The following is a 72089-nucleotide window of genomic DNA, read 5'->3' as shown; positions in this document are numbered from 1 at the left end:
TTTGATTTAGTAAAGCTCTTTCTATTTTGTACCTCTGCAAGTAATGCTGAGGATTAGCATAAAGAGGCCAAAAAAAATTAATAAATGGTCCTTCTTGAAAATTATTTCAAATTCAAAACAAAACTGAACAAAATTAAAACTTCATTGTTCCTGAAGGAAGTGGGAAGAGAAGATGGAGTCTCAACTCACTAATATTTGCTGAGATACAGAAAATTACTTCCTGTATCTCCAGTTAATCACCAGAGCCGAAACAGCAGCACTCTGCAGTATTGATGCTACACATCCATGTCACGAGTTTTCTGCTGGAGAATTCAAACCTTGTGCTGAAATATGTCAAGGCGTCTTTTTGTTTGGGACACAAAATAATCAATTCATAGAATGGCTGGAGGACTGTAGAGCAGAGTCTTTTGGCTGAATGCTGATGGTTATGATGGTTATGAATGGTTATACTCCAGAATATATCTTGATGCACAGTGCTTAATGAATATGGATTTATATTCTTTGACTAACTGTAAAACTTGCATTTCATTTTCTAACATGCAACAAGATGCCCTTCCCACTCCCCAAACCCCTAAAACCTCAAAGAAACACACCAAAATAAATTAAAAAAAAACAAAATCAAAACAACACCAAAACCATGCTGTAAGCAGAATGTGGCTTCTCTGTTTTATGCTACTAGGTAAATTTAGTAATTTAAATTTACCTCAAACACTAGACTTTGATTGATGGCTTCCAATATAAAAAAAAAAAAGATTGACAGTACCTGTCACTGCTAACAGAAGAATTTAAAAACAAACAAGGAAGAGTTAGGAAAGATGTCAAGAGCATAATCTCTAGGGTAACAGTTTGATAATTTATCCTAGAGACAAAACAGTGTTACAGATTCACCTTTTATCATAAGAATGAGCAGCAGTGAGATATGAGGATGAAAAATCTAAAAGCAAACTGCATCTTTAAGCCTTTAAATTGTGTTAGTGAAATCTCTGAATTTTTTAAATGACTGCAAACTGCTACCATCCCTTTTAACTGCCATCACCACTTTTCCTTGGAAATTCTGTTAACATCTATAACAGCATTCCCAGATAATGAGAGATCTGTGTTTACTCTTACAGCCTAAGAGTAATAATTTTTTTAACAGCCATATTTTTTATATATTTCCACTTTTTGAGCCTAGAATACAACAATTAAGGAACAGTATTCCATCAGAAAATTTAGCTGATCAGAAGAGACAAAGCTCCAGTAACTACTCCATATTTATTTTAGGAGCATTATAATTTCAACTTGAAATTAATTTGTATCTAAAAAGACTGTTCCAATCTTATTGTATGTCACTCACATTAAATGTTAACTGTTTTCTGCAGCCAAACTGAATCTAGAGAAAAAATAACGAAACCATTCTGTGAATTACTTATGTGCAACTTCATATATTACTCCAATCCTCAGATACATGACAGTATTTTTTTAAGTGTTAAAGCATTAAAAGAAAGGGGTTTGATTTTATTGGGGTTTATTTTATTTTGTTGTGGTTATTTTGGGTTATTTTTTAAAGTTTTATTTTTTTGTCAGATCCCTCTTGAAAGAAAAACTTTTAAAATTTAATTTATACGCTTGGTTATATTTCATATTTTCTTCTCCTTTTCAAAAATCCATTTAATAAACTGTCCAACTGAAATGTGAAAATCCACTTACTTTCATTTAAATATTTTTGACAAATAGCTGGTATTTTGATGTTTGTGTCTTTCACTGGTTTGTATCTATATTATTCTAGTCAATATCTCCTCAATTTAGTGTCCTCTAGTTTCTGAAAAGTCAGAGATCTTTATCAATGGGCTGGTATTAAGGATTTTAATAATAGTTAGCATAACACCTAAAGTGTTATGGAAATAATTTTTTTAAAAGCTTAATTATCTGCCTATCTTATATTATCTTTGCACACTTAGATATTTGAATTTTCTAAATATCTGAACCTTGCTTTAAGTGTTCATTCCATCCATCCATCCATCCATCCATCCATCCATCCATCCATCCATCCATCCCCCCATCTAAGTGATGTATTTGTGTAGTGATTCTGAAAGAATTTATACATGAAGCTCAGAAAGCAAACAATGTATGCCTTTTCTGATTACTTTTCTCAAGTTCTTTTTTGACAATATTTTTAATGTTCTATTTATTTGAGTCTGTACAGAAGATAGGTACCAGAAATAGCAACACAGAAGGAGTACAAAAATGTGAGTAAAAGCTGTAGTGTTACAAAAGCAAATTATTGACATGTTGTTTACCACTAACTTCAGGAGCTCATTTTTGCCAACAGAACAACGACAATAATACTGTATGAAGTGCACCTAGGCTTAAAAAGCATTTGTATCAGGACCTGAGCATCATTTAAATGTATCCACCAGTAACTTATTGTAAAAAATGTACCACTAAGAACAACCTAGAGCATAGAAGAAAAAAGTATTCTCTTAAACTGCAATACAGCAATATAATATGATATATAGAATATGGTGATATCTTCTGGAGGCGGTGACTTGACGGAGTACAGCACTGGCTTGTGGCAGGTAAAGACAATGGACATCTACTGTGTGCAGGAAAGGACCTACTACTAAAATTTGCTTAGAGAAGAAAATGTATTTTCATGTTCAAGGTTGAGCATATTTTCATTCAAGAATGTTCTTGCAACTCTCCAAAAACCAATAGATACTATAAATGATCAATGAGTCACAAGTAAAAATACAAAACCAGGCATAAATATCAGGCATAAATGGAATATTAGCAAGACGGGATTTAGTTTAAAATGGTCTGGGAATGTAAGTCCGGCTTGTCATGGTTTGACCCTGGCACAATGCCAGGCCCCCCACGAAAGGTGTATTTCCAAAATGGTTACTGTGAGATGTGACCCGGAAACAGAACAAAGCAGGCTCCCACTTGGGGATGGAGGGAAAAACGCAACACTTTATTAATTACAATATCTAAAAAAGAACAAACACAAACTAAGAATGAAAACCCTCCAAATACATTCTTCCTCCTCCCCTCCACAGAATCAAATAACACCATGGATTTCCACCCTGTCACCATCTCTCACATAATCAACTTTCAGTCCATCATCACCCCTCAAATAATCCACCCTCAACTCCATCAGGGAGAGAGGAGTCCCCCCTTGCATCATAGGTTTCCCCTGGAAACACAATTGAAGCCTCCTGTGCTTCCGTGTCACCCATGGCCCCACCCAGAGAACATCGACCGTCGTGACTTCTCCCCCTCCATGTCCAGTGCTCTCACCACTGCACGTGGGCCAGGACTGCTTTTAGGGTTCCTTGTTTAAGGATGCTCCACCCAGTTCCAGAAGCAGCAGTCTCTCAACTTTGGGACACCAGTCCCCCCCAAATTTCACCCCCTGGGGCCTCGTGGCCTCGTGAACAGAGATCTTCCTCTCCACGGAGACAGAGGGCATCCCACACCCTCCTCAGCCGTCTCTGTTCTCGCCACTGCTTCACTCTTGACTCCAAGGCATTGCCTTCCCCTAAATACAGTCTCTGGGTCACAGGAAAAACATGGGTCTGTCCATGGCCATACAAGAAAAGTCCAGCCCAAGGCCACTCCATCATCTCTTCCCACCTAGGATTCTCCTACCTCTTCCAACTTTCCTCACACTTGCCCATTTCGTCATGCCTCTCTCTCTCTCTCCTCATTCTGATTCAGGAGGATTCAGTATTTGTAAGGTTTCCATTATTCTACCAAGGGGTTAAAATCTTCGCCTCTGCCTGCCCAGAACTCCCACAGCTGCCGGGCACCTTCTCTCGCCGCATCCCCCGCTTCTGGCCGGCTGAGCTGCCAGCACAGTCTCTGTCTCTCTCTCCGGGGGGGCTGCCCAGACATCCCAGGTCTCCTCCACCCCTGCACCTTTCGGGGCTCCGGCCTCCTCCCCACAGGCCGCATGGCCTCCCCCTGCCCCACCCAGACGCAGCTGGGCAGGGGAGAGGTCCAGACTCCACTCACCACCAGATTCCAAAAGAGGAAGTTCTCTGGGAATCTCCTGCTTTTAACCCCTGTGTGTGTTCTCAGAGGCGTATCCAAACCTCAGTGGCCACCACAGGTAAAAATTTCAAATCTGGCCACTGATTTTTTCCAGAAACACACTCTGTGGCCAAACCACGACACGGCTTTTTGTGCAGTCTGTGCTTGCCTATATCTAGTCAATCATCCCCAGCATTTCCAGAGACTAAAACACTGGTTCTGTTTGGAAAATGTGTGTTTGTTATTAAATTTTGCCAGGCCACATTTTCAACTCACTGAGCAGTGTAATACTAACAGTATTAATTTTGCACATGACAGTAATAATTTTTCATGTTTCGTCTTTGTTTTTCTATTCATTGTGCATGCACATCTCAATGAAGCAAACTTCCAGAGAGGATGACCTAATTAATCTGATTTTATAACCTTAATTTTAAATCAAGAATATGCCAAAATACACATAGACAAATAAAGTCTGAGAAAAGTTATTGGAGAACTTACAACAGGTTTTCTGCTTTGCAAGATAATGAGCCTAATAAAGTTTTACAGAACACTGAAAATATGTTTTAAGGAAGTGTGGGGAAAGTAACCTGAAATTATTTCAGGAAAGCACAACACTTCTCCATATTGACTTGGGTGACTCATTCTCTTTAACAGACTGTGTTCCTATATTGCATTTGAGCTTTTCAGAAGAAGAAACAGTGCCTTAGAGCACTTCTGTTAATGCCATGAAGAGGCATTTTATTTCAGCCAGACACATTTGCCTCATCATAATCACTGAAACTTGGAAGAACTAAACTAGTATAACATAATAGCACAGTTTGAAATCGTGTTTGTAGGTTTAATGCTTCAGTGAAGAGACTTGAAGGGTGATGTCATTATTGTCTACAATTTCCTTATGAGAGGTCACAGAGAGAGATCTCTTCTCTCTGGTGTCTGGTAATTGGATGTCAGCTAATGTTGTAAACCTGTGTCAGGGAAAGTTCAGATTGGATGTAAGGAAAAAGTTCTTCACTGGGAGGCTGGTCAAGCACTGGAAAAAGCTTCCCATGAAGTGGTCATGGCCCCATGCTTATTGCTGTTCAAAAGCCTTTCAACAATGTCCTTATACTTTATCTTTTAAGGTTTATCTTTCTAGGTTCCCTTGTGTGGAATCAGGAACTACACTCAATGATGCTTGTAAGTCCATTCCAATTCAGGATGTTTTACAAGCTTTTAATCCAATTGTTTGCTAAGAAGATTACTGTATAAAGTTGATTTTCATGAATTATTAATAAAATTGTACTTATAGAAAACTTAATATACAAATTTATTTTGAATTGTAATTTCAGTAAATTGAAAAAAAATAAACTTAAGCTCAAGTTTTTTCTTTTTTTAACATGTGTGTATATATATATATCTATATCTATATATATATATAGATATAAAGAAAAATATTTCACCAAAGGCATTACAGATATACTCAATTTCAGAAGAAAAAGTATATTCCTTTGAAATTTTCGAAGTTTCAGGGCTTTGGAACACTTTTTTTTTTTTTTTTTGTTTGAGGAACCTGCTTTCTGACTCTTACAGAATAAAAGGACTTTATCACACACCTGTATACCTGTTATGCGTCTGGAGGATACTTAATTCTTCCCTTAATATGTTGGGAAAATTGTAAAATTGTTAGAAGTTGTAAAGTATAATTACTAAAGTATACCCTTTGCATATGACCTCCACCACTGCAGTATATACATAGGCAATTTTGTATTATGTGGCAGAAATTTGTTAAGCAGAATTATTTTTCTAAAGTTTTTTGCCTTCTTATCTGCTGCAGAGTAACAGGTTATAATCCTCAATTTATTCTTTTTAGAAAACATTTTTTTCTGGATCAGAAAATGAAACTTCCGATTTCTTTTACTCAGTGTTATTCAAAATAAGAGCTTGTATAATGACATATCTAGGAAACAAAAATCTAATACAAGCAACTCTTTTTAATATCCCAAAATGTAAGCACTGCAGTTCATGAAAAGCTCTTTGCTCTCCCTGCATGAAATGGGAGACAAATGTTTTGTGCGTTTATATGATATTTAAGATTCTATGTCAACTCCAATGTGGGGTCACAGTGTGCTCTGATGGTTGCTGTGCTATCACATTGGTTTGGGCTCCTAAATTAAGAGCCCTCACCAATGTGATATCACAGCTATCACCAGACCACTCTTTCAAAATGCAAGTTCAAATGCATAACAAAAAAAACCAAAACAAGACCAAAAACCAAAACCAACCAAAACCAAAACAAACAACAAAAAAACCCCAACAATAATAACAGTTATAACAAATTATTATTATTATTATTATTATTATTATTATTATTATTATTATTATTATTATTATTATTATTATTATTATTATTATTATCATTATTATTATTATTATTATTATTAATAATAATAATAATAGTAATAGTATATAATAATAGTATTTTATATTATTACACTTCTTCATTACAAAGTCTGACAGGGATCTTGTTCCTCTTCCAGATACAGAAAGGACAGATAAAAAGATGCCATTTTTGAAGGTTCTACTAGATGTTTTTTAGTAAGATTTGCTTATCAGGTGAATTTTGAATAATATGAATGAACCTGGTTGGTTGTAACAAGATGCTTGCAGCTATATTAGAAATATACTAATTACCAAATTGAACAAAATAAGCACAATTAAGTGCATAAATCTTTACTTTAGGAAGAGGTTATTCTCAAGCATAATAAGATGAAATAGACATACTAAAGGGTCTAGAACCTAGGAAAACACACTCTTAATAGCAAAAAGGATTTAAATTATGAATAAAGTTTTGGTAGTTCAGGTACAACCTAATACAAACACTAATTTTAGTATTTTGATTTTTCAGGAGAAATGCTCTAATACTGTGTGACTATGCAAGCACCTGATATTTGCATGTCTAGGCTGAACACACACCCCTAAAATCCCATGCTTTATTAATAGCCAGCTATTAAAATGGGACGGTCTATTTGATCATGGCATTTTCTTTAATACAGTTAAACAGAGTAACCTAGACAACTCTAGCTGCTGTCACCAGTGCAGTTCATGAAATTGAGAGCTGTAGCTAAGGCTTGAAAACAAACTGTTTCTTGAAAGATATAGATTTTGAAGAGTTTTTTGAAGCATAAATATCTTAACTAGACAGATTTTATGGGCAGTCTTAGGAAATAAATAAAAGCTAATCTCAACTTCAATTTGAAGTTCAGTTAAAAAGTTTTCTGTAAATTTTCAGTTTATTTATACTATTGATAGGTATTGTATAATAAATAAATTATTTATTGTATAGTAAATAAATGAATATGATTAAACTTATGACCAAAATGTTTCTGTCATATTTAATACTTTATGGAATAATGCTATACATCAAGTTTCCTCCTGCCCATGAAGTATAGAATATACATTGACAATGAATGCACTGATCATTTTTGGTTGAATTTTAACATAACTAAAATAATTATGATAGGCAAGTACTTGCAGACTTAAAACCTTTTCTCATGCATATTTACACTTTTTTCTGTGGTAAATGAAACTACTATGCTCGTCATTATTCATGAAGCTACAATAAAAGCTACTGCAGAATAAAAGCATAGAAACAGATAAAATGCTGCAAACAAAAAAATTAAAAGAAAATTAAAAAATCAATGCCACAAAACTGACTGCCACCACCAGTATTTCTCTGCTTAAACATAAAAATTTTCTCCAAAATAATTCTGGTTTTAAGTTTACTTTTCATATACTTCTATCTGCCCCTTTCTTTCTTCCTTCAGAATGTATTAGTGTGTATAGACATAGATGTCTTAAAAAACCAAGTGGTTATCCTTCAAAGATACTGAATTTTGGTTCAGCTACTATTTATATTAATAAAATACTAATATGACTTTATAGTCAGAGTCCATAATAACCCAGTTTTCTATGACATGGATGAAATTCTAGCACTCAAACATTATTTAAATTATTCCTGTATTTTTTTTTCCAGCTTCCTAGCCCACCTCACTTTCTACCTCCTGTCCAAGAAATGATTGAAGATCTTCCAGTGCTTCAAACTCACAGTATGAAGAAGTACTTCAGTGAATTGCCACTTATGACAGGTTGAAAATCAGTCTATTTTCATACAACCAGTCTTCCTGTAACAGGGAAATCATAAATGGACTTTTTAGAGTCTTTTTCTCTATGATTGTAAAAGATTGAAGTGCCTTTACAAAACTTGTTCTGACTGTACATTTGGAGAATGAACTAAACTCAGAAATTTTTTAAAAAAGGCGAGCTTGAAGTGTTTTCTTTTTCTTCTGAAGTGCTGCATTAATTTAAGAAAAATAAATTTAAGCCATATTCCATTCTGAAGTAATCATGCTAGTTGCAACTTTTTAACATAAACTTTGTCAAAGGGAATTCCTAGGAAAAAATGGTCATAAATGTAAATTCAGATTTCAGATGTTGGGTACCAACACAATGCACAAATTTAAATCCCATATTCAGTGAAAATATTGCTTGTTGTTAAAAGCACAGATAGTGCTTTTAGCACTAAAAACACACACTTTTTGTTAGTATTTTTGGCTTTTTAATAGGGTTGGTTTTTTGGCTTTTTTTTTTTTTTTAATCAATATAATAAAAAAATCTTTATTTCCAGTGCTAAAAATAAGTAACTTTCTCTCTTTCTAAATTGTCTTTCAATTCTGACTTCTGGAATGGCCAGACTAGGGCAGTTATTTCCAACATGAATAGAACATTAAACTATATATAGTCTCAGTAAAAAAAGGTTTTTGGGCAGAAAAAGAAACAAACCTTCAGCACACAGATAAATAATGAGATGAATACTGATATGTATGAAAATAATTTCCAATTCCTTAAAGTAAAATGAAATGCTTTAGAATAGATTTTGCATAGAAAAGTTTCAATTATAGCTAATGGTGGGACTTCCAAAAATACACAGCACTCTTATATGTATAGTCAGATACTCATGAAAGTCATTAATCAAAATGGGTGCTTTAATTTTATTTACATAGTCTGGTATTGTAAGTAATTTTCTGTGACACCAGTTGGTTACCCATACAGCCAGTGTATGGGTAAGTGCAATTGGCCAGGAAAAATAACTTACAGCTGCTTTGATTTCCCAGAGACTAAAATTTGCCAAAAAATTCTGGATAATAAAACCTTCAGTTTCTAAATACAGAAGAGTATCGCATTCATTTTGAAAAGATATATAGATTCATGTACATTGTGAATACATGTTCTGAAAGAAATGTCATATTCAAATGATTTGGCCTAAAATATAAAGAAAAAATATGCAACAGGACAAAGTAGAATAAATACTAGTGAATTTTATGTTTTCAAAACCTAAAATACACCCATAAAATCAAAAAGGAATGCTGAAGTGAGAATGAAAGCCAGAGAGAATGAATTATTGAAATAAGCAGTATATAGTCTGATTTTATATCACACAAAATTTAAACCAATACAAAATTTTGTGGAAAATCACAAAAATTTTGGACATAGATTATACAGAAAAATTGCTAGATGAAATAACGTATTTGGAATCCAAGCACATCTTCTCAAGTACAAAGAACAACAACAAAAATAATGATGAAAACCGCTCTTCTTCACAGGGATGTTGGAATAATTAAGATTCAGATCATAAAAATATGTGGGATACATCTGTTCATTTGGGGTTTTTGCTACATAAGTTTCAACGATTATTGAATGATTCAATGATTATTAATGTTGTGCTGTCTCTAAGCCTTTCATTCCTTAAGAAACTTCTTGGATAGTAACTTTAAAGAGTTATGTACTATGATGAAAATGAAACCTTGCTGTGTTATTGACAAAGTAGTTTTGCTAGTACATTCCCCCATAACGATGGGAGAGACATATGTATGTTTAAGCTAAAATTGAATGATTGGCTTTTCAAGAGTTTATGGAGACCAGATTTCTTTTTGGAAGAATTGTTCAATGAACTTAATGAATTTTGTTTATCAGAATTCTTTAAGGAAGGATTTGTACTTTTAGAGTAAAAGGGGGTGCTCTTGTTTCTGTTTCAGTGAGTAAAATGAAAAATTTTTAGAGCCTAATTCTTCAGTTAAGAGGTAGTTTTTTCACTTTTTTTTTTCTTTTTTACAAAAAAAAAAAAAAGAAAAAGTTTTGTATCACTTCTCTGATCTGTTGATTTAATTAATACATAACACAGATTTGACCTGAGATCTTTAAAATGGAAACTGGTCAATTTAATTTGAGAATTTTATTCCTCATACATGAAATTAATAAAATGGTACACATTGTTCTCACTAGTGAATCTTGGAATTTTTAATATATTTTACTATTCAATATATATTTTTCTCAGTGCAATTTTTATGACAGGATGCAAAGTCACAGATGACTTAATTATGATGGCCTAGTTGGAAAAGATAGAATGAGCTCAAGCCTATTTCAGTTTATAAAGGAAGCAGCACTATTTATTTAAACTGTCACAGTCATTATGATCATCATTTATGTGGAAGAAAAACCCAATGTAGTTTCAAAATGACTGCCCAATCTAATTTCATAGTGTCTAAAATACTTTAGACACACTGAAATATGAAAAGTCGGATGTTTAACATACTCATGTTTAACATAGATCATTTGAGCAATGATATTTCTTTAAAATAAATGATAAAGCCTAGCAAATTATGAACTTCTGGATTTGGCTAACTACTCTGAAGTTGTTACTCATTTATCCCACCAACAATCAATACTGTAGGTAATTAAACAGGAATACTTCTAACAGTTAACACAAATAAAAGAACATGGTTAAAAGGGACTGTTGGCTGTGAGGTTGTTCATTTTTCCTTACATGAATCTCATGCTAAATGGGAGCTTCCAACAAAGTTTGTTGGAGAAGCCATTCTGTTGAGTCAAGGTACAAGGTACAGAAAGGTCCCTTTTGCTTTTTAATTTTCTCAGAGGGGAGACTGTGTCTGGGTCAAGTCTTAGAGTCAGTTTTAAGCAATGGTTTCTGTCTAAAAGATCATATGGCAGTAACTGAACCTTTATACAATTTTGTCCTTCAGGATTAAGGATGGCAAACAAAATGGCATCCATTATGATAATGAATAGACTAAAATACCTTAATCAGAATTGCTTACTGCACAGTATAGGCAGCTATAACTACTATTTTTGAAGCAATATTGAAGCAATTATATGAAAACTTGCAAAACCAATTATTAAGTAGAGATTGGGTTCACCTATCCATACCAATCACAGTGGGCACATCTGTTTTTCTCAGCCTTGACGAGTATGTTGAGGGGAATCTCCACTGAAAGAAGGAAGGCAGAAATCTCCACATGTGCTCCAAAAAGAGGTGTGTTAGAAGACCCTTTGTTTAGAAGAGTGATATTGGGCTTCTACAGAATAAAGTGGTTGACTATCCATCAGATGTCTCCAGGATGCAAGCTTTAGATCAGTCATTGGTACTATCACTTGTTGGTTCCTTTATCAGGTACTTTGTCAGGTACAGTGTTCATATTCAAGATTTTAACAGTGTGTTTGATGAGTCTGGCTGTCTTCAACAGCAGCAGCACTAATCCATCCACCACTGCTTTGCAAACAGCATTGATTGAGCCATATTACCCTGACTCTGGGCAGAATATGTTGCTATAATGTGCTATTTTATTATTTTATTTTATTTTATTTTATTTTTTTCTGAATACTTTTTTTGTCCTAGTTCAGTTGTTGATATTGTAGTAGATCTGCAGGACTGGCTTGGTACAACTAAGAAAAATAAACCTGATCTCTTTCAGGGAAACAAGCACAGTTTTTCAAGGCTCTGTTAACCTCATTAGAAATGAGTCAGGTGTAGTAAGGCTACTTAAAATTCAGTTTTCAAAGAAGGAATTTAGGGTTGTTCTTCAAACTCTGTTTTCATTTGTGAAAATACGCATTAATTCAAATGTTATTTCCTGAATAATCTCTCCAGCATTTTTAAGTGCTTTCCATCTTCTACATTTCCTTTCAGTCATTGTTCAACACCACTTTTTTCACTAGTTTCCGTATTTGTGTTAAATATTTGCAGTTCAAAATAATGTTTTATTTTAACCTGAAAATTATGAAAAGAATAAATAAGGGATTTGTAGAGTAGTCTCATGTATGCTTTCCCATATGGCTGACGTAGGTTAATCTCACTGTTTGTCAGTTTTAGGAGTTCAAGATGATGTAATTGTTTCTGTGGTTAAAATACCACATATTTCTGTGTAATCATTAAATGTTTGTTTTTCATAACAAAGCGTAATTTATGTTACTTAATTGTATTTTTAATATTAGTTCTTTTGAATAAAGTGAGTAGTCTGATTATTAGTTTCATTTTTGGTGTTCTAGTTCTTAAATGTATGATTTTCTCTTTCTTTTGTTCCACTCCTTACCACTAGAAATCATGGTCTGAGTGTGTATGAAAGATTAGGTAGGATAGAGATGTTAAATGGTGTGGTGGCATTCACTCCACAGGAGAGCAAACTTCTCCCAAATAATTTTTTACATTGCTCATTATTTCTGAGTAGAAATTTGGAATGTAAGCAGATTTTAATGCAATTAGGTAACCTTCACAGAAAACCCAACACATAGAAGGTTGTAAAGGTGGTTTTGGATTTGTAAGATGTTTTATAAATATGAACATTAATCATATGGATGAATGGAGGATCACAGCCTATAACAGCAAAAATAAATCCATTTTACATAAAATTAAAATCACACCCTGGTTACTATGTTGTAATATGTTCTTTTTAAAAAAGGGCAGTGAAACAATTATTGGAAGTTTGTGAAAGCTCCTTGTTTTAACACATCTCTCTGAAGACTGGATTAGAAAGTTGAAATTATAGTAAAGCTAAACTAGTCAATAGTGTTATTATTCACCAGCAGATACCTTTCCTAAGCAACTAACTGAGTAAGCCCAACATAATTTACCTTAATTTACCCCACTGGTAATACTACTACATTTATATATTAAATCAAATTTGCTATGCAGATCACAGAGATCAAACTGCTAGATTAGTACAGGGAAAAAAAAGGCCAGAGGGACTCAGATGTATACAAATGAGTGTTCAGGGGCAGTTGACATATCTCATTTATATCACAGGCTGCCATATTTAGACAACTTAAAGCACTCCTCCTTTGTAAAGCTGATGGGGCAGCTTGTGTGGTGTACACACTATGCCTAATGTAAAAAATATATTACTGTTTAATCAACTGAGTCATGTACAGATTCTCAAGAGGAATGAAAAGCAGAATAAATATAATGGGTATATCTGACACAAACATTGGCTTCATAAGCAGCATGTTGATTAGTTGCTAGCATATGGAGATGGTTTTTGTGATATTCATATATGATATTATTATCAAAATAGGATTTTAGACATACGTAAAACCAGACATCTGGTTCACCTAGGTCTTCTAGTTAGATTTGAAATGCAACATTACCTAAGGATCATACACATGTAAATACCAAGTCAACAAAGGTACACAGTAACATCGGTTAGAAGTATCAGAATTTTGCATATTTGTGTGAATATACTTTTGTTCTTAAAGGGAATAAAATGGGATATTACTTAAAGGGAATAAAATGGGATATTACAGCTAACAATAAAACCCTGATAAGAATCTCCTCACATAATGGAAAATAAAACTGTCTTGGAAATAATTTTTGAAGGCCTTATTATGTTTGGAATGCTTCTGAACCTTGTAAGCTGAAGGCTGCTGTTTTCTCTCTCATGAAGAGGGTGCAGCTTCTCCTGTCTTGATTTCCCAGAAATTATTTTAATTTCATTCTTACAGGGAATATTTATGAAATTGGTATCAATGAAATGTCATCTGACTACTAATTCTGAGAAATTATTTTTTCTCATTTGATGAAGAAGGGTGCAATTTGCCTTTTCTCACATATTCATTTGGTAGAACAAAAGGAACTGTTTGAACCCCTTTAGGTATCAACATGCATGTTATTTCAAGCACTGGATAAATTATGTAAAAGTTCTGGCTCTAAGCTGGAAGGAAATATTAAGAAGGTAAGCACTGCCTGCAAGTGTATGGAAAAGTCTTTACGTGTAAATGCTTGGCCATAATTTTATTGCTACTCATGCATTAGTCTCGTGACTTTCCTCACAGACAGTCAAGTTTTGAAGCTGTTTGTCCTTTATTTTATCTAATAGGATAAGCTTTGTCATGAGAATGTCTAGAGAGATCAAATGAGGAATGAGTACTCATCTGGACATAACTGTTTTCTTGTACTGTCATGAAGCAGACCAAACATGTTTCAAGAAAACCCCACTTCAGACATAGACAACTGGATATAGGTTTTGCAGACTTTAAAAAGTTGCCCTGGAGAGTGCCAAAAAAATGATATTCATCACTGTAATTGCATATTTCAAGCAAATAAAATAAGAGTCACATTTCAAAGGGTATAAATTAAAAAAATTGAAACACAGTTGGCAGCTGCAATTAGCCTTTGAGAAAGAGCAATGCTTCTCAAAACAAAAGAAGCCACAGAAAATGCTTTTGTTTATATGGTTATTGAAAAACTCAATCCTTGATGAAATCTCTAATCTCTACCACTTCTACCTCTGTAGGAGTTCCTAAACTGACACTTTCATGATTTCAGTTAATGTCATGGTCCATATGCAATGTTTATATTCCAATTACCCAAGGAGAAAGGGCTGAGAATGTCTTGAATAATAAATTAATCCTTTCAATTCCTTTTATTTCTGTGTCTTTAAATTAATCCATCTGGTATGGACCTGTTATTCTATATGTAATTTTTTGTTTTTCTTACTCTTAAGGTAGGAAAAATTTCCAAATATGCTCGGCAAATAGGGCAGTTAGTTATTCCTTATCAACATGTAAACTCATTTAGCTCTTGTTCATTTTGACATCTACCTTCTTCTGTATTGGTGAAAGAAAAAAATAAAAAAATGTTTTTTTTTTTAAATTTGTTTCTTTGTTTGTTCAGTAATCTGAAGCTCATACACAGCTTGATTGTTTGCCATTCACCAGACACAGAATTTTTTCTTATATGGTAATGTTTATTGATATACTTAAATGTTTTCTAAAAGAACATACTCAAATGGATTCCTTGTGACTCTAGACTGATAATCGATAGGAGTTAAGAACATTTTGAGTAAATGACACAAATGCTGGAGATAAAATTTAGGGGTTAAAACTCATGTTTAAGTAATCTCTTTAAATAATTATTTTATTAGGAAATGGGGTTAATAAGTAACAAGATCTGTTATTTTTAATTACAGTTTAAAAGAGGACTAATGAGGAAATCGTAAAAGCTCTTTATAGAATAATTATAAACAAAGGGAGAAAAGAGAGGCAAGGGGAAATAGCTATAATAATTAAATGTCAATGCTATGCCCTGAGAAAACTCTTCATGAGTTCATCCTCTGGCATTTATTGCTTTTGTTTGGCAGAGGTCTCCCAATTTCTGGACTAATTCTTGCCAATACACAGATTCGCAATTTTGATTTAATGATTTTTTCAAACATACAATATAGCAAAGTATCACATAAAAAAGACCTCTTTTGAAGGCTGTGAAGTCAATTAGGTAGTTAGACCACATAGCCAGGGATGATCCCGAGATGAAAGGTAAAATATTAAGCATTTAATTTCTATTGCACTTTTAGGGCAGAAACAGAATTTCATGTCAAGTTCATACTCCCTGAAACACAGCAAGCTTATTCTATGTGGGTTTAACATGTACATAAAAGCAATAGAGAGATCTGTCCCAGACTGAGCTAAGATGCTGTGTTTGAATATTCAGTCCCAAAGTAGGTATACATGATGTAGGTAGAGTGTGCATATATCCCTCAAATTGTTGTAAAATTTATTTGCTGTAATAGTGATAGAGTCTGATGAATTAGTATTTGTGTTGATTTGTGCAGATTATTCACTTTGATTTATCATTGTGTATAACAGGGTTTGTGGAGGCTGCTTTCTGTCTGCTTGAGACCTCTTCAGGTTTTTAGGATTGTAATGTTTGCTCATAAGGATAAAAATCTGCATCTTACATGTTGTGATTGCACATATGTTACCTTTATGTGAATTTTGGATTGGTACGTGTCTGGGTTTCTAAACACTACCTGGTTTATAATCTAATATGATGGTAAACATAATTGGAACTTTAAATGAAAATTGGCTGATGCCAGAATGCAATATATTGATTGAATGAAAAAAAAGCAATTGTAATATATCAATTTAATGAATGCTAGACATTAGCTGTCATTATACATAATTCTAAGTCACTCAAGGGTATACAACAGTATTACATTTATTAGCACACTGATATTGTCAACTTGAAAGCTACTCTGGATCTGTCACTGCACTCACTTCTGCCCACTAGGTCCTCTCTATATCCAGCTTCTTCTACAAGGGCACTGTTGATACTCCTTTGTTTGCCACAATTAGCCTGACAATTTAATTATTTAGGAAACTTACTTAATTACCATTTCTTCCTTGCCTTCTCCATTCATTATAACAAACTACATGATATAGCCTGCATTTATAGTCATGAAGAGACTGAAGCTGTGAGAAATTTTAATATTTCATACCGATGTGTGTCTTAATTAGATCAAATGAACCTTTGGAGTATTTAAGTGAAGGAGAAATTAATATCCATGCTCAAAGTTCCACATCCATTCTCTCTATACAACACTTCACTAAACTGATATACAGCACCACCACCAAAGGTTAATCATGACCTTAGATGTACAGAGTTCTCTCCTACGAAGTTGGCTAAGAATTTGAGATGGAAGCTTAAGTGTAAGTGATATATGTAAGAATGGAGAGAAGACCTTTGAAAAACCATCACATTCATATGAAGGTAACTGATGGACTTTAACTAGATCTGTAGCTTATTTCTGAAGGAGGGAAAAGAAAAAAGAAGAAATAAGGTAAATACTCAATAGAGTAGTAACTAATTAAAAGCCATCAAAGAGACACAAAACATGGGCTCTTTAAGGTCCAGCTGTATTTTCCTCTGTGTCATTCCTCCACTAGATAGGATGCAGCTTCCTGACCACCATCTGTTCTTGGCTGGATACATGAAGGGGATCTTCTTGAACCTACTGACTGGTCTTTATGGAGCAGTGATTGCATTGTTTGACAAATATAGACTGATGTATCAGTCTATGGTGTGCTTGACCACTAAGACTGGACATCTTGGATGTAGTATAGGTAACTTCATTTTGGGTTTTGTGCTCACATAATCCTCCTATGAAAACTATTGTGGGAAAGGACACGAAGACAAGAAGACAATTATGAGTGCCAGCACTGAGCCAAGATACAGACACCATCCATGTGTATAGAGCCCTGGGAGAATGGAATCTGTGCTGGGCTTAATCTTGGGGTTTAGTTTAAATGAAGTAGCACTGTTTTGGAGGTCAGATAGAATTTGCAAAGGATGCAGTTATGAATAAGTTGTTTTACTATAACTTACATTTTTAAAGGAAGGAAGCTGAAGTAGCTTTTGACTGAGAAAAACATAATTTGGCTATTTTATAGCAAATTTATGACAAAATGAGCATCAGCCAAGGAGTTGATGTACAGCTAGATGTTTACTCAATAGCAGTAATGTCATGATGGTATTAACAAAGTTTGTGGTAAGAGTGAAGGCAGGCAGCAGATTGCTCATGTAATAGCAATGATAGCATCATAGTAACATCTGGAGTACAGTGTGCTGCTCCTGATTTTGGTGTCACAAGCTTGATTATGTCTTCATGGATTTTTGGCATCCCTTATATACAGGAAGATTCCTTTCTTACTCTCTTTACCTAAAAGACATGCACCTGAAAAATATTTATCTAAAAAAATGTGTTGAGTGTGCTCTGCATATGCTGTTTTTAATTTCCAAAACAAACCTTGAGAATTCTACCACACCTTCAGTGAGAAGACAAGAGAAATGATCCTCAGCTGATACAGGGAATATTCAGATAGATATGAGAAAAGTTTTTTCACTATCAGGGTGGTCAGACATTTGAATATGTTTCCCAGGGAACTGGGGGAATGACCATCCCCACAGGTGTTTAAGATGTTTCTGAATGTCACTGGGTGATATGGTCAAGGGGTTTACAGTGGCAATGTTGGATGTGTAGTTGGATTGGAAAATCTTATTTGTTTCTTCCAACACTGGTGATTTTTTGATTCTATGATTCTATAATTATGACTCTGGGATCACAGCTTTTTCCCTTTTTTCACCTCCAAATATGCTAATATTCATATATTCTCATCAATCCATGTAGAGAATATTTCATACATCCATTGTAGTTTTCTATTCTCGTTTGCATAGAGACTGAGCAAAGGGAAAAAAGTATCCTTCAGGCCATATTATCACCTTCTAAAATATTATTTAGGCTGTCTATCAAGCCCTGAATAAACCTTGCTAGAGAGTTTTAGTATGAAAACCTTTGAAAATTTATCACATTTTCAAAGTTAGCTTTCTGGAAATATAGGTGTATTGTTTTGGTCTATCACCTCCTCTCTTCTTCTTTTTTTGTTTTAGGTTTTTCATAAACTCTAGTGATATTCAAGCTCCAAGAGAGTGTATATATCATGCTAGCCCAACAGAAGGTTCCCATTTATTCTGAATTAGTTAATGGAAAGTATTTGTGTGCTTGAAGATATTCTTTTCCTTGTATGTACACACCCTGTACATTACTAAATATATTCCATTAAATATTTCTCCATAAGTGATGGAAATTCATGAGATGCATTTAATTTTCATCAAGGAAAGAAGACAAATTTATCTTTTGCCAATACCACACTAAAAACAAACAAAATAAATATTAGTCAAGGAGATGCAGTTCAATTTTACTTTATTTAACATAAGATCTGTTTTTATCACAACTGTGTGAAGAATAAGCTGTAGTTGGTTTTGTAACATTCATGCTAACTATGAGCAATCTAAACAACAACAACAAAAAAGAAAAATAATTCAAATACCACATTTTCATTACTATTTTGCTGTAAAAGTTTCTTAAATTAACACCATGTGAAACACTTCAAAATGTACACCTGGTGTACACAAATGTACACAAAGGTTGTTAGAGGGGAATTTTGTATAAGTTAGGTAAGCAAATATAGATTTAGTATAGCCACTGGAAACCACAGCTCATTTGGCTCCCTTTTACTGTGGGTGGATTTAAAAAACTCCTTCATTAAAATTTATTTTTCTGCTTCACAGATTTTCACATAACCAACACATTGTATAACAGAAACATTTAGTGAAATGAAATAGACTAATGTTCTCTGGATTTGAAATAGATCCAATTATGAATGATGGAAACTGCCCAATACATTTCATAACACAAGTATCAAATTAAGCTATTCAGTAACTTGGTTAGGCAGCATGTTTAGAGCTCTTTAAATGCAGCAGATTTTTTATAATGAATAATTAATTTTTGGAACCCATGCCACAGGACACTCTGGAAGCCAAAAGTTTAATACAATTCAAAATTAGATTAAATATTTTAATAGAATAAAAATCTACCAGAGTCATGGAAGTGGGAGAATATGAATGAATGCCTAAACACATATTTTTATAATCTGAGAACCTATCTTGTGCAAAAATGATTGTGCTCTCACAGTTACTGTCAGTGGCTTGATATCTGTGCTGAAAATCTTCATTTTTGTCAAAAAATTGTCTTTTTTTCTCCCCCTCTCCAAAATGGAAAAGACATAGCCAATATTCTGTCAGGTAGGTACTTCCTATACAACTCCATAATGGCCCTAACTTTGTGTTTCTTATGCAATATACTATTAATTTTTTCATTGTCTAAAGTCTCAAGATCAAGATTACTGTTTATAGTATGCTGTCTAGACAATCACTTATTCTTTCTTTTACCTATAGAAATTTTATAAGGGATTATTATAAATTGCAATAACTTTATTATTTTAAATTATTAATTGTTTATAAATTACAGTGGGGTTTATTTTGCCTTGCTTTTAGATGGAAATAATTATTTTAAAAGTAATGTTAAAATTGAAGATTAATATAATATCAGAGGAATTTTTTTTTCATGTCTAGCACATGTCCTAAGGAGATATCCCTGATGGTCCCCCCAAATCTCCTTGAGAGTTTCTGTCCCACTACATGGCAAACCAGAAAATGTCAGAAAGAAGACAGTATCAGTGATGCAGAGACTTAGTCAGGTTGTTGAAGGTGGTTCACTGACCATCCACGACCAGGTGGCTGTTCATGTGCTCCCACCATGGTGCTGTCTGTCTCACCGTCCTTTCCTCTGGGCCTGACCTCCAGCTCTCACATCTGGACTCCTGTCCCACAGACAAGCTCTGACCTCTGAGCTCCTCCATCTTCCTCTTCCTCCCTGCCCACTGATACTGGAAAGCTTTTGCACAACTACTGCTCTCCCTAGTTTTGCAAGCTATCTCACCATGTTTTAGCTTTTGGAACAGTTCCCCTGTCTCTGTCTTCTGAGAGCCTTGCTTGAATTGCTTGAATTTCAAATCAGTTCAGGAAGCAAGCACTGATTTCTGACAGGTTTCAGCCTTCCTCTTTTTTTTCTTTTTTTTTTTTTTTTTGTATAAAACTACCTAGCTATAATTTAGCTACCTAAAGTTAGCTACCTAAGTTAGCTATTTAAAGCTAAAGTGCAATATTAAATAACTTTTAATAACATTAAATAACTTTTTTTACACTGTTTGGGAGAGCACAGGCATGGTCTAGTCAATAGCAATGTCTGTATGTGTGTCTTCCAAACTGAAGGTTATTTTCTGTGATTATTTGCTGCAGGCATGTGGTCTCCTTTTCATTTCTGCTCCCACCTGCACCAGTGACATCCTGATGAGTAAATAAAGAGAGAAGATTTTTCAGTTCTTGCAAGAATTTTCTGTGGAGAACAGCAGGTTATAAAACAGTAGTATGCAAACAGCCCAGAGCTTATACACAAACTTTTCTAGCCTAATGGAATTACAAAACATCAGCTGTTCTTGCTTTGCATGGAGCAACGTAGGTAGGAAAAAAAAATCACTCTGCCATCTTTGTCAGGATGGTTTTTTAAGTCTATATAACTATATTGAAAACCTACCACTTAGCTTCTCAGTGGAAGCCAAACTAAAGACTTGAGTCTAGGAAAGGTAAAATGAAGAGAAGAGCAAGGAAGAACTGGGTATTTCATACATCTCAAGCAATATCATAACTGTTTCAACAGTGTATAACATATTTAGATGTTTTGCCATTTTCTTACTAATTTCATGACTCATCAGTAATAGCAAGAACCTACATGAAGACTGAAGAGATTCTTTCAGTTTGCAGGGAGGAAGAGTTTTTTAAGTATCACAGATTTTGTGTGGTACAAATTGGTCTTGAAGGTGACACTTGAGTGGCTGATTTGTCAGGGATTTTGTCTGTGATACATATATATATATATATATATACACACATATACATACATATATATATATATATATAAAATTCTATGCTACTATTCAAATGGAAATTGAACATAAAAATCAAACAGGAAATTTAAGAAGAAAAGAGATTTTAGGGACTGATTTAAGGGGTGTGTCTTGTCAATGGCACCATTTCTCCATGGTGCCGTTGACATGGTGCATGGCCTCCTCCTCCCCCACCCAGACGCAGCTGGGCAGGGGAGAAGTCCAGACTCCACTCACCCAATGCCGGATTCCAAAGAGGGAGTTCTCTGGGAATCTCCTGCTTTTAATCCCTGTGTGTTCTCAGAGGCGTATCCAAACCAGTGGCCACCACAGGTAAAAATTTCAAATCTGGCCACTGATTGGTTTGACCACAACTTTTCCAAAAACTCACTTCAGGGTCAAATCAAGACTTTTGTCCTAGGGTAATGTTACGATGCTTGTTTCCCCAGTCACCTGTTCTGTTTATGTTGGATGTTATATTCTGTGCCTCCAAGACTGGATCAGACAGTAGGGGCCGGGAGAAGAGGGAGCACAGAGTTTTGTTATCAGCTGCACTCTCCCCCGCAGTCTGCTGGAACACAGAACTCCAGTGTTGTGGTCTGGGCACAGACGGGGCTGAACACCACACTCCTTTTGCTTTTTAGTTAGTTAGTTAGTTTAGCTAGCTAAGGCAGTCTGAGTTTTCCCTTTACTGTTTTTCTTTCCCTTTTCTTGGAACCATTTGAACCTGCTCCAGACTGGGACCTGGCAAAACACCGAGAGCTCACACTTTGTAGCCCACCACGGCCTACTCTGCAGCCTTTCCCAGCACTGGAGGGACAAATAACAGAGTGACAACCCCCAGGAGAGACTTTCTGAACTTGCCATCTCTTCAGAGCAGCAAATGAGTTTTGTCATCCATGATTGTTCATTTTGTGTGCTGGGGAGTGCTTTGCCTATTAAATAAACAACTTCTTTCCACTTCTGTCCGAGGAAATTGTTCCTGAACAGGTTGGGGGTAGGGGCCATGTGGACTTGCTTTCTGGAGGGGGCCCCTTTTGGAGGTTTTCTCCCAAATTTGCCCTAAACCAGGACAACATTTTCCATCTACGTGTTCATATGACATGGAGTTCTGTTGATCTGTTAGTCATTATGGGTTAAATAATCACATGTGATTTTTTTTTTTTTTGATATTTCTACTATTTTCATTGGTGGTCCTTGATTCTTACACCAGAAAAAAACAGTAACCGTAGACTAATTTTTTCTACAGCCTCCATAACACTAGATTTTGTAGAATTGTGGTTGCAAAAGACCAAGCTTTCTAAGTTCAACTATTTTTTTAATTGCTTTCTAAGTGATTTTTAGACTTCCACAGTATGGGCAGGTATAGACATACACACATACTCTAGCACGGAAACATATTGTTCATGAGGATCGTGTTCCTTCTCCTAGTGTTTTGAATAAGCAAAAGACCACCATATGGAAGTGTCTTTTTATACATACAAGTACTGTTTATTAGTTGCCTGTTAGTTGTTCTAAAAAGGCATTTGGAAATGTTTGAAATTTTTTTTCATTAATTTACACACAAATAAAAGACCTTAAACTCTCTAATATGCTCAGCAATTGGCTTCATGCCCAATAGTAGTTCAAAGCATGAAAAGTTAAAACAGAACTAGACCTATTATCTGCTTAAACCCAAAAATTAAAGCATGGTTTTTCTTCCAAATGTAGCCTCCAGGTTAGAGTTTTGCCTTGTCTGTGTGACAAGAAATTTCCTTACCTACATGAAAAGACAAAGAGAATAATTTTCAGTAAGAATGTAACTGACATAAGAACAGTTCTAAGTTTTTTGCATGTCTATTGAGATTTTTTTTTATTGTCATATAAAATCATAGAATATTAACTTGGTTGTGATTATGGCATCAATTTGTCCTTCATGCATATTTTAGTATTTCACAGGTTAGTGACTTCTTGATCTTCCTAGATCAACTGATAATGCATCTCAGTAAGAGGGTTACTTTTGAGTTATGTGTAAAGGTGGTTGGCAGATGGTGGTCTTTATCAAGGAAATTTTTACTTGTTTATTTAATATTTGCACACCTAGCTTCTACAGCTGATAATGTACCAACACCAGAAATAAAGTTTAAAATACAGATGTGTGTCTGAGACTAGTTCTTCTACATGAGCAAACCAACACTGCTGGAATTTCTGAATATCACCCTGGTATTTGGTTGTATGATTCAGTATGATAAACTGATCATAAAGCCAGGATTTTGCAGTTTCAGCCCATTAGATTTAAATTCTACTTCCCTTCTTTTTTCTGAGTTGTGCTGTCATGTAGTTGAATTGTTCTTTTTGTGATCATCAATTTAAATGTTTTCAAATGGTTTATAGGCCAATAATAAGTCACCGTGACTATGGCAGAGGTTGTTCTAGTTATGCTAAGCCCTACAGGTACTGTCCACATGTGAGAAAGCATATGATAAAAGCTTTACCCTTAGCTGGCAATACCGATGTGTCTCTACTATCATAGGTCAAAATATACCAGACCTAACTGCAATATTAAACTCAAAATATAGTAGTTTGAGCTGATTTCTTCAATTATAGCAGCTGCAGTTTTTCTCTACCACATATGTAGACTTTTATTTTAAATTAATCTCTCAGAATCCTCCCGTACAAGAGTAAGCCATGCTTCTGTGCACCCCAATAACATCACTATCTAAATAAATTCTACCAAAGAAATACATGTTCACACTGAAATTTTCTCATTGATAACATGTCAAATTAATAATGTCTGCTGAAGATGTGAACTTTGATAAACTTATGTAAATATGGAATGTTCGTTATTATAATAGCAGGATGTTTGTATATTTAATTTATAAATCTTAATTTATGATAGCCCTAAAAACTCATTAAAATTTAATTAATTTAAGTTAACTTAGATAATCTACATTCTTTTAGAAAAGAATAGACAAATAGACCTATTTCAGTAATATTTTTATGGCAGTATAGTATGTGAGATTTGACTTGTACAAGACTTTAGGTTCAGAAGTCTGGAACATGATTTGGAAGATAATTCTAAGAGCCTGAAATTCAGGTAAAAGATGAAAAAAAAGAAAGCCTTTTTGGTCATGGAGTTAACTAAATTGAATTTTCACAATCTTATAGTTCTCTCAGATACTTAGTCAGTCTAGTAATAGTTCTTGTCAGAGACCTTGTAGTTAGAGTCAAATAACTATCTAAAACAAATCAGCATTTCTTTTTAACCTTTTTTCTAACAAAGTTGCGATACAAACCTTGAAAAGATGAATCTTAAAAGGCTACAAGAAATAAAAAAAATTCTCCTCTGACTGCTTTTTAAAGCAAATTATATGACTTTTTCATAATTTTGGATGAATTATTTCTAAATACTGAGCTCTGATATTTATATTACAAATTTTGTCTCTCTAATAACACCATTAGATGACCTGCCAGATTTTTTTCTTTGTCAGAGACATAGAAATATTTGCGTAAAACACAACAGGATTCTCAATGCAGTATTCTGATAACAATTACTTGACTGGTTTCTTGGAGGTAATGTATTTTATAGATCAGAGAATGTACCCATCTACTAGAAAATCCATATATATATATATATATATATATATATATATATATATATATATATATGTATACACACCTTTATGTATATTTCTCATATGGTTATAGGAAGTAGCAACGATTCAAATAAATGAATTAATTGTCCTATTTATAGCTAAAATAAAAAGCAAAATCAGGATGACCATGAAATCATAGAATGGAAGGGACCTCAGGGGTCATCTAGTTCCAACCCTTCATACTCCTGCTCTGAGCCATGTTGCCTCACACTGAATCAGATTGCTCAGAGACCCATACAGCCTGGTCCCACTGCCAGGAATGGGGCGTCCACAATGTCTCTGGGCAGCTCATTGCACAACCTCACCACCTTCACAGTAAAGAATTTCTTCCTATCATCTAATCTAAATATCTACTCTTTTAGTTTAAAACCATTCTTGTTTTCCTATTATTAGATTTTACCTGTGCAAAAAGTTGCTCTCTCTTTTTTATAAGACCTGTAAGTAAAGAAATCTCCTATAAGGTCTCTCTGAAAGCATTTCTTCTCCTTACTGAAAACTCCAATTCTCTCAGCATTTCTTAGCAGCAGAGGTGCTCAAGCAATCTTCAAGGTCTTCCTCTGGACTCATACCCAGAAGTCTACATCTCTCCTGTGCTGGGACCCCAGAGCTGGATGCAGTGCTTCAGATGTGGAACAGAAGGGCAGAATCCCCTCCACTGACCTGCTTTGGATGCAGCCCAGGGTAAAACTGGCTTTCTGGGCTGCCAGTGCACATTTTTGTCTCATGTACAACTTTTCATCAATGAGAACTCCCAAGTACTTCTCCTAATGTCTTCTTCTCCCAGTCTCTCTGGTATTGCCCCAGCCCAGTGTGGGAGTACCTTGGACTTGCTCTGGCAGAATTTCAGGAGATTCTTGTGGATGCACTTCTCAAGCTTGTCCGGGTTTCTTCTTGGCTGGCATCCTTCCTTCTCTTTTGTCCCCTACATCTCTCAGTGTTTTGTCATCTGCAAATGACCTCACTGTCTGTGTAATTGATAAATATATAGCCAGCCCGAGTTCAAGACAGAGTCCTGAGAGACATCACTCATCACCTTGAGGGACACCTATGATCACCAGTCTCCAACTGGACACAGAACTGTTGACCACAAATCTCAATATTTTTTTGATACAGACTTCCTGTTTAAACCACCAAGGAAAAGGGAGTCTTAGATATCATATGTAATCTAGCCATAGGTAAATTCTTCTTATAGAAGATGTATAGAAAAATGCAGAAGCAGACTGGGGTCAGAAGATCTATGGTGCTTTAAATGAAAATATTTAAAAGTTAAAGATGCTGTAATGATTCCTTACTTAACTAATATTTGATGATCTAATTTCCTTTATAGCTTTATTCCGCAGACAGATGTACTGGCACAGAGACTCCACAAAGTAGCTGTTTCACTAAAAACTAAACAAGCAGTATTTGCCTTGAGAGATGTGGCAGTTCTACTCATCTAGGAAAACCAGTTCTCAAAAAAGTATTTACAGAGAACACTTTTGTCTTTGAATTTCTGTGAAACAAATCAGTAAATTAAATAAGGAAAATTAAAACCTTTTACTCATCTTCAAAAGGAAGAAATAACTGTGATTATTTAAATCTAAATAGCACAAACAAGGACTGCCAGCAAATATAGTCCATGTGCAAGCAGTGACTCTGCAAGCAGTGCATGAATGGTTTTTAGCCATTCAGAAACAGAAGAAAGCTAAATCCACTTCCCCAAAGGCTCATTAAAGTACATCTGTGCTCAGGGTATTTCAGTAATTATGTGATAGGAATAACTTCTGTGATTATAATACATAATGGCCACCTACAAACTTTTGGCATTAGACTAGTAGCAAAAGCACAGCCAAGGGGAAGAAACTGGATGTACTGAAAAAAAAAATCTCCTTTAGGTTATAAAATTTTACTGGCCAGTAATCACTAGGATAAGAAATTTAAATAGTGTGTGTTTGCTTTTATTTTTAACAGAATCAGTAATTACAATTTTGTTTTGATCTTACTTTCTCTTTCACACGGCTCCCTATTTTCCATATCAGAATACAGCACCTCAATCCTGTTAATGCTCTGCATTCCTCTAAAGGATACATGAAAGATTATGTGATCTATTACCAAAAAAACCTAAAAACAAACAAAAAATAAAAAGCAAACCTGTGCAAATTATATTTAGTAGCTTGTTTTACAATTGCTCTGATGGGAATTGCAAAATTGTCTTGAACGGTGTGGATGATCCCTATTTTATCTTGGTTTTTCTTCTCTGCACTTCTCATTCGGTTTAGTAATTTGAGAGAGGAGGCAAACACAAACTGGTCCTAACCAGTTCATCAATTCTGTCCCTGCTGCTAATCGCTCAATTACTGCATTTTGTAGAAATTACTTTCTAGTTTCAGGTCTGTTGCTACCTCAGATTCTTACAGATTTCAGGGCTAGCAAGAGATTTCTGCTAACAAATGATATCTTTGCTGTAGGTGTTACGCTGTAATGTGGTTACCTTTAAAAGTAATGAAGCTTTTATATTTGTATAGTACTCATATTTATTTTTGAGCAATACACCAAGGAAAGCTGTTGTATCTGGGAATTCTCTGATAACAGAAATACTGCATGGAGACACCCAGACAGACAGACATCAAACTCACTAGAATTTTTTTTTTTTTTTAATCACTGTCAGAAAGACTTGTCTGGTCACAGTATTTAGCAAAACCTGCTGTGGTAGGTTGGATCCTTACTCTACAGAACTTCACCCAACCTGATGTTCAAGTTAGAAAAAACCTTCTGACCAGAGGAAGCCTTAATAATACCCAACATTGCTGAGCCTCAAAAGGGATGAATCCTTGCAGAGACTACTTAAGAATTGTATTCTGCAGGTTTTATGTACAAGGAATCAATTAATCTCAGAAGCTGTGATGCTATATTAACAGGTAAAATATTTTATCCTGCTTCTCACCTGACCTTATTTCTTTGAATATAGGGGGATATAAAGCAAAAAACCAATTACAGATAAAGCACTTTTTACTATTTTATGTACCTTAATATTATTTGATGACTTCTGCTAAAACTTGGTTATGTGATATGCAAATATATAAAGTTTTTCTATGCCTTAAATTCAAAACAAAACCATGGCTGGTAAGCCATATTAATCACATTTTAGAGCTGAGGAAACTCAGATTAAAGAAAATAAATTCCCAAAGTTACTAGAAAAATTCTTAAACAGGCAGGAAGGAGATGCTGATCTGCATCTGAAAGAGCACTATAAAACACATCCTTCTCTGGTCAATCTTCCAGAAAACCCGTTGTCAGAATTTCCTCCTACAAAACAAATAGTTTATAATTAAATAATTGAACATAAGAATCTTGAAATGAAAACTTACACTGGAATATGGAAAGAAGTAGTGACTGACATTTTGGTGCCTTTGATCCTTTCTGGATGGAGTCACTGAAAATTTAAATTGACACTGCTGCCTATAACATCCTTGCTTCCTGTTTTTCCTGGTCTTAAGTCTTGCTGAATTCTCCAGCCCTGATTTAACCTGAAAATCAGCCTCCAAGTAGAAGAACATGCTAAACATTAACTGCAAGTTAGTCTTCATGGGGTCTTCTACTATTAACCCTTTGCAAAAATCTCTGCTTTTTATTGCAACATATTTGAGCCAAAGTGCAGCTACAAAGCACATATAGTAAATTGTGTTCAGAAGAATGTGGTCCAGTTTATCCTTGCTTGAAATATTGAACTATATGCAAACTAAACATTGCATGCAAGCACATACTTACAAAAACATATGTATTACAAGCTTAAGAAACAGAGAGCTTGCTTGTCAACAATTAGCAAACAGGTCCCATGTATCTTGGCTAAATGTGGCGAAGTACCTGGAAGCCAGGTTTGAGTGCAATTAAGTTGGGGTCTATAAAGTGCCATGTTCTCACAGATTTCCTTCATTGGACTTCCTCTGATTTCACTGAGGTTGACATCTAATTGCCTTCTCCTAAAGCAAGCTACATCTTACAGGAATCTGAAAGAGAAACTTGTTTAATCAAAATAACATAAAATGTTGGTTTGCATCAAATGCAGTCTCACTGAGAAAACAATGCAATTTCCTACCTAAGATAGCAGTTAATCACACCTTCCATTTTAATTGAGTTTACATGTGTGACTAAAGTGTAGTCATGTACTAAAGAACAGTTACATGCTCCAAAAAATCCTTTTCTGAGTTACACTGAAAGCAAATGGGTTTCTTGGATGGGTTTCTTTTCAGTAAGCAGATGTAAATCCATTTAATTTTGTTTTAGTTTAAGAGATGAAACCAAGTGTGTAATTTCCTTCCTAAATGTAGTGATATGTTCATATTAAAATATTTAGAAGGAAATTTATCTGAATATCTTGAAAAAACCCAGAGAGATCAAAATTTAGTCTTGCATTTTTAATTAATTAATCCCAAAGCTCTCAAAGTCTTAGTAAATAGCCATAAAATAAATTAGTAAAATAGTTCAATTAGTATGGGATCTATTTGATGACATAGCATATTACAGCTAATGAAGAATCTGTTCTTTGTTTTGAATCCTCACAGAAAGAAGGTCAAGAGGGAAGAAATCAATAGTTAAATGAAATAAATTATTTTTTTATTGAACCATTTTACTAGTCTTATTTTACTGTTTTTCTGTAATTATTACAAAGAATCATGAAAACATCTTCATCATGGTTTTGGCTGGGATAGAATTAATTTTATTCACAGTAGCTGTTTTGGAACTGTGTTTTGAATTTGTGCTGGAAACAGGGATGTTTTTGCAACAGATCAGGGCATAGTAAGAGCCAAGGCCTTTACAGTTCCTCATCTCACCCCACCAGTGAGAGGGCTGGGGATGTACAAGGAGCTGGGAGGGGACACAGTGAGGACAGCTGACCACAAGTGACTCAAGAGATATCCTACACTGAAGGACATCATCCTCAGCATATAAATGTGGGGGAAGGTTGGTGCAGGCCTGCTGCTTGGGGACTGGCTGGCCATTAGGCAGTTGGCCAGCAACTGTTTTAATTTACATCGCTTGTCTTTTTTGAGTTTTATTTCTTTCTGTTATTTTCTTTTAAATTAAATTACTATTTTTTATTACTACTATTATAATTATTATCATCCTCATCATTAGGTTCTATATCAGTTATTAAGCTGCTTTTATCTCAAATCATAATTTTTTACACTTTTACCCTCTTGTTTCTCTCCCCACAACCAACTGGGAAGGAGTGAGAGAATGGCCGTGTGTGGATTAGCTGCTGGTTGGAGTTAAACAGTATTGAGAATATTAAAGGAAGAGATGTATTATATGGAAGCCAAATAGGAATGTCTGTTCTGTTAAAAGAACCGCCTATAACCAGAGCAAATTTCTTACTAACGTGGTAGTAAAGTGACAGAAGGACTCAGGAAAGTTTTTTTTTTTTTTGGTTACAATTCTGAAAGAATTTCCTGCTATTTATTTTTGCCATTTTAAAATACATGTAAGACCCATGCATAATGCTAAAAACATTAGAAAAAGGATGAAAGAAATGTGGAAATTAAAAGTCTGTCTTTTTAAATTTTCCTGTTCAAAGATGATACAGCTGTGCCAAGAAGTTAAATATTTTATATTGTATGATACAAATGTGGGGTGGAAAATAACACCTCCCCAGCAAAGGGATTCTTAGCAACAGTGCAAATAAAAGTAAGGTGGGAATATCAAATTCCAAATCTTAAGAAAAAAGATGTTGGACAGCAATTTCTACTTGAAGGTGCCCCCGGCATGTTACACCACAACAGAAAGTTTTGAAATGAAAATAACTAAATGAAGCAAGCAAACACTTGTTTTCAAACAACACCACATTGGGAAGTAATTACGTTAAATGGTGACTGTGGGCTCCAGACAAAGATGTATAGGAATAATCACTGTTTCCTATGCAACTGATATGGATCTCAGGCAGCAATCAGACAGAGCTAAAGTGAGTCACTCGAAAATGCCACACAGAGCGGGCTGTACCCTCACAGGGCCAATTATTAGAAGAGAGTTTATTCACCTTTTAGAGAAGCCAAATATTCCTTGAATTGAAAGCATTTTAGCCTTGTGTGTCATAGTCCACCCAATGAATTTGTAGACCCACTTTTTCACTTTTTTCTCTATGGTAAGACAAGTCCCATACCATGATGCCATGAAACTAGAGAATGGGAAACAATATTCTTAGGCAAGAACAAAGTTATAGAATGAAACTTTACGTATATAAACTGCAGATTTTATCTAGTAATTTATGGAAAGTGTTAAGGGTCTGAGACACATCATTATAAAATGTGTGTTGCTTAGAAGCTGATAATGAGCAGTAGACTTTTTTTGACAGCGACCTAAATCCATATGAAACTGGCAAAACTCCATGATGTTATTATTACTTCTGTTGTAGCAGATTTTCTCATGTTTTTAATGTAGTAATTACCATTACTGTCACTAATGGATTCTTTTGTTATAAACACACATAAATAAATGGGCAGGGAAAGGGATGGGGAGTTTATTCTCCCTTCGCGTATATTTAGTGTGCAGTGCAGTCCTGGATGATAAAAGATTCAGAATCCAAGTAGGTATACAGTGGACACATCCCTCAGAGCAACACACTGCAGCAACAATAACCAATCTAGCTGGTGTAAAAGTATGCCAATAATGCATGCATAAGCTACACATTGGATTCTTGTAGGCAAACATAATCCCTTTATATTTATATTATTTATATTATTTATATTTATATTTATATTTATATTTATATTTATATTTATATTTACATTTACATTTATATTTATATTTATATTTATATTTATTTATGTGGATACAGGAAACAAAACATTTTTTAAAGCGTATAATCCCTAGCAACAAAACCTCTCAAAGAGTAATACAATCAAATCAGAATATGTTATTTATTATCTTCTTTTAAGTCTGCATCTTATATAGAACCAGTTCAAGAATTATTTAATAAAAATTAAATGGGAAGATTCAGCACCAATTTGAAAGCTTTAACACTACATTTCCCAAGTGAAATATGAGAAGCATGAGACTACAGATTGTCATCATAGGGATAAATTGCTTATATATTACAGAACTCACAAGAATTATGTTCTTTTCCCTTACATTTAGTGCTAGATGAAAAGGTCGCAACTGGTGATGACAATGTCCATGAGCTATGAGTTATAGTCCAAAGTTTTCTTGTTCATCCATTCTCACATCTTCAGGATGGTATTCTCTGCACAGCTGCAGGTGGCTGTATATATATCCTTGCCATAAAATGTCAGGAGATACATGATCAGTTCAGCCAGAGCCATGGGTTGATGGCACTCTGCCAATACAAAGCAGGCATAAATGCCTGTCTGCTAGGCTGGTTTATATCCTAAAAGCTGATCAGTCTACCTGAAGGAAACCAACAGTTTTGGTTTCAGCTGTAGAAGTCTTTTATCAAAAAGATGGGCTGAAAGTAAGAATTGTTACTTTAACATAATAAATCAATAATTCGTAAGTGATTTTACTTGTTTTTAGAAAGTCTCTCTATATAGTGTCTTACTTTCTGTATACCAGATGGTTTGAACTGCTCTTTTTTGTTGTCGTTGTTGTTGTTGCTGTTCTCACCAATGTTTTGCAAGCTTGATTTAACTTTGGACTTTCAGACAAATTTTAGTTGGTCCCTTTACGCACATGTTTTCCTTTGATCCAGATGCCTAGTGATGTAAATAGATATAGTTCAATCCCAGCTAATAAAGCCCTGTGGATTTACATCAGCTAAATGTCTGTCACTTAGGTTTTAGCAAGAGCTTATCATGAAATATTCCAAAACTGCACAGAGTGGAATATTCAAACATCAATAAAAAACTACTACAAGGCTTTCAACTACTACTAGCTTTCAAAAGTTACTACAAGTTCACTGAGGCAAAGTAGACTCTGTTCATTTAGAGTTTTCTCATGCTGTGAAGTAAAATAAATTAATTTGATGGAGATTCCTGGTGTTCCTTGAAATTGTAGTGCCTAACAATGTGGATGTTTTCTGTACTGCACCACAGCTAAATATGCCAATTTCTTTCCACCAAGTCATCATTTCTCTTTGCTCGAATGAACTTCACAGGTTAAACTTATGTGTAAAAGGGGATTAGAGTCAAATCACTGAACCTGTTGTCAATCTCATCCTTCTTTAACCAGTCTTTTCTCTGAATCAGAGGCAGATGAACCATCCAGGAGGTTGATCGCAAACTCCCAGAGTCTGGGGCACGGCGTGTGTTGGAATCTGAACTGATATAGTATTACATGAAAAAAATGTTAATTTGCATCATCCCAGTAGAGTACTCCTCCTGTTTTAAGTTAACACTCTGTCTCCACTTTCAGTGGGAGACCCACTAGAACTATAGTGCTCTCTGGAATCCCTGGGAGTTTCTCTGTCCATAATCTGAAAATCAAGGGGGTGGGTGCCCCAATTCTGCTAGCTGTATGGTCTGGTTGAAATCAACCAGATAGCTTATGTTACTAAGCCATTTAGACAAGCACATTGAAATCATCTGAAAAACACCTGACAAACAGAAGAATGATTTTCACTGGGTCTGAAATTTTCCAAAGAGAAAGATTTATGTTATCAGAAACATTTAGAGAGATTTCAAAAATCAGTAATGTGGATCTGAAGTCTAATGTGTCATTTGGTTGAACTCAATGATCTTGAAGGTGTCTTCCAACAGATTCTGTGATTCTGTGATTTTTATTTATATGTGCTATCTTCAAGCTTTTACTCAGTTTCTCAACAAGTTAGCAATTTTTTTTTCCTTCATTTTACAACTGAAAGTTTCACAACACTTTATATAATTGGGGGAGTACCATGATACTTTTTTTTCCAGAGAGCTTGATTTATGTACTCAGAATCTGTAATTTTCCATTACTTGTCTTGAAATGTATTACCCATGACAGTCAAAACTGAAACAGGTGAGAATCCATGTAGAATTAGAGAAAAACACTGAAAGGTTTCAAAGTAAAACACAATAAAAATGCTTCAGGGATTCTGAAATTTTGTGAGTTATTTTACTCAAATACAGGACATGTAAAATAATCCCAACAGGGAAGACAAGCTGTATAAATTCAACTTTACTTACAGGGAAAAAAAAGAAATGAAGCTGACCAAGAGCCTTATGAAAGTTACTATTGATTTATTTGCTTGAAGTTCTGAAATAGACAGTGTTCTTGGACTTTTATTTGCCTATTTGTCACTCTAGCCCATGGCCAGTGTCACAAGGTTTTCCAGGCATTTCTTTCTGAATGTGAATGTTTCAGCTCTCATTTATACCCCTGCCATTTCAACCTTCTCAGCTCATATAAAAAGCTTCTTATAAAAGGTAAGCAGATTATATTAACCTATGCCTATATTAATAAAAAAACTTATTCAGTGACTGAATAAGGTTTATAGGTTAATATTAATCTAAGGACCCTTCAGTATAATCTCTGTTTTGCACTTGGAAGACAAGTTTGGGCAGGACATACAGACATGATAAAATGTGTATTTATGTGGCTGACATAGAAATCAAAAGCTGTGAATGTGTAGCAAATGCTGCCTGTGAGAGTCATGCAGATTTATCTGTAGTTCTGGCTTCGTGTTCTGTGAATGGAGATGCAGCCATTTGGCCTCTCTTCTACAGGCACCTGAAGTCTTTTAACTATAAGTTTCTCATGGCCCAATTATGTTAATTTAATTATCAATTTATGTGGTATTCATTGTTCTGATTTCAAAGTAAGCATTTTGGTTACTAAATATATATGTATTTATTCATCAAAGAGTCAGAAATTGCAAACACCACACATGGCGATCATGCTTACATATCATTGATCATAATCATCACACAAAACTGTCCTTAGTACTGATATCTGAAATCACCTGTTTACATGCAGTTCCATGGAGCTAGTCCATGTGGTCAGGGCTGATGTCTGTGTCCATGGCGGTCTCAGTCACAGAGATCAGGCTTATCCCAGTCCTGGCTAGCTGGGTCCCAGACAAATGGAAGTTGGCCAATGTGATGTGCCACTACAAGGAGGGTTGTAAGGAAGATCTGGGGAACTACACAGGCCTGTCAACCTGACTTTGATACCTGAAAAGGTCATGAAAGAGATCATCTTGAGTACCATCATGGGGCACATACAGGACAACCAAGGAGTTAGCTTGTGATCAGGAAAAGCAGCTCCTGCCTGACCTTGATCTGTTTCTATGGCCAGGTAGCCCACCTAGTGGCTGAAGGCAAGGCCTTGGGTGTTGTCTACTGGGAGTTCAGCAAAACTTTTGACACCATCTCCCACAGAACTTTCCTGGAAAAGCTGGCAGCCTTTTCCTGCAAAAGCTGGCTTTTGGACAGGAGCACTCTTTGCTGGAGTTAGAAACTGGCTGTACAGCCAGGCCCGGAGAGTGGAGGTGAACGGGGCTGCATCCAGGCGGGGTCCACTCACCAATGGTGTCTCCCAGGGATCAGCACTGGGACGAGTAATGTTTAATATCTTTATTGATGATCTGGATAAGAAGATTGAGTGCACAATCTCAAGGCTCATGAATGACACCATGTTTTGTGAGAATGTGAATCTGCTGGTGGACTGGAAAGCTCTTCTGAAGGCTCTAGAAAGGCTGGATCAATTGGCTAAAGTTCTGTGCTGGATTCTACACTTGAGTCACAACAACCCCATGCACAGCTGCAGGCTGGGGGCAGAAAAGGACCCATTGGAGCTGGTCAACAGTGCTTGAATATGAGCCAGGGGTGTGCCTAGCAGGCCAATGGCATCCTGACCTGTAACAGCAATAGTGTCGTCAGCAGGACCAGGGCAGTGATTGTCCTTTTGCACTTGTCACTGTTGAGGCCATACCTCGAGTTCTGCATCCAGTTCTGGGCCTGTCATGACAAAAAAACCACATTGAGGTGCTGGAGCAAGTCCAGAGCTGGTGAAGGGTCTAAGGGTTCCTATGAGGAACAGCTGAGGGAGCGCTAGCTTTGGCTAGAGAAAAGGAAGCTCAGGGGAGACCCTGTCACTCCCTATAATTCCCTGAAAGTAAGTTATAGCCAGATGGGGATCAGTCTCTTCTTCCAGGCAGCTAGAGACAGAAGAAGAGGACACAGCCCTAACCTGCACCAGGGGATCTATCTGGTTTTCTCTCGACCTGCTTATCCTAGTTTTGCTTCTTCCTTCCTATGCATTTCCTCCATATTTGCAGTTATTCTTATTTTGCTCTTCCTTCTCCTGTAAAGTTTGCTATTTAGCTGTTTATCACTGTTTCAGTACAACTATACAAGTTATTTACTCTCTTAATGGTAAAATTGCTCTCATAACTAGACATTTGGTGTCTTTACAGGGTATTTCACTATGCTATTGCAGTGCACATATTGCTGTTTGCGCTAGTATAGCACTTTGCTTCCAAAGCAAGTGATTGTATTGACAATGGTGAGAAATGTACTTACAGTTTTTTAGTTTCACAGGCCTCATTTGTGTTGCCCTGTGAATGGCACAAAATCATGTTGTTTATGATTACCTAAAAAAAAATGTATGAGTGCCATCGCAATTTCATACAACAGTTCTTTTTTTTTGTTTTGGCTGCTGAACTGTAAAGGTATTCAGCTAAGGTATCCACAGTCTAGCCTTCCCTATTCTTCTGTAATTTGATCTATGCATTTTCATCTGCGCTAGAGATGCAGAAAATTAGTGTAGCAAATAATATTCCCGTCCCACACCCCATTTCCATTTTAACCACATAATCCTACATATTCATCCCTTTTGCCCCTGAAGAACCACATGGCACAGTTACAGAGATTTTAAGAACTTTCGTCTATTGCTCCAGAATTCCTTTAAAGGTTGCTGCTGCTCACTGTGAAAGAGCTTGAATGAAAATGTGTTCTTATAAATTTGTCAATTTTGGTCTAAATTCTTATAGTCAGCATCTGGTGTAGGTGTTGCCATCCCAGTGAATGCTTGATGCCCAAGTAATAACGTCTTACTTATCACTGGAAAAACTATAACATCCCTGTAAACCACTACTTGTGTCATTGCTGTTGTGTTCTTGTATCATTGCTGTTTTGATTTTTTTTCTGTGCATTTGTAACAGATGAGACTGACATTGCCCACTGTACTGTCTCTGCTGGTTTCTGTCTTTGCAAACTGGTTTCTGATGCTTTGAAGGGAGCTGCTATAAAAAATAATAATGAAGTGCATGTTCATCTTAAGATTTTAAGTTCAATTCGGCAAGTATCTCAAAGAAAACTTGTGTAAGTGAAAATCTTATTTTCATTTGGATAATTACCAAAGTTGCATCACCTTTTCTGTCTGGTCATCTGCTTGTCCTACACAATTTTGTCATCTCAAATGTCTTTATTAAAGATCAATCACATAAGATTTTATTACATTGTGTTGCAGGATTCATGTGATGACCTGAATAAGTCTCAGTCTGAAGACATACATAATTCTGAAGAAGATAATTTTACAAAGTGGATACAACTCTAGAGGGACGAGTGGAGCTTGGTTAGAATTAAGAAAATAAGTGTGAGATCAAGTCTCTTGCTTCTACCAAATTACCCTTGCAATTTTTCATCAAGTGAGTTTTGTTGATAGAGGAGTGCATTCAGATGATTTAGGCAAACCTCCAGTAGTTTTGTAATAACACAAAGTCTAAATCCAAAAAAAAAGAGGACAGAGAGAGAGGATTAAAACAATATTCTACAGAGGAGAAGATGACAAAATGGAGAGGGGGAATGTAAGATATAATTCTTTATGCCCACATGCACAGGGGCAATAACCATGAGAGAGGCTGCAGAGTGAAACGACAGCAAGAGCAAGTTCAGCCAGCACAGGAAGCACTCCTGTGGCCATTGCTTCTTACATGCTTGAATTCCCGTTTGAGGTTTTTCAAGGATTCACATGGGTTTAAACACAGAAAAAACATAGGCAACAGTAATTAAATGTCTTCAGTCCATTTCATTGCTTGCTCATTAGCTTCTCCTTTGGTGTGTCCCCTAGTCTTTTTTTCTGGTAATAAAGGAATTATGTAAATTAATTAGATGTTAAAAACCAACTCCCTACTTAGGGACTCAAAAGAAACTATCAAAATAGAAAAGCTAAGAATATGATTTCACATACAGCTTATTCTTACCCTGAAATATTAAACGGGTCTGGATTCACTGTCAGTAAAATCAGTATAATCAATAAATAACATTTCATAGTGACACAAAACCTTTCACACAGAAATAAGAATTATGGGAGTCAAACTGCACAACTGCATGTAAAGTATTCTTTATATCTGCTGACTGTTCACAGAGATACACCTCAGCAAGGAAAATAATTGCAAAAAAAAATCTAAGATTAAATATTTTGCTTCTCTCTCTTTCTCTCTTCCAGCTCTTCCTTCCCATCCCCTCCCCCTCCACCTGAATTTAGAAGGATGAAGACTATCCAGTCTAAATTATTATGGAAACAGTGGCACACACAAAACATTTGGTGATATTTGCAGAAAATGCCTGTGACATTTTCAGCTTGTTAAAATCAATGAAACAAGGAAAAACATTGCCAAACTGGGAGAAAATGAGTCCTTGAAGAACTGAACTCCTAAAATGTGATATAACGTCTCTATTTGTCTGTGACAATATGCTAACAAGATAAAGCAATCTCCTTTGGGCTCTCACAAACAAGATGTGTGTTATAAAAAATTTACTGAGCTGAAGATCAATAAAGACCTATAGTTCATCCAATCTCACACCCAATGTTTCAGAGACTTTCAATTTCCCTCAGTTATCCCTCTACTGACTCCATCACATTTTGTCCAAAGTATAAATCTGTAAGAGATTCCAGTTTGACCTGAATTTGCAAGAAATGTAATTCAATATTTCTTTTGATATTTTGTTTCCAAGGTTAATTATCATTACTTTAATAAAGTTGTTCTTCAAGTCTAATTTGAAAGGGTTATCAATGAAGCATTGATTTTCTGATTGATCAAGGGTCCTTACAAGCCCTGTATATTCTTATTATGAGGCTGGTTATTCTTTTTCTAACACTTACCAACAAGTTACATTTTCATACAAATGGACATATAAAAGTGTTTCAGCATACTGAGAGCTTTCAAGGCTTTTGCATCCCTTCTCTTTTTCTGTTTCTGTTAACATACAGCTACCTGAACAACATTTCGTTACACAGGACGCCTTACTTGGAAACAAGGTCTGTTCCTAAACTCCAGTGTTCTTCTGCATGTGGCACTATTTTGTCAGCAGTTCACAGCAGTTCATCTGAAGAACCCACTGTGCTGAATATGAAGTAGACCCTTAGACTATTTTCAGACTCACCATTTTCTGTATACAGTCTCTGCTTCCACAGATATCGCACACTGCACACTCAAACAAAAGAAATTTTGCACATATATAAAGAATTTTTTTCACTAACTGTTTATTAGCCAGACTTAACCTTCTCCTGGAAAACCAGAACTTTCTTGTTTATAATTCTGAAAAACCTTTCTGCCATACATTTTTTTTTCCTTCTGCAAATTTATATTATCTTTTAAACAACTGATGAAAATTATTCAGGTATAGCATCAGGTTTTATAAAAACTCATATTTGGTCACCACCAGTCCTTGCTGAATTCCCCCACAATACCTATAAACTCTTCACACTGTGCAAAAGGCTTGCTTTAGTGTGACTAGCTTCATGAGAATCAAGTATGTATCACAGTATTTTTGTTATCCAGATATCTGAAAAGGACCTTGATGCAGAAAACACCCTTAAGAGATAGATAAAAAAACTTGTTGCAGCAGCATTTTGAAAAGCAAAATGCTAAAAGCAAGAATAATTAAATACTTTCAAAAGCAAAGGAAAAAAGAAATTAAACACTCCAATAGAGGTATTTCACATGTTTACAGAGGCATCTTCTCATAGTATATTCAATAAAGCTATAAGCATTTTGTGAATGTCACTATTCTGATTACCATTTTCAGGGATGTTCTAAATCCAGTCTGAAAATGATGCCATTCATGTTTTGCATCATGAGTAGATATTCAGTCAGTTCTGCAGCCTGCAAATGTGTATTGGAAGTCAGATACTTCTTTCCTAATTCCACATGAATTTGCTTACAGTTTCCAATGTAACACACCTTATTTGATGCACATTTTTAAATTCTGTCAATTTTTCAAACATTTATGGGAAATGTATTAATAACTGTACTGTACTTTTAACTGTACTTTTTTCTTTTTCACTAATAAATATGGTAGGACATTATATAGATTTTAAATTATCTTTGAAGGATTAAGTTTGCACTTTGCCCCATGTTCAGGTGTCATATTCTCCAGTACTGTAGTACCATAGATGGAGAATTTCTGAGCTGTCCAATGAAGTTTGTCTTAATAGGACAGTCTGTGACATTAATAACAGAAGTAATACTTAATGCCGTATCAGAGCCTACATATACAAAATAATGATTTCCAAGTGTTAAAAGAAAGCTATTTTAACCTGACACCTTTTCTCTCTTAGATCTTTGCTTTTCCATTATTTCATTTGTCAGAGTTTTGCTGCAAGCATTCTTTTTCAGCTTCTGAACCATTTTCCCATCAGTCTTTCTGTTACTACAGCCAAAGTCCCTAGTTGGTATATTATACTCTGGATGCTGGAATCATTGCCATCTTTATCTTTCAAAATGTTTGCTATTTAATCCAAATGCTTTTATCTCTTTTTTTACACTATTTTGCCATTTTTTAGAATTTTTTATTTAGATGATAGTCTGTAGATTGGAGCTCAGTTGAATGACTGGTGTATAAGAAGCTGTAGATTCCGTCTGTTACTCTATCTTCAAACGTGTTATTTGCTCTATTTTAATTGTGTTTTGGCTAAACCAGTACTCAGGAAAATACTGCTATGATTTTGGTACACTGTGAACAGTATCTGTTTAATACTGGTTAGCTTCCCCCCAGCCCTCAAGTATCATGTATTTCCATACAAATAAGGTTTGTGAAGGAAAACAACTCTACAAAGAAGACATATGTTCATAGAATCATGTGCTCAGAAACGTTAGTAAAATATCTCTCAGAAACAGGATGAACTTAAACAAGTCTTTCACTTAGGAGAGAGACTCAATTTGGATGACGTCCAAGTTTCTAACAGTGAAGCAGCCTAAAAAATCAACCTGAATTCTCAAACCATAGGTAGACATCCAGACATCTGTGAGTCCTGACTGCCCGTGAGCTGTGGCCTAAGACTGTGCAGTCACCTTTGTGTATTAATAACATCAATAAAATACCTGTACCTCTCAGATCTTTGTTTTCAACTTCACAGCAGATTTGCAGTCATGGGTGCATCACAGCAGGAGCTGAGATGATCTTCACCTCCTACAAAACAACATTGTCTAATACAGGAGTGAGCTCTGTTCAGATTGTATCTCTACGGGTACAACACACTGGTAGGGGGTTTTGGGCCTTGCTTGGTTTTCAGTTTCAAAATAACTTCCATTAGTTTAATCATTTTTCATCCATATGTTCCAATCAATTTTTAAACCTTGGGATAATTTCCAGCATGTCTAGAAAGGCAGCTGGACATTACAGTAGTTGTAATAACTTTTATCACACTCCATTACACACCTGATACAAACCATTATTACAAGTTTGGAAAGCCCACCCAAAGTGTCTCTCTGTCTTTAGGAATAGAAATGCATTTGCAAATTCAGTTTATAATATCTATGCTTTTTGGCTTTCCCAATCTTTGGGAAACACTGTGAGAGAGAACACTACTACTACTACTACTAAAATTGCTACAAAAATATAAGGATGCAGAAAAAAATGAGTCATTAACATTTAAAAGCGCAATCAATGAAATTTTGATACCCTTTTACCTTGTTGTTTCCTTTTCTTATTCTCCTTGCACTGTTGTTATTCAAGGAGAAATCAGGAAGATGCAAGTTTATCATCAAGCTAACAGCAAACACAGAATTCCCAGTCCATTCTCTTGCATGCTCAACACCTCTTCCATTCATGAAGCATTGTATACTTGCACTTGCTCTGGAACAGATGTGGTTATCTTTTTCCCTAACTCTATCATCTTTCAGCAGACATCAATTAACAAACACATTCTTTCTTTTTTGTGAGAAACAGATACTTGGAAGCACAGCAGCTCATATATGCTCATTCTAAAACCTATAACATTATATAGGGATTTATCTAATATTTTTGTGTATGGTAATTAAATTTTTAATTAACACTAATGTGGAGATGAGCCAATCACACTGTATCTTTATATTTTCTTATATAAGAATTTCTTGTTCTTTTGGAACAATTATCTTGTCACTCAAGGCTCAGGATTCCCTGGTTTAAGTAATAATCTTAATCACCATACCATGGCTAATAATTCTGGAGCAGAATTTACAGAACTTGAAGGTAGGAGAAATGGATATGCTGTTTGTAGTATTTTTAATGACCCACTGCAAAATGTCCAGTTTTACAGAGAGGAGCACAATGCATGCTGCCCCAGAGAATTTAGATCACCATGGAGATAACTTTTACTAACAGTAAAAAGAAAGGCTTGAAAATGGGGAGAACAGGGAATTACGAGAGGTTTTTTTCACACACGGTTGCTGTAGCGGTTTTTGTGCATGTGGTACATATACAACTTTTATATGATGTGTTTCTGAATAAAGTTCTTCATGTTTGAAAAAAAAGACTAGCACCATCACAATATTGTATGGCTCAGCTGAAACTGACAATGGAAAGATTAGAGATTTATCTACGTTTGCCCAGTGGCCAGTGACAGAAAACAGGATCCGTACTAAGAATTAGATGTTTTATACTATGCAGTCACTTGAATAAGACACTAAAAATATTGCTATTTTTGCAGACTTAGCAATGGATTTTTGCTTCAAGTATACTGACAGAAGCTGAATTGAAACACATAAAGTTGATGCGGGTTTAATGCTGAAGATCATTGGATAAAGTTAATTTTTTCAGTATCAGCAAAATGTGCAGGTCTTTTACCAGGCTGCAGTCAGTATTTGTCTGTCAGCTTGCCTTTTATGAAACAGACAGATGCTATAAGGATTTTTTTAAGAAGGTTTAAGCCATAGCAAATTCAAATCCATTGATATATTTTGCAGAGGTAGTATATACATCTTGTCAAAATTGAAGCACTTGTGATAGATAGACTGGGAAAATTGTCACTAGCAAGGTGAGGGCAAGCTCTTAGTGTTTTCTTCTGAGGTGATCCAAAGGGACTCCATCTAACTGCATTTAAGTGAATGTTTTAGTTACAATATAAAGTCCAGAAGGGCAACAGTCAGTATTGATGTTTTCTCACTGTTATTAGTTTCTATCAGGAAGAAGCACATCTGAAGTAGCTTCAATAAAGTCAAGACAAAAATTAGCCTCTAAAATATGTCACAGGTCAGATTAATGCTCGTCCAAGCTTCTTTTACATATGGCAATCAAGTGTAACTTCTTGTTTGCAACCAGAAGAAGAAAACTCAACATCAGTATAATTCAGCTATTAAATTCTTCAAGATCAATCTACTAATGTTCCTATTCAAAATAAATTGTGTTGTATATGTGATTTCCTTGCTAGTTCGCGACACTCCTTTGGTTATTTCACCATGGAAAGAAACAGTAAATTAAAAAAACCCCTGTTTGTTTATTGGACCTTCTATCACTCCTATCCTCTTATAATAAATGTTTACCTAAGTCCCTTGCACTGAACATTTGGGAATGCATTTATCTGGCAACAATTTTTCAGATGTCATCATCTTATTCCACCTCTAAATGTTTAACTTCTTCAGTTTTACTAAATGCAGCATTATTCCAAGTGTCTCTCCTTCCTTGTCTTCAATGAGAAGCAAATTACCTTCTTTCCACATGTCCCTCCTAACCTGAGTTCTTTCAGTTCTTCTCTGTGTTTTCAACTTCCTAAATCTAGACCATTTTTTAATTTTTTTTTTTTTTAAGAATTCAGATTTCTCACTGCCTCAGTAGTTTGGAAAGATGTACCTGTCAAAACTTAGTTATAATTTGCTAACTCATTTTATACTATTTCAATAAGAGTCAAACAGAAAATGAACTGAAGTCACTTTCCTTACTCACCTGTGGGCTGGGCTGTCTAAACTGTCTTCATCCCCTGCCCAACTGTGCATCAAGTCTCAACTTAGGAAGATATACAAATAAGTCTGATTTATACACTATGGAAATCTAGGAAAGTCCTAAGATTAGTTATTAATAATGTTGATAACTCAATTTCCTGATGACCAGAGAACAAATGCCACATCAACCTCCAAGAAGCACAACAAAGGGGACTCAGGAAATTACAGACTCATTGGTTTTATGGCAGTCCCTGGGAAAATAATAAAATGTGTCTTTCTAAAAACTATTATAAACAAAACCAAAGGCCTTGATGGAGAAACACCAGCATGTATTTACCTTCAACAACAAAATAATGTCTTGCACGGACACAGGGACAGTACTGGATGTGGTTTATCTGGACCCCAGCAAAGTGTTTGATGCACTTACCCACAGTCTTCACTTTCCCACTGCCAAATTACAGATCAGATGTTTGGCCTAGGAGATGGGGGATAAATTCATACATAATCTGGATCATGGAAATAAAAGCATCTTCAGCAAGTTTAGTGGTGACACTGAATTGACTGGTGGGGTAGACCTATCTGAAGGATGAATTATCTTACACATAGACCTGGACAAGTTGGAAGAGGGGGCTAACAAAAACTGTATGAAGTTTAGCAAAGATGAGTTAACAATCTTGAGGCTGGGAAAAAGAAGATAAAGAGCCCAGTACAATGTAAGAGCTGTGTGGCTGGAAGGCAGTATTCCTGAGTGGGACATGGCCATCCTGATGAACAGCCAGCTGAATACTAGTCAGCAGCATGCCTGCAACACCAAAGGCTAGTTAGGTCCTGGTCTTTATCCAGAGGCACATTACGAGCAGAAATAGAGATGTGTTCATCTCTTTCCACACAGGGCTTGTCAGGCTGCATCTGGAGCACTGTCTCTAGTTTGGTCCTCATAACTCAGGGAAGACATAGATAAACTGTGGGTCCAAGGGGAGGCCATAAAGATAATCAAAAGTCTATAAAATATATTCTATAAGGAAAGACTGAAGGAGGTTGATATCTTCCCCCTAGAGCCTAGTAGACTCAGTGGAAGCTCAGCATAGTAATCCGGTAAATAGGAAGCAGATACAAAGAAATCAAAGGCTCCCTCTTCACAAGGAACCATGTGGAGAAGACAAGATGCAATACAGTTTGTCCCAGGAGATGCTGCAACTCATCATAAAAAAGACATTTTTTACAGTAAGAACAATCATTCACTGAAAGAACCTTCCAAGGCTCTAACCTTCTCCCTACTGCTGGAAGTTTGCAAGATTCAAATGGAGAGTGCCCTAGAAAATGTGATCCATCCTTTCTTTGCCATCATCAGATGACCTTTTGAGATCTCTTCCAATTTGGCCTGTTCTGTCCTTCTATAATTGTATGAATTTTACCTGTTCCCTGAGCTAGAACCTACATATTAAAGCCGCTTAAGGATCATAAATAAGTGAATGCAGCAGAAGCACAGTTAAATTTAAGCACAGCTAATTTTCAAGAACAGGAAAGTAGTGGAAAGTAGTGATGATGGGCTCTGTTTTGAAATGATGCTCTTTAATATCTTTATAAATAACATAGTGAGATTGAGTCCACCCTAAGCAAAACTGCAGAGGACATGAACCTGAGTGGTGCAGTTAATACAAGGAAGGGATGACATCAAGGGGACCTAGACAACCTTGAGAAGTGGGTCAACAAGAACCTCATGAACTACAACAATGCCAGGTGCAAGTTGCTCATCCTGGATTGGAACAATGCCAGATATGAGTGCAAGACTAGGAAAAGTCTCTGAGAGAAGCCTTGCTGCAAAGGACTTGAAGGTTCTCAGGAATGAAAAGCTGGACATGAGCCAACACTGTGTGCTTGCAGCCCAGAAAGCCAATTGTATCCTGGGCTGCATCCAAAGCAGCGTGGCCAGCAGGGGAGGGAGGGGATTCTGTCCCTCTGGTGTGAGTCCACCTGGAGCCCTGCATCCAGCTCCAGGATCCCAGCACAGGAAGGACACAGACCTGTCCAAGAGGATCCAGAGGAGGGCCACAAAGATGACCAGAGGGATGGAGAACCTCTCCTATGAAGACAGGCTGAAAAAGTTGGGTTGTTTTGCCTGGAGAAGGTCCAGGGACACAACACCATGGCCTGTTAGTATTTAAAGGGGGGGCAAAAAAACCCATGGAGAGTGACTTTTTACATGGGCAGATGTAGGACCAGGAGAAAATTTTAATCTAAAAGAAGAGTGGTTTAGACTAGATGTTAGGAAGAAATTTATTACTGTGAGGGTGAAGAGGCACTGGAACCCATTGCCCAGAGGAGGTGTGTGGGCCCCATTCCTGGAAGTCTTCAAGGCCAGGCTGGATGGGGAAATTGCAGGGATTTTCAGACTAGAAAATCTTTAAGGTCCTTTCCAACTCATGCCATTCTATGATTTTATGACACTGTGCAAAATTCTTACTCTATATTATCACTACTGTCATAATATGATTACAGACAAAAAAAGAGTGTACCAGAATTAGAGCTATGATCACACTGGTGCTGTTTCTATCCAGGAATTCAGAGAAGCTGATATTGCTTTCTTAAAACAACATGTCCTGGAGCCTTGCCACTATATTTCAGTTTTTAAGTAGTAAAAAATATCGCGAACAAACAGGAAAATAAACAAGGCAAAATGAACATCATCACCACCCCTTAAACCCTAAAACAACGGAAAAAACAAAATCAACATAAGAGTATAGGTTTAAAATTCACTAGTTTCTATCCTGTATTCACAAAGCAGCTGGTTGCACAAAGCGCAACTTCTTACAAAACTCCTATTAAAAAAAAAAAAAAAAAGTCAAACTGAGGGTGAGACCTTCCATCTTACTTTAAAAATAGACTTTCCAATCAAATTCATTGTTGGGGGTTAGGTTTCTTTCCTTTTGTTCACTTTTACTTAGGGAACTTTTTTCCCCCCATAGGTTGCTAGGAAACACTAGCAACTAGGTACTTAAGAAAATCTAAAGTAGTGGCCAAGCTCAGAGGGAAGGAGGGCAACTGGTTGCACTTCTGTGCAACTGAGGAGCTTCTCTCTGAGGGCAGAGCTACTGCAGGAATTAGGCAAGTAAAGGACGGGCTGGGGCAGGTACTGGCTCTCTCTCTCTCTCTCTCTCTCTCTCTCTCTCTCTCTCTCTCTCTCTCTCTCTCTCTCTCTCGGCTTCAGAGGAGGATGGTCAGAGCTACTACTTGGGGAAGGGAATTCTCTTCCTCCACTGGAGCACAGCCCAGAGCTGCTTCGTCTGCCATAGGGTGAGCCTCTGGTCATGAGAATAGCCACTGGACTGGGACCTCATTAATACCGACCTCACTAAAAGAGGGAGCTGTCCACATCTGCTCAGGTGCCTGGGATCCTGAGCTCGGCGCTCCCTGCCCAGCTGGGAGCCAGCTTCTGCTGCCCCACCCCTGCTGCTTCTTCAGTGCTGCTCTGAGCTCTCACTGCACTGTAGCCCCCCCACCCCCTGTCTGCTGAGACTCCTGCCATGCCAGCTTGGTGCACCCGAGAGTCCTGCTGTGGCCCCGGGATCGGCTGCCATGGGTTTTCTGGAGCGAAGCCTCTCCTCATCCCTTCCCGTCTGGGCCCAGCCGCCATTGCCGCGCTCCCCGCGCCCGCGCCACAGCGCCCCCTGCCGGCGCGGGGCAGTCCCCGCGGGAGCAGCAGCGCCCCCTGCCGGCCGCGGGAGGCGCTGCGGCTGAGGCGGCTGGGCCTGAGCTCTGGGATGTCTGTGGTGTTAATGCCTAGTCACTGTTGTTTGTTTTATTATACATACTAGTAGGGAATGGTTATTCTTATTCCCATATCTTTTTGCCTAAGAGCCCCTTAATTTCAAAATTGTAATAATTCCGATGGAAGGAGTTTACATTTTCCATTCCAAGGGAAGCTCCCGCCTTCCTTAGCAGACACCTGTCTTTCAAATCAAGACATACATCTTTCCATTTTCTTTCTTTTTAATATATCACCTTGATTTAAAATATTAATGGTTTGAAGCTTTTTACTGACTACCTTACTTTGCTTGTGTTGCTGCTCAATTTATTTCACAGCTAAAATGTAATTGTTCAGGATTTTCATATCCCACTCTTTTTTCCTATTTTCTTTCTATTTCACTGAACCCTAATCTCAATGTAATTAAAACAAATGTACATCCTTCTTATTTGTTCTGATGAGGTACAGAAAGCCATGAAATTATTCTGAAAAGAAAGACCTGGTACAGTAACTTTATGGAACAAATGGCAAAAAATTCCTGCTTCTATGATGAAACATTTTTCCTCCTTTACTGGTTTATTCAGAATAGTTCAAATTCACCTCAAAACTGCTTCAAAGAACCAAATCAGATTAAAGCAACTGGAAATCGCCCTAGATTTCAGGAAATTTGCTGTATATTAGGAATAATTCCTCTGCAAATGGAGAAATGCTCACATGTTTTTATCTCAGAATGTGTTATCTCACTTATCTCACAAGACTGTAGTCTTTTTTAATTCTACCTACATTTTCTATGAAACTGCTGCATGGATAAACTAAAGAGTTGGTGCTCTCAACCCACCTTCTTTCTATCACAGAAAGAGAATTTTCTTTTTCTTTTATTAAAGGAGCTGTAATAATTTCTCCTGAGGAGACATAAATTTAGCATAGCAGTAACTTAAAGATCACAAAGAAAACTCCATTTTTGTTGACCTTTTCCTTAAATGCCATCACACAGCTCTTTTTACAGCTATATTTCAAAAGGCAAAGTAATTATTAGGAAGATTTCTCACAATACTTGGGGAAAATAACTTCCTTATGTAGCTATTCATGATAGAATTTTATTATTATAGTTACTTTTGTAATTATTATAGTAATCTTTGTGTGTGTTGTTATTTTACTACTATAGTTAATATAATATAAGACAGTACTAATACAGATTTTTGTCATAGAAATGTAATATTATGCCACCAAATATGATCTAGTACTTGTAATGAGCAGTTAAACCTGTATGTGGAAAATCTGGCCATCTTTTCCTACTTTTTCCTTTCATAGGGTTGAATGGGAACCCGCTAATCCCAAAACTCGAAGAAACCAGCGTAAAGACTTTTTATCTAGATGGATGTACATTTTTTTTCCTCTTGATACAATTTTTTTTTCCTCCCACAATGTCCCCTTCAGCTTCCTTCTTGTTTACAAGTATTTGATTTCAGCTCTCATTTATTTTGTTTTGAAGCAAACATTGTATCTGCAGGGATTGCTGTTTCTCTGTACTGTCAGCTGGTGGTCAGACACATTGAGACTTTCCAAAACTCTTAATCTACCTGCCCTGACTGTGATGTAAAGCCAGAAACATCACTGACACAATCAGTAGGGAGATATGCTGATACATAATAAATAAATACTGTGCAAGCTTTTCTCCTGTCAGACATGGTATTATGCATACTCTCAGCACTCTGATACACTTTGACTGAAAAAAAGCCCATCTTCTCAGGCAAACTATAAGGTTTTTAAAAAGACAATAAAAGTGCCTGAAATTTTTGATAAGAATTCCCATTTTGGTGAGTTTTTCAAGCAGAGGCACATTGCCTTTCAAGTAGTTCTCTGTCAGGAACCTCATTACTTTCAGCAGTCTTTTAAATGCTGTATTAATATTTTCTGATATGCTGAAGTCCTGGGTTTTGGGTTTGTAGTGAACACAGGATTGATAATAGAGAGATGTTTTAGTTATTGCTAAGAAGGGATTACACAGAGCCGGAGTATTTTCTGCTTTTCAGATTGATAAGCTAGCGTGGAAGGTTGGGTGCATGGGAAGCTGGGAGGAGACACAGCTAGGACAGGTGATCCCAGCTGACCGAAGGGATATTCCAGAATGTATGACATCAACTTGGGGAGAAGAGAGAAGAACTGGGGAATGTTTGGAGTTAGGGAGCTTGTCATTACAAGTAACTATGATGCATGATGGAACACAGTTTTCCTGGAGATGGCTGAACACTTACCAGTCTTCAGTTACCAAAAAATAAATGAATTTATTATCTTACTATTTTTACATTTACCTGTTTTACTATTATTATTATTATTATTATTATTATTATTATTATTATTATTATTATTATTACTATTCTTGTGTGTGCAGCTTTTGGTGTCCCTAATAAACAGTCTTTGGCTCAAATTACAAATTTTCTCATTTTACTCTTTGGATTCTCTCCCTGGTCCTGCCGGTGGAGTAGAAGGTGTGGGGTTTGTTTGCTGGATGAGATGAAACCACAACAGCTCTCCTTTTCCATGACAGCCCCACGGAGACTTCTGACTACCTAACAAGTGGAAGAATGCACCTGCCCTGCAGAGAAGGCTTTGGCATTCGTGGTTGGTTCAGGGAATACCAGAGGCTGTACTGTCACATGGAAGAGTCCAGTACCAGGATCATGGGTCCTGCAGTTCCATCCCTCACTCCTATCTTCTTTTGTATTCAACCCAGCTATGGTGATGTGACACAAAGAGACTTTTACCCAAGAAACAACAGATGTTGCACGAAAGAGGAAACTTTGGGGAGTCCCGAACTTGCTGTCAGAACAAGGAATTTCTAGTACAAATGGAGATTCATTTGCTGAAAGGCAGTGTTCCTGGTTTTGCTGTACACATCCCATCTCTATCCCTTTGGGAAAATCCCAGAGATGTAATCTTCCCAGAACAGAAGTGATTTTTCAGTAAGGAAAGGTGAAAATCCTGAATGTATCTGCTGAGGACTCGTCCAACTATTTTTAATGAAGCATTGCTTGGGAAATAGATAGATGATCTGCAACATTAACACATAATTAAAATTTAAGAATTTTAGGGAACATCCATTTCTTGGTTAAAGTATTTGTAATGTCTCAAGTTTACTGAGAGTTTATTTGGTTGAAACTGTATAGGCAACTGGTATGTAAGTTATTGTAAAAGAAACTGGGAAATCCTCAGTTCATTTTTGTCCCTTAACTTCACTGATTTATTAATAATTACTAATCTCCAAGACTTTTATCACAACCTTCAATCAAATAATTCAAAATTGAGCTGCAAACACTAATTGAGTTTCAGGGTACCCATAAAACAGAATATAGAGTAATCAAACTTTAAATTCTGTACTTGTATAAATACTGTATGTGAACTGACAGGAAAAGGAAAAGCTTGTATCACTTCCCTGTTTTTTCTTTTATGACAAAAAGTTGAAATTTAGCCATTACAAGGCACTATATGTTTTATTATTAGAAAAAACAATATGGCACAGTTGAATAATAGTTGTGGTAATATTGTAGCTCTTTGTTATGTTACTGTGATAGCTTAGCTTCCAAGACTACAGCCCTTTGGCTGTTATTCATGAACTGAAAACCAGAGTCCTTTTTAAATAATCATGTGCTAACCTGTCAAACATCTGTTAGTAGATACCTTATATTATCTCTGCAAGAGCAGCTTCTAACTCAAAAGAGAGCAGCTGTCAATAAGACACTTAAGAGCATGAAACATGGAGAACATGAAAAAGCAATCCCTAGAATGAAAGAGGTGCAAAAAGCCCAGGAGAGTGCCCTTCAGGAAAAGAGTAACTTATTGACATAATAAGAAATTTACTGAGGGGGAAGTTTTGTGAGCAAAAGGTAATGGCAGACGTGGCTAGGAGAAGAAAAGAGGTTATAAAATAAATGTTTGAGGTTTTATCTCTTAGCATTCATGAAAATGGTTTCTGCTCAAAACAGACCAGAATTTTTACTGTGAAACATCTTGAGAAAAGAAAATAGATTTTGACTCTCTATTGTTAGAATATGAGCTTCTTTACATATTATTTCCTTCAATTTTCTTATTAGGCATCTTAATTTGCAATAAAAGTTTCCTGTGTGCCAGTGTCCCATCTGTTTGTAGTTACAATGATATTTTGTATTTTAACTTACTGGTGTGTCAAGTACATTCAGATCTACTTATCTTTAAATATTTCAAAGATTTTTCTTTTCTTTTCTTGTTTTGATTTCTTCAGGAAACATCTATAAAATTTTTTCTATAAGCTCTTGGCCACTTTCTTTGATCTTATCTTGAGGTACCAAGAGAAAAAGTTACAGTGACAGTGGTCTCATGTGTATGCATAGGATTCACTCATAATTTTAAGTATTTGAAGTGCATTGACTCTTTTATAATTATCTTTCTTTTTCAACATATACCTTGTCTTAATGTCGTCTCAAATTAAACCCTTTTTGACTAACACAGTTGAAAAAAGTACCTCTCTGTGACTACTTTTTAAATATTTTGGTAAAAATAAAATTGGATAATACTGTTTTTCTTAGCTTAAAAACATTAATGGAAAATTCTTTCTTTCCAAGGAGTGTTAAAACAGACATGCTTTGATGAAACCAACTTTATTACAGTAGCCCTTTGAAAGGCAGAAATGGAATGAAAAGCACAAGATAATACTCTGAGCATGAAACCTAGAGCCATTAAGAACATAAGGAAGAAATTGTGTTAATCATAGTTAACACTAATTTTATAAAACACAAACAAGATCATGTTATTTTAATACTTTGTTGTAGCCATGATATTTTAGTGAAAAATCCTTTGCTAGGATTTTTCCTGTCCTGAGGAGCTGAGAGCCTCAGGAAAGAAATGTAAACAATGGCTATCTGCTGCTGTGGAATGCCACAGGTGCATCTTTTATTGGTCCATGTGGATTGTTTTCAATCAGTGACCAATCACAGCCACCTGTGCCAAGGCTGTGAGCAGTCACAGGATTTTTGTTATTCCTTGCTATTCTATTCTTGTCTTTGTAGCCTTCTGATCTTATTCTCTCTGTTCTTTTAGTATAGTTGTAATGTAGTATTTTAATATAATATATAACATAATAAATCAGCCTTCTGATGAAAATGGAGTCAAGCCTCGTGTCCTTGCACAAGGGATTACTGAAACAAGAATTTGTGATAGTCACGAAGCACAGGATTTTAGGAGTATGCTTTCTCTCTGTTGGTGGTACATTTTAGCACCACTTTTAAAGAAACTTATCCAATTGTTCATGCATCTGTTTGAAATATAGTCGTCTTTATGAAGTACCACGTAGCCATGGGTGAAGCTGTAGCTGAGAAGAAGATTCTTAGTGCTAGCTCCTTAGAATCACCCCTGTATGGGCATCAGCCGTGAATCAGGTAGTTTAAGTGTTTCACTTCTCTCATTTGCTGAGAGGTCTAAATGCTGTTGTTGGAAACAAGGAGAGAAGACAAAAGCCAGATGGATGTCTTTGTACCACATCTGTAAGTAATACTCATTCACATAGTATATATTACATTATATAAAATTTGTTATGTGTACAGGCAATATTCATACCCAAGTCCACAGTGATACATGACAGAAGTTGGAATAAACCCAAAACGAATGTTTCCTAAGAAGAAGTTCAGATCATCAGGATATTTTGACTTCTTCAATAAAAAAAACTGACCAAACCAGCCTTGATTTGGAAAAATAATATTTTACCAGTCTATGTGTTTGAATGTGAAGGTTTTAAAATAACTTATCTATTAATTTAAATATGCAGACAACTATCACAATTTTTTTTTTTTTTTTCGGTTCTCATAAGTACACCTGGCATGCAAGGAACCAGTACTAGTAAGTCTTTCTTATATAGAAACAAGGAAATGTGAATAGGAGAGGCAATATATAAGATAACAAGCTATTCTGAATGCTGGCATGCTTTTGATTTTTATAGCCAGATGAAAATGAATCTGGCGTGGTTTATTGCAAAACAGTGATGGAGCTGCATTTGAGGGAGCGGGAAAATCTTTCACTTGCTGTTACGCTTTTGCAGCTGAGCACTATTAGAAAAATGAGTGCAAAATGGAAGTTAAAGTCACCTTTCCCAAAACTATTAGTATAAAGAAGTGTAAGTTATGTATTCTGCAATGATGAAGAAGAAGATTCATCAATATAATATTTTCTTGCCTCTAACTCCTCAACAAATGACATTGTAATGGCAATAGTATACTTCCAAGGTCATTTTACCAACACAGAACTGAAAACTCAGAAAAATTTGCACCAAACTTGATTTAAAATGTGCAAATTTTCCAAGTTTTATGTCCATTAAAAATACCTTGTAACTAAGTGCTTTTAAAATTTCTTTTATATTTTTAAAAAATATATTTAAACAATAGGAGTTCTGGCTCTATGTTAACACTGGAATCAAATAGGTCTTGTGTCTCATGACTAGTCCATTATGAGTTTGTTAAAGGAATATTTTAGGATATGCAAACTGTAGCCCCTACTCTCTGTAACTTGTAGCATAGGGTCACTGTGGATTTAGGTGTTGTGTACTAAGCATTGAAGGTTCAGTTTCACTACAGTGCAAAGAGTGGGTGGAACAGATGCAGGAAAAGTATTTCAACATACTGTCAAAAGACACTGCACACCAAACAACAGATGTGGTCAGAAGGTAGAGACATATATGTGGGCTTTGATTGTTTTATATCACACAATATGGGCTTTGCAGGTAAGAGGTCTTGGTTACTTCTGATTTATACTTTGCATAAAAATAATTAGATGCAAAAAAACTGCTCTAAATGCAATAGTGATTTCCTGCATGCAAACAAATAGGCAACAACAAAAATGACAAAAAGACAAAATAGGAAATAGTTTCTCTATGTGACAGCCCAGAAACTGTAGAGAAAATTAAAGCAATAAATTAAAGCTTTAATAAGAATTTCACGTTACTAATTTTTCAAGGGTTGTCTAGATACTTAAGGACAGCAGCAGTGAAAACAAGTCTAGCTCTGGGTAAAGAGTGATGGATTTTATATTCAAATTTTATATATGTGAACTAAACCCTTAATCAAGTACTGTAGTTGGAAACCTTCAGTTTTTCAACTAGCAAGAAAGGAGTGCCTAAGGAATGAAGTTTCTTTCAAAATCACTGTCTAGTGTTTTTGGTTCACCTGTTCATTACAACCACTAATTTTCCATGAGTTCAAATAGATTTTTTGCAGTTGCAACTCATAAATGTTTCCCACAGTGTGGAAACCTTACTGAGATGTGTTTACTCCTGACTGCTTTCCTGCTTCTTTGTCAGAAGTCACCTCAGTGTTCTGATACATCTGTTTGAGGTACGAAGCTGTGCTTTTTTAGGTACATGGAATTGCCAGCTTCGAGAGTAGATCTTCTTGGCAACAGAAGCAATACTGTGGAGTTTGTGGGCTGAAGTACCTTATAGTTTTCAAAGTAAGACATTAAAAGGAAGGCTTCAGTTTAGCTCTTCTCCCCACTTCAAATGTGAAGAAAACAGAAGAGAAAGAAGGGTTGGAGCATGAAAGAGTCATATAAATGTTATTGACTGTATTGATCTGCAGGTCTGATTTGATTAATAGGATCCTCCACACTAAAATGCATGAATCTGTTTATTCTGTATTAAAGAATGAAATCTTCCACCAGAAAAGTAACCACTCTTTATTGAAGAATATTAAATCCTATAGACTACTGGCTTTCCTATGCTCCGTATTGGGCTCTTATACCTGGACATACTGGTGGAGAAAGATTGATTGCAAGAAATTGGCAGTCAAGGAAAAGTTTCAGTTTGTTCTGGTTGTAGTTAACACTCATACATCCATAATGCCAAGAGTAATTTAGAGTTTAACTTTCAACTGAAAAGAGAGAAGACAGTAAAAAATATATTTTTAGGTATCTGTCAATACACTAACTTCATAACCCCATCACATTTAATTTTGTCATGAAAATATATTCAGAAGAAGAGGTTTTGGTTTTTTTGAAAGAAATGTTTTCATAAAAGTTCAGTCAAATACATCTTTTAGTTAGCTATATTGTTCCTGTCTTCCTGATGTGTTTTACGTCATAAAGACAAGGATTTTCTTCTGAAAAGCAGTAGTCCTGGAATTAAATTTGTTATCACATAGTTTCATGCTGTGTTCAGACCCCAAATCATAAAATATAGAGGATATGAGTCTTTGCTAAATAGCACAAAATGAAAGACAATAGACAAGTAATTTTCTCTAGTAGTCTTGGAAATTCTCTCACTACATTAGGGTCTGCACTGTATAAGTATTTATATGGTTGCTTTAAAAGTGGTTAATTTCTAAACACATAGTTGTGAAACTAGCATGGAAAGATACTTTACACTGGGAAAAATATTTTTTAACCTCTTTTTATTGCTTTCTTTAGCTGTTACAGTAGACACATCTTTGTGTGAACATTCATGGCTGAGGTCCACTTTGCCTACCTCAAAAGGATTACAAAGGATGTGAAGATTCTACACAGGATAAAAGTGAACAATTATCAAGGACATTCTCACACATATTCAAGCTTAACTTGCTCTGTTAATACACATGAGGAAATGCAAGGATTATTATAGCAGACCTTTTAATTTGTATGTCCTTTTTCAAATATTAATAAATAGATCTTTTAGAGAAAAGTACAGCAGCTCAGTGATGAGTAGATAAAAATTCATTTGCTCACTAGGAAAGATAATACTACATCCCTTTCAAGAATTAGAAGTTAAGCTTGTGAAAAAAAATTTTAAAAATCATGTTCTTTGTTTAAAATTTGAAACATTGGCTGAAATTTCAGATTTCATATTTTTAAAAATCTCAGCAGCTTTTGATTTTTTTCAGTATAAACACTTCCATAACTTAGAATGACAATCATGTCTTGCTGGCAAAAAGTCATATTAGTTTGAAGGGACCTCAGGTACCTTGGATATGGGTACACAGTGTTTCAAGTACTTATCTACGGAAAAGCTGTTTTAAGGTTTCTCACATCTTTCTAATACCTTTGGATTGACTGTGAAGCAGCTTCAGTTATGTTGTACATTTGAAATCTGTCAAAATCTCTTGTCTAGCTTAATAAAAACTAATTATGCTCTAATACCTCTAGAGCAGCAAGGATGTTTAGTACTAAAAATATTAAGTAACTCTAATTATTCATTTCACCAGAACTGAGGTATTGGCAGAAAATACAGTCAGCTCTGTGTGAGAAGATACATAAAAGACTGCCATAGCATCACACACATGAAAAGACATTTGCCATCAGAAAGTTGTGGGTCTAATTTCAAAACCAACAGCTTGTGTTGAACAGATTTTATCATATTAAGTATTAGATAAATACTACTCTGTGAAAAAGACCCATAAAAGATCTGCTAATTTTTTTTCAAACTTTTGTTAATCTCTATCCAGAAATCTTCATAGAGCTGTGTTTTAGAAACACATCCATGTGAGCTTTCCTCTTTAATATATTCATAGAATTTTCACCATGACTGAATATTAGTTCTTCTGTATCATTTTGTCATTGCACTTCGCCTGACTTGTCACATTCACTCTATATGCACTTGTGAGGGTGACGATAGACAGTTGGGTCTTTGTGTTTGTGTCTGCCCCTCCCCACTCCCACAGTCTCTGGTGGACAATATGGTTTGTGCTAGAACAGAAACACCACGCCAGTATTGCAGGAGGAACTGTCCAGATGCTTACACAATTTACTTTGGTGCACATAAACCTGTTAAGGGGTATAGAAGGTTGGTGGAGATTGAGTCAACTGTGAAAACCCATGTCTCAGAGGATGCAAACATTTTCTGAGTGAATCTCCACACTGAAGAGGACACCAGTGCTCGTCCAGACCAAATACAGAACTTTCTTTGCTTTTGCATAGGTGAGTAAAAAGTGTTAAGACTCAGTCAAATATGGAGATAAAATGCTGAAGTAGCTCTATGCGTGTTTTTTTTTTCTTCGTAATTATGAAGTATGCAGGGCCAAATAATGTCAACTTGTATGCTTCCAGATGAACCTGCTTGTATTATAATCCTGTAGACACAAATTATTGATGAAATCTTAGGCTAAGAGAACACAGGCATAGTTAGGCTTCTCAGAAGTTTAGAAAACAAGGGGGTCTTACTGAAGTTTGTGACTCAACAGAAGAGTTGATCTAATGGTACTATAACACATTGTAACAATAGACATAATAGTTAGATACTGAATTGACAATGTTTAGATTCTGTTTTAGCAGTAAATCTAATAATAATCATCCACATAGTCACTCTGTCCTACTTTCTGCACCTGTCTGAATCTTACCTGTAGGAAAGGTTCAGCAGGACAGCTCCCTATTCTTCAATATTTGGGGAGACAAACAAATACTTAAAGAGTTACAGAACTATAAAAACTTCTCTGTGAATTATTCAAGAGCTTTCTAAAGCATTTAGGCTAGGAAGAGAGGAATGACAGAATAATTTCCAAGAGCAACAAGAAAATGAGCCAAGATATATTATTTTGTTTTGGCTAAAAAAGTAAAATTACTTATTTTGTAGCTGCTTTCATTGCCAGGTTAAACAACTGCACAAAATGAACTAGCCCTGAAAGCTTCATTCTTGTCTTTTAGCAGGAAAAAAGTCAGTGAGTTTTCAGGGTTTTCTAAATGAGTTTAGGCATGTTATTCATGGGTGTCTGAATTGATTTCCAACTCAATTCAAATATTATCTCTGTTTCCAGAATTCTCTCACATGGTGAGTGAAAAATCCTAATCTATACTAGTCCAAATGAAGTGGAATAATATGGATGTATGAAAAAAAAATAGAGTAGGGTTATTTTTTAGAAAAATACCTTGTAAGGAGCAAATGTTTGGGCAACATGGCCAGTTATAAGTCTCAGGTATGTCCACATGCAGATTTATATTAGTACTAGATGGCATCTACCAAAGGACTTCACTCTCTCCAAGGAGTGGAAGCAGAGGAACACTTCAGTGTCCTAGCTTCTCTAGTTTTTATTTTTTCACATTTAAAATTTTGTTTTATTACTCATATCCTCCAAATTAAAGGCAGGACTTACAATCTAAGAGAAGGAGAAGAGATAAGAGGAAAGAAAAGTGAAATAATACATAGTATGAGTCTAAATGAACTCATAAACTTTTAGATAAAAATGTGTGTAAGGATGTGTAAATTAGCTCATGATAATTAACATGTCTTTCTCTTATATAGCTGACACTATACCTATTAATCTCAGCTGGAGAACCTCTCCATAAATTATATTCAGAACACTAAATTACACTCCTCTGACTATTAGGAGAAGGAGCTTTCACTTGTTTATTCAGTATACATTTTAAAATATATATTTGGTACAGGCCATACATGCAAGCATACATATTTTGTTAGGCCACATCAAAAACAAATTAAATTAGGAATCTCTGGGTATCAAACAACATTTAGCTCTGCCCATATCTTTCCAGAAGAGAACACATCTGTGGTGGATTGCCCTTGAACATGTCTTGACTGGATGCCAGGTACCCACCAAAGCCACTCTTATCATCTTTACTCCTGTAGGGCCCAAACCGCTTGTTCAATGAGACTTTTAAAAGGGTTTATGGATGTTCATCTAAATTCAGAGTTAGATGCAAAGGAGAAATATCAAGAAGATATTCTGAAGAGGTTAAAATGACAAAAATGGCTTTATTGGCAGCTTTAGAAAATCAGAGAATTCTGGCAAAACTTTAGTGTCACATTCAATCAACAAAAAATACTTCTCAAGGCATTAACTTGGCCCATTTAACTTAGCAAACAATAAGGCCATTCAAATTTAAGTTAAAAATCATAAGAGGGAATTAGAAGAAGGAGAAAGACAGACAGAAAAGATGTGGAAAAGCGCACATAGGGCTACTAACTTCTGGATTCCAGCAGTGTTCAGATCGAGATTCCAGAAAGAGATGGGTTGAAGATATCTAATTGCCTTGTGTTTGGCCTTAAATAACCCTTGGCATTCCTGGGCCCTTCCTTCAGGTGGGATTTCTGGTCATTTGGCCACTCAGCATCTGGACTGGGATTTCAGGGGTGGAGTGTGAAGGATTGCCTCTTGTGTACCAGGGATTGGCAGCTGCTGCCAATATTTGCTCTAGGGATGGGGTATGTACTAGAGCACAGCCCCACATATGTGCATCCCAAAATGTCTCAAAACATCTTTGCAGTCTCCCACAGCTCCTCAGCTGGGCAGGGGAGATAAAAGATAAGGAAAGAGGAATTAAGATAAGAACAGGGAAAGATCAGTCATCAATTACTGCCAAAGACTCAGGAGTAATTAGTTTTTTATCAATCAAATCAAAACAGGATAAAGAGAAATAAACCTAAATCTTAAAAGTCTCTTCTCCCCACACCTCCATTCTTCTCAGATTCAACTTCACAATTTTCTCTTCCTTCTTCCCTGCAGTAGTGCAGGGACATGAGAAATGGGGCTGCATCAGTTAATCACAAATTGTCTCTACCACACTTTCCTCCACCAGGCAGGGTCTCCTCACAACCTTCACTTCCAGCATGGGGTCCTTCCCACAGGATACAAATTTTCATTAACTTCTTCATCATGGGTACCCCATGGGCTTACAAGTCCTGCCAGCAAGCCTGCTTCAGCAAAAACTCCTCTCTCCACAGTGCCAAAGGTCCTCCCAGAAGCCTCCTCCAGCATGTGATTCCTACACAGTCAGTCTCCTGCCAGGTGCATCCACCTGCTGCAGCATAGGGACATCTATAGGCTGCAGGTGGGTCTTTACTCCACCATAGACCACTGTGGTCTGCAGACTACAGCCTGTCTCATCGTGACCTGCACCACAGGCTGCAGGGGAATCTCGGTTTCAGTGCCTGAAGCATCTCTTCCTCCTCTTTCTCCGCTGGTCTTTGTGTCTGCAGGACTGCTGTTCTCACATGTTCTCACTCCTCATTTTCCTGGTTAAAATAGTCATTTGACAGTAATTATTCCCCTTAAACTTGTTATTCCAGAGGTGCTACCACCAAGTCTGATAGACTCGGTCTTGGCCAGGGGCAAGTCTGGCTTGGAGCCGTATGGCACTGAATCTTTTGGATGTGGATGAAGCTTCTAGCAGCTTCTCACAGAAACCACCCCTGTAGCCTCCCCATTGCTAAAATCACGCAATGCAAATTCCATGCACTATAATTTCTCCACTAGTGAAGTATTCAGATTCAGGCTACAACACAAAAGCTTTCTTTTGTTAGAAACCAGCTTTTCCCTTCATATTTGCCCAAAGTGGTCTCCAGTTCTCTGAATTAGGCTTTTGCATGATTAGTGGGAAAAGCTGATGCACCTTCTTTTTAGTGAGCCTTTAAGGCAAAAGAAGATAGTAGAGATCAAACCAAACCACAAACTTGTGGCAGCTAGAAGTTTGCTTATTTACATACTTATAACTTCTTAAGCAAACAGGTTGGCACTCCATCATTGTATTATATGACTGAAAATAAGATGAATATTTAGCTGAATAATCTAACCCAGCTCCAGGAATACTTCACCTGAGACTCATTCTTCATGCAAGGAGCATGCAGTGCTGAAGAAGAAATAAAGTTAACAAATGAAGTTAGTATCTTTTCTTGCTCAGAAGATGCCCCTAAGGCAAAAGCTGGTCCTTTTATACTTGACAGGGATTTTGCTATTGCCTTCAATGAGTCCCACGTTTACATGTAATTTAGCCAGCTTTATTATATATATTTCCCTGAAGGCACTATTGCCATTTTTGAAAATTATGTGCAATAATTTAATTTATATACCTATGGCAATTGTTTACAGAATAAAAAAAAAAAGGGAGAACCTTGTCAACAAACCTAGTCTACTTTGTCTTTCTGCTACACTAAAATTTTCGTTAAATTACTAGTACAGTGTGTTGCACTTGACAATAGTAGGACTTTTCATGCTCTCAAAACAGTGACGACTGTTTAAACACTGAATTTATGTACTTAAAAAGAAACTTGATGGTAGGTGTTAATTTTTTTCCCTTAAAATTACTTTTAAGGGAAGTGAAATAAACAGCTGCAAACTGTTAATGAGATATTTGCTGATGACCTTCTTGCACTTCCCTAGGTTTTCAAAATTTACTTTTTTTTTTTTTTTTGACTGACACCTCCTTCACTACAATCTTCTTTCAGGGAGTTGTAGAAACATGAGGTCTCTCCTGAGACTCCTTTTACTCCAGGCTAAACAACTCTAGTTCCCTCAGCTAATTCTCATAGGTCTTAGTCTCCAGACCTTTCACCTGCCTCGTTGCTCTTCTCTGGATGTTCTCTGGCACTTCAACGTGTTTCTTGTAGTAAGTGACCCAAAACTCAGCACCAAATAAGTGCTGCCTCACCTGTGCCAAGTACCGAGGAACAATCACTCCCTGGTCCTAGTGGTCACACTATTGCTGATACAAGCCAGGGTGCCCTGGGTCTTCTTGTCCACCTGGGCACCCTGACAGCTCATGTTCAGCTACTGTCAACCAGAACTCCCCAGTAATTTCTCAAGGGGCAGCTTTCTAATCACTCTTGCCCCAGCCTGCAATGCTGTGGTAGGCTGTTGTGACCCAGCTGCAAGAAACTCCATCTTATTGAACCTCATGGAACTGGCCTCTATCCATCAATGCAGCCTGTCTAGACCCCTTTAAACAACCTTCCTAACCACCAACAGATCAACATTCCCACCCCAATTGGTGTCATCTGCCAACTAACAAATCCCTTTGTCCAGATCATTGATAAAGACATTAAACAGGACTCGGGAGCATTACTTCTGACCAGCCACCAGTGGGGTCTGGCCATCCAGCAAATCTTCTACCCAGTCAAGAGAGCACCCTTCCAAGCTATGACAAACAAGTTTCTCCAGCAGAATGCTGTGGGAAATGGTATCAAAGACTTTACTAAAGACAACATGCACAGCCTTTCCCACATCCATTTAGTGGGTCACCTTGTCATAAAAAGAGATCAGGTTGGACAGGCACAACCTGCCTTTTCTAAACCTGAGCTGGCTGGGCCCGATCCTCTGGTTGTCCAGCATGTGTCCAGCTGTGTCATCACACTCAAGCTGATCTGTTCCATAACCTTTGCCAGCAATGAGGCTGGGCTGACAGGTCTGTAGCTCCCCGGATACTCCTTCCAACACTTTTTGTGGGTGGGCATCACACTGTCCAATCCACAGTTATCTGGGTCCTCCCCAACTGTGCAGGATGGCTGACAAATGCTGCAAAGTGGCTCAATGAGCACTTCTGACAGGTGCCTCAGTATCCTTGGGTGAATCCCACACAGCCCTATAGACCTGGGCCTGTCTAAGTGGTGTAGTAGTGTGTTAAATAGTCCCCATGTGTTTTTGATAACAGGCCGTAAGTTGACAACCTTAGCAACACTTCTAAGCTAGATGAAACATCACCCTCATTATTTTTGAGCTACACATGCAGATCCTCATAGCAATTATGCAAGGGCCCCTGGGAAGGCAGAATAGTCACAGAGGAGATGTACTTTCTCCAACAAGTGGAAACTTTTTGCCATTGACGCATATCCCTTAAGTCAGTCCCTTTCCCAGGAAAGCAAGGGTGCAGTTCCAGTAGTCTCTATACTGAACTCCCATCATGTGCATGTTGATTTATTATCATATAATATCCTTATGGATGTTGGAAGTTACCCATGAAGATCATTGAATTGAATCCCTGATTACAAGCTGGGGAATCTAAAATTAAATTATATATTTAAGAGCATTGCTTATTTTCATCTTGAATACCCACAGAATTGGGGCAATAATTTCTTTGGGGGAGCTTGTTCCACTGCTGGATCATCCTCTTAGGGAAGAACTTAGTAATAGCCTTAAGCCATTTTTTCATGTCCTATCACTGATGCCAGAGATAAATGATCAGTACAACCCTACCAAATTGTGTTAATCATCAGTAAAGTTATAAGTTAGATTATACCTTGCATTAAATTATTGAAAATGCACAGTTAATACATAGTTCTGTATTCATCCATGAAGTAATTTTAAATCCAGGAAAAACTCAGTAAACAAATAAGGAGAGGTGTTTCTTGAAAATTTACAGCACTGTAGCTGAATGTAGAAAAAGTAGAGATGGGGATTTAAAACTGAAGGAGAGAAAATGTATCATCGTCTATCTCAGAAAGACACGGATCAACAAAATAAAATAAAAAAAGCCTTCTGCCTCTGGAGACCTGATTTAAAAATGCATAATAAGTAAAAAAATGTGTCCTATGGCTTCCCCATTTAGCTAGGATTTGTACTGTTAAATACAATACAAAACAAAACAAAAGAAAGAAACAACAAAAGCATAATTTTGTTATGTTATGACATAATTACTTAACATGACTGTTAGGAAGAAGAGAATTATCAGTAGCAGGGTAGCAGAATAGGAATAATATGGCAGGGCAAAATTAAAGTATATTGGCGCACTGTCTGCAGTGTGTTGAGCTCTAATTAATGCTATTAGTTTCTCATTTTTAGGAGTACAGACATCCAGTACGCAATCATGTACTACAAACCTGTAAAACTGTTGCACAGGAATAGGAGAGGACCTGTGGTGGCTGCTGTTGAGAATAAAATAGCCTGTGGCCAGCAGGGACAGTGGGCAAACATCTGGCTGCTTGCCTGTGAAACAAAAGGTGCTGTTTTGTGTTACTGTGGCTGTTCACTATAGGTGAGATTGCCATGTCACCACCTTGAAGTTAGAAAGACAGGGACCTTCTGATGATGGCTCCTGGGTGGCTTTTGCTGAGCCCTATAACCTTAGCCAGTGGATGGCAGTACCAATTTCCACTGCTATGCAAAGAGAATGGGATAAAATTCTTTTGCACTAAATTCTTCAGACCACAAATTATGGTAGAAAGAATTATACTATTTTTAAAGATACTATAGCAATATGCCTCTTCATAAAATTTCATTACAGAAACTCCATCCTGGACAACATTTTATTTATTATATTCTAGCATTAGAAATGACACTGAAAGTGAAGAAAAGCTTTTGCTATATTTTCACCATATGGCCATTGTCACTTGGTCCAAAGGAGAGCTAGCATCTGCTTAAATTTTCTTCCCTTCAAGCAGAAGGTTGGGGTGTGGATGCATCTATTGCTATGGAAAACTGCAGGTCAGGGGAAAGTACTTGAGTAGTAATTAACTTTGGAGAGTTGAAAAGGAATTGCTAAGCACCTACTTGTTTGTTAGAAGACAGTATCCATAATAAAAGGATCTGAGGGGGTCATCTGATAAAGAGCAGGATTTGGTGCACTATAATTAGAGAAATAGACTGAAATACATTTACAGAATTATTTTTGGTTTTTTTAAGATGCAAGTGTGCATAATCATAAAATAAATTTCTAACCGTATATAAGGGTCAAGCCAAGAAACAAGGAAATTTGTATTATAATCTGAAAACAGACATCTCCAAAGTGACACATGGAGAACTTCTCTGGCCTGGAACTTTATAACAATAACTTGTTCCAGAAAATACTTAACCTGCAGAGAAGCCAGAAATTATAATTGGAATAAGATGTATTGTTTCAGGTGAATGCTCTGCATGTAAATAATAAGTAGGCTAACTCAGCTGACCTGAAGATTGAAAACAATTCTGTTGCCATATAGCTGTCCATTATATTTTAATTTCTACAGAATATGTCTCTTCAAATGGTTTGATGCTCTCCTCCAGGCACTGTGTCTGGATCCACTAGGAATTGCACAAATAAAAACTGTGACACAATGTCTTCTTTTCCCTGCTGTCTTCCACTTCTGGACCCACTAGGAATTCCACACTGGGTATTTCTTCTCTGATACAATCTCCTTCTCTTCCAGCTGTCTCACTCATTTTCATCCTCTTGCCATAAAATTTGAGATGGAAAAGACATGGGTAGAAAAACCAGACTGTAAAAGCTTCCGAATTGGTTCACTTCAGAAACACACAAAGAAATAATTTCCTACTAACATTAGTCAATAACTAATTTTCCATGTATTTCCAAGGCACAATGACCACAAGAAAAATTCTTCAACAGGCACTTACAGGCAATTAACTATACAGGAAATACAAAAAATACTGCTACAGCAATCATGCTAGTCAATTTAATCAAAAGACAAAAATGGAACATTTTGAAAGCTTATACTTAAAAGAGAAAAGCTAATAATTAAACCAAGAGTGAAACTCATGTAAGGCAAGAGGCACATTTGGGATAGCTTTTATTTTATGAGGTTTGATACAGCTATGATGAAGGCATGATGACATGGATTTAGTAGTTATTTACTGCACATTTTTTTTTTCAGATTTGTGTTATCATATTGCCATAAAATAGTGGCCTATTCTGTGTTTCATGAGGAAATGAATCTTGCTGTCAATGGCATACACATGGTATGAACCATTTTCTAACCAAAATCATGGGTTTTGAGACTCCTCACCTGTCCCTTACAACACTGCTAATTGTTGAAATTAATCATTTGCATTTCAGAATGAATTGTTCAACATAAGCATAATTTGGAATCCTATGTTCTTGCTCTGAAAAGAGTATTTTCTACTTACTCTGATGGCATATTTTCTTGCATAGTCAGACAGTGCTTACTGGTTGAGAGAACTGCATTTACAATGTGCAAGTAGAGCTCTGCAAAAGCAAGGATCGACCTATATCAGAAAATCTAGTAAAATAATTTGTGGATCTCATTATTTATTTTTGTCATTATGAGACACAGAAATATAATGGGGTGAACTAAATAGCTCCTTCATTAAATTAGCAGTTTAATGATAAAAATATAGAATTAAATAAGGAAATTAATTCTATATCTAGCAGTTTAACTGTTCCTGTGTCAAAGGTAGACGATAACCTTCTCTACAAAGGTATTTAAAAAGAAATTAATGTTTCTTTTAAGATTAACCAAGGGTAAAGATTCTATTTAAGAATTACACCACAAAGGACTTATGCGATCAGAAGAGCTTTGCAAACACTACAAGAAAAAAAAAAGATACATTTGAAATTTCAAATCCCAGTAAATGTATTCTGGAATATCTTGTCACAATGTCAAAAGTAGAAAACCTTCAAGTTGTGGAAAAATACTTATAAAGACAGAAGCATAGCACCCTTTCTTAAGCTAAAACAAGCCAAGCAATTTCATGAAGGTGATGAGAAAATGAAAGGATGACAGTCATAGATACTTTAAATTGGGCAAGCTATGACAAAAATATGTTTTCCTCTTTCCAGAAGAAAAGAAAATAAAATGTTCAGCAACGAACAAGCAGCAGCATGCTTTGATCCCATCACTCAACCTACAGTACAGCTCTTTCCTGTTCATCTCTGCCAGCAAGCCACTAACAACAGCAATCAGACTGAACAAACAGAAGCCGAGACAAACATCAAGAAAAAGCAGCCTCCCACTTCAGTGACACAGAGATGAATTTTTCAATATTGTTGATAGCAAATGAGATTAATGTTTTCATTATGATCACTTTTATTTGATACTGAATTGTTTATAGTATACTGATGTCTTACCCTGTTAGTAAACTGCCTTTGATTTACTTTTGTGAATGGGAAGACTTATGCCAAACTTAGCAAACAGAAAAATTACAAGATTCATTTCAATGCAATATTCTTGATATTTATTTCTGTGTCAAGGTTAGTCCTTTAAATATTCCTTCTGAGAAAGTAGGATGGATGATGTCCCTCAGCCTTAAAGACTTAAAAATTATCCTGCTAATTCTGAGCCTCTGTTGATTCTGGGAGTAAGGTTCTTGAATTTTTCTAAAAGCCAGTGCATTAAAATAGTGCAGGCTCTACTGAAAGCTTCCACACAGGAAGACATTAGAAACATTATAACTAAATTATTCCGTGCCCAGGATAATTTTTTAAAATTTTTATTTTTGTTTTATTTTATTTTTTTAATAATCATAATGTCATTAGTGAGATTAAGGACCACCCTTGTTTATTTTTCTACTTCCTTTCTTTTAGCCGCATTGTCAGCTAAAGCATGATGGAGGTCTCGTTGCACAAGTCTCTCCCTAAATCATTAAAATTCAGCTTTTAATGCTTTTCTTTCTTTACATTATGAATTATGTTTGGTCTTTTAGGATAAAAATGCTCTCTTGTCTTTCTTGTCTGACTGCTACGTTTCATAGATCATGTTGATGTTACATTAACTTTGTTTTAGTAATAGAGTGAACTGATATAAGTAAATTGAAAGAATGTAATCACCTGTCTTGTATCTACAACACTGCTCTTAACATAATAACAATAAAAACCAACAACATTTAATTACAATTTGATAGTTGTGTGTACTGCATCTGACCTGTGATCTTTTGCAGGTTATCAATAAACAGCAATTCTTTTGCATTGCATATTTTAGGCTGGAGTCTTCAGATGATTGTACCTGAGTAAGGATAATATGTTGATAAATTATCAGGCTCAATACTACCATAGCTGAAAGCAAGAATATTAAAATAACATAGGTGACTTCATGTTCTTTGGCAGGCACAGTGTCTTTTGCTAGGAATAGTATGCATTTAAGTTACTATCTAGTATTGACCTAAAAAAATGTTTGTGAATTCCTCCCTGCTTTAAGCTTTTTTTTTACGCATCCACATAAAATTTAAAATTCATGCCACTCACTTTCTCAATGCTTTTGTAGGCTGTGTACAGCTTACTGAATCCTTAAATGTCATAAAGGAAAGGAAACAATTATTTGCTCTACTGTTAAAACCTATTGAGCAGTAAGATTTGTGCATGTTATTGCAGTCACGTCCAAGGAAGACATTCTCATCCTTTTCTAAAGCACACAAAGAAAAAGGAAAACTAGAATGCAACCAATTAAACCTACCTGATAATAATAAATTTGCTTTTAAATATCTATAAGTGGCTTTGGTTTCTCTGCCCTCATTAATAGTTTATTTTCTGGTCAGGTGCACTATTGATTGTTCTTCACTGATACTATTTTTTTCTCATTAGCTTTCCAAACTTTCTTGCCTCAATTTTCTTCAGATATAAAAGCTGAGCAAGATTATGTGAGACTTGTTGCTTAGCAACAGTCCTATTCCTAAAACGATAGTGGCTGAGCACTCAATGTCATCTTCTCATGAAAGAAGTCAGATATTTGTCCATTTGCGCCACAGTGTTTCAAGGCTTCTCTCTCTCTCTTTCCCTCCTCTCCTCAATTAAAAAAGAAAGTCTAATTATTAATGAACTCACAGTTTATATAATGCACATGCAACTTACATGCACTTCATATTTGGTGCATCTGCATTTTTCCATGGGAAAACAAGTGCTTATGTTTCATCTCCCTACAGTGCAGGAAGAAAAACATGAAAGTGCTGACAGGTAGCAAAGTTAATGGAAGCCTGGGAGAAGGGAGAAGACAAAAGAAGGGGAAGGTTTTGGAGGAGAGCAAACCTTATCCTTTTTTACACTCAGAAATAATTTTACCCTTCAAAGAAGATTTTTGGCCCTTCTAGGATGCCTGGCCCCTTAAGTCCTACAGAATTCAACAGTGTCATGGTCTGCAGAAAAAGAAATGTACTCTAGCTGAGCAAAGTTTAAATTTTTTGTTTGTTGGTTTGTTGGGGTTTTTTAAAGAACCAGTAATTCATTCTTAGTGAATCTTCACCTTTTTACAAAACCAGTTCATTTACATTCCTGCTATAATTGCCCACAAATAAAAATTCTTCTACATTAATAAGATTAACATGCTGCTTAGGGGATGAATGTACAGCCTGTACAGAACAGATGACAGGTCCTAAAGGAGAACCATTTGAACAAACACTGAGAGCATATGAACAAGAAAACTTAATAGAAACAGAAGAGTGATGTGTTTTAACCACACAGCCTGTTGCTTACTCCAGTGGGATCAGGAAGAAGAAAACTCACTGGCTGAAATAAAGACAGTTTAATAGGGGGGAAAACCCTGCATGTACAAGGAAAGCAAAACAAGAATTCAGTCACTATTTCCCATGGGCAGGCAGGAATTCAGTCATCTCAAGGAAATCAGGATCCACTGCATTTAATAGTTATTTAAGAAGACAAACATCATCACTTGCTCCCTTTTCTCTCTGCCTTCTCCAGCTTTATATGCTGAGCATGGCAACATGGTGTCATCGTATGGTGTGGGATATTTGCATCAGCTGGGATCACCTGACCTTAGCTCTAGACTTTCACCAGCCTTTCAACAATATACAGCTGGGGAAAGAAGAAGGAGGGGATGGATGTTCAAGGAGGTGGTGCTTTTCTGCCCAAGTTAACACTATGCATGATGGAATCTTGCTTTCCTAAGGATGCCCACAGGAAGCAGGGAATTAAATCCTTGTTTTTCTTTGCTTATATGCTAAACTTTTGCTTTTCATATTATCTCAACTGTCTGTATTTTACCCTTAGGATTCTCTCACCCATTGTGCTGGGCACAGTGAGCAAGTGTCTTTGTGGAGCTTAGTTGCCAGCTGGGGTTAAACCATGATGGAACTGCAGAGTAAGGCACATCTCTGAAAAGCAGAAGTAGCTTTTCTGCAGATGAACATCCACCAGAAATTTTCTAGTTTAAAGAAGGAAATATTGGCTCCAATGTTTCCAGTGGAATCCAGTAGAATCCAGGGTTTGTAAAATCTCAATTAATGGTTTGTCTAGTGGACTGATGAGAAGCTCTTTTTATGGACGGTTTGGTTTACTTAGTAAAGGAGGATGGAATTATCAGTGTGACATAGATGTTGCACTTATGAGCATGCTGGGGTTTGTATTTTAGCTCAGAAGGCACAGATGATATTCTTGATGGTTATTCCACCTCTCTGCTACTCACTGAGATGCCAGATGAGAGATGGCTGGAGGCAAGATCTGCTCATCAGCCTCCGTGTTTTTGTAAAAGATTTAAGGTCACAGTAATCTGTCCCTGATGGTGGCTTTTCATGCATATGCCTGAGTGCACTCCATCTTGCAGTCACATTATGCACAGCTGTCACAGGCAAGTTATATATGAAGTGGAAGGGGTTCAATGTTCACTTGAACTCCTTAGACTTCAAAATCTGGGCTGTGATTTTTCAAGCAGAGCATTTGACCGAAGGGACCAGAGAATATACAAATTCACTATGACATCAGACAGGCATCTTCAAGCTTGGTAAGGTAGGAGCAATGCAAATACCAAACACCAAGCACAGAGGCTTGAGTGCTTATAGATATGCTGAGGCCTTTACAGTGTTCTTGCTTACAAGTAAAGGTATCCTGGTGACACAAGAACAACTTGCTATCATGGTAGTACTTTGCTGGGTGTTCCCCCTTTTCTATCTGATAGAAATATTTATTAATATTCTCAGCTGGTATTTTTTCTTCTTTTCTCTATGGGTATAGGAAAGTGAGGTCCTGCTTGACCAACCTGATCTCCTTTTATGACCAGATGTCTTGCCTGATGGATGAGGGGAAGGCTGTGGATGTTGTCTGCCTGGACTCCAGTAAAGCCTTTGGCACCATCTCCCAGGGAAAAGCTGTCAGCCCATGGCTTGGACAGGTGCACTCTTTGCTGGGTTAAGAACTGTCTGCATGGCTGGAGATGGACAGTAGAAGTGAATGGAGCCGCAGTCGGGTAGGGGATGGTGGCCTAGTGCTGTCCCCCAGGGATCAGTGTTGGGTCCTGTCCTGTTTAATACCTTTTTTGATGAGGGGATTGGATGAGGGGATTGAGTCTACCATTAGCAAATTCAGGGATGACACCAAGCTGTGTGGAGTGTCGATCAAGCTGGGTGGAGGGCAGAAAGGTTCTGCAGAGGGACATGGACAAGCAAGACAGTTGTGCTGAGGCAGACCATCAGCAAGATATTCAATGAGGCCAAGTACCAGGTCCCACACCTGGGTGACACCAAGCCCCTATGATAATACAGGCTGGGGGCAGAGTGACTGGAAAGGGAAAGGGACCTGAGGGTGCTGGTTGACAGCTGGCTGAGAGTCTGCCCAGGTGGCCAAGAAGGCCAGTGGCAGCTGTCCCTTTGTCAATAGTCCAGCCAGTAGGTCTAGGGAAGTGAACACCTCCCTGTAGTCACCACTGGTGTCACCACACCTGAGGTCACTTCTGGACCCCTAACTTTGGAAAGGACGTGAAGACACTGGAGTATGTCCAGTGAAGGGCAGCAAGTGAAAGGTTCAGAAAACATGCCTTATGAGGAGCTATGATTGTTTAGTCTTAAGAAAAGGAGGCTCAAAGGGGAATCTCATCTCT

General features: G+C 36.4%; 1 protein-coding gene and 1 long non-coding RNA gene across 11 annotated transcripts; one reads left to right on the top strand and one right to left on the bottom strand.

Annotated features, from left to right (window-relative positions):
• Window positions 1-3221: 3221 nt before the first annotated feature.
• On the top strand, window positions 3222-12263 carry LOC135289971 (uncharacterized). Of its 7 annotated transcripts, none has more exons than XR_010352714.1 (5): window positions 3222-4093; window positions 5150-5190; window positions 6531-6568; window positions 8027-8138; window positions 11306-12263. XR_010352714.1 is itself a non-coding variant. In XM_064403860.1 (5 exons), exons 1-5 carry the CDS (start codon window positions 3935-3937, stop codon window positions 11476-11478), a joined length of 537 nt encoding a protein of 178 aa, XP_064259930.1. In that variant the 5' UTR covers window positions 3222-3934; the 3' UTR covers window positions 11479-12263. The 7 variants fall into 7 exon arrangements, 2 of the variants coding, with proteins under 2 accessions (XP_064259930.1, XP_064259929.1); XR_010352711.1 differs by having other exon boundaries at window positions 6531-6606; XR_010352713.1 differs by having other exon boundaries at window positions 5136-5190; window positions 6531-6606.
• A 13143-nt stretch (window positions 12264-25406) lies between these two features.
• LOC135290584 (uncharacterized) lies at window positions 25407-44003 on the bottom strand. 4 transcript variants are annotated; one of them, XR_010353349.1, is made up of 5 exons: window positions 36527-44003; window positions 32199-35962; window positions 28938-29080; window positions 28442-28612; window positions 25407-26337 (listed from the first exon to the last, which is right to left on the bottom strand). It is a non-coding gene; the product is annotated as an uncharacterized LOC135290584 (long non-coding RNA). The 4 variants fall into 4 exon arrangements; XR_010353351.1 differs by having other exon boundaries at window positions 25407-28612; window positions 32199-32779; window positions 34966-35962; XR_010353348.1 differs by having other exon boundaries at window positions 25407-28612.
• Window positions 44004-72089: the final 28086 nt, after the last annotated feature.

Source organism: Passer domesticus, chromosome Z (assembly GCF_036417665.1).
Source record: "Passer domesticus isolate bPasDom1 chromosome Z, bPasDom1.hap1, whole genome shotgun sequence".
Taxonomy (NCBI): Eukaryota; Metazoa; Chordata; class Aves; order Passeriformes; family Passeridae; genus Passer; species Passer domesticus.
This window is presented reverse-complemented; position numbering and strand designations above follow the sequence as displayed.

Coding starts and splice junctions, on each gene's coding strand:
- LOC135289971 (XM_064403859.1), top strand. CDS start 3,325: ATGCTCCACCCAGTTCCAGAAGCAGCAGTCTCTCAACTTTGGGACACC. Junction 5,191..8,026: donor AACTACACTCAATGATGCTT/GTAAGTCCATTC, acceptor TTTTTTTTCCAG/CTTCCTAGCCCACCTCACTT. Junction 8,139..11,305: donor TGAATTGCCACTTATGACAG/GTTGAAAATCAG, acceptor TGTTTTTCTCAG/CCTTGACGAGTATGTTGAGG.